General features: G+C 48.2%; 2 protein-coding genes across 2 annotated transcripts in view; both read left to right on the forward strand.

Annotated features, from left to right (window-relative positions):
* Positions 1-7,151: 7,151 nt before the first annotated feature.
* Positions 7,152-38,435, forward strand: BPI (bactericidal permeability increasing protein). The gene is made up of 16 exons (XM_067705182.1): positions 7,152-7,560; positions 8,877-9,076; positions 11,548-11,662; positions 12,921-13,049; positions 14,533-14,694; positions 16,201-16,264; positions 21,791-21,854; positions 23,225-23,316; positions 26,539-26,715; positions 27,729-27,788; positions 29,218-29,385; positions 30,473-30,540; positions 32,658-32,700; positions 35,484-35,547; positions 36,588-36,664; positions 38,146-38,435. Exons 2-16 carry the CDS (start codon positions 8,947-8,949, stop codon positions 38,182-38,184), a joined length of 1,452 nt encoding a protein of 483 aa, XP_067561283.1. The 5' UTR covers positions 7,152-7,560; positions 8,877-8,946; the 3' UTR covers positions 38,185-38,435.
* Positions 38,436-47,197: 8,762 nt separating this feature from the next.
* The window catches only part of LBP (lipopolysaccharide binding protein), a 28,887-nt gene continuing 5,295 nt past the window's right edge, over positions 47,198-70,789 (forward strand). Inside the window, exons 1-12 of the mRNA XM_067708112.1 lie at positions 47,198-47,419; positions 51,401-51,515; positions 52,673-52,801; positions 55,557-55,712; positions 56,309-56,372; positions 60,037-60,100; positions 62,400-62,491; positions 63,880-64,056; positions 65,647-65,706; positions 67,909-68,076; positions 69,462-69,529; positions 70,065-70,107. Of these exons, the coding sequence (XP_067564213.1) occupies positions 47,296-47,419; positions 51,401-51,515; positions 52,673-52,801; positions 55,557-55,712; positions 56,309-56,372; positions 60,037-60,100; positions 62,400-62,491; positions 63,880-64,056; positions 65,647-65,706; positions 67,909-68,076; positions 69,462-69,529; positions 70,065-70,107 (1,260 nt within the window). The 5' untranslated portion in view covers positions 47,198-47,295. The remainder of the gene's footprint in view (positions 47,420-51,400; positions 51,516-52,672; positions 52,802-55,556; positions 55,713-56,308; positions 56,373-60,036; positions 60,101-62,399; positions 62,492-63,879; positions 64,057-65,646; positions 65,707-67,908; positions 68,077-69,461; positions 69,530-70,064; positions 70,108-70,789) is intronic.

A 70,789-nucleotide genomic window follows, 5' to 3' on the forward strand; every position in this document is an offset into this window, starting at 1 on the left:
GGGGTGGGACTCACCAGCCCAGCCAGGGTTTTCTGTGCACTTACAGAAATCACAGTGCCCCACGCTGGCAGAGCACTCTGCCCCTTTTGAAGACCCCACCTGGCCAGTCTGCCACACGTTTAGTCCTCAAGATACACCCATGAGCTCCAGGGGACAGACAGTGGGTACGGTGGGAGGAGGCCAGGGTTTGGACTTGTCCTCAGCTGCACGCTTAGTAGTGCTGAAGCCTTGACAACCTTCCTGACCCTCAGTGTCATCTTCTATAAAAAATGCAAATGTTAACCCCTTCCTGGGTGGAGAGGATTCAATGAAAGGTGGTACACAGAAGCATTTTGTTAATGTTTGTCTGCCCTTTTCTCTCAGAAAAATCCTCCACCTTCAGACTATCAGACACCCGGGAACAGAACCCAGTACACGGCTTCTCATGGTTCTTATCACCGCGGTCACTGCAGATTCATACATGCGAGCTTGTGTACACCACACACACACACACACACACACGGCAATTATGGATATTCTAACCAGGGATCTTAACTGCAAGCAACAGAAGGCAACTGTGGCTGATTTGAGCAGGAAAAGAAATGTATGGAAAGGATAAAAAATTGCTTCACAGAATCACAGGAATCTCCAGGCCTTTAGTCTGAAGGCAGAGTGAACTTCATTAAAATGAATTGAGAGGCACACATAACATTGTGCCTTTCGCAGAGTTAGTGCTCCATAAATGTTATCTAAGCTAAGAATTACCTTATGCTACACCTCTGCTCAAAATCCTTTAATGGCTCCTACTGTCACCAAGGTAGTCCTGGCCTCGGGCTGTGGTGCAGGTGGGGATGGAGGATCTGAATTCTTTCAAAGGATCTGTGAACACAGATAGTCAGGAAGCGTTGTCTGGAAGCCAGCTCCCATCCCCAAGGAGGGTAAGAAATGCTCTCAACCCCACCTGCTTCCCTGCTCTCGCCACCTTTCCCCCTCCCCTAGGAATTTGGAATTGCTACTCGAATTGGCTGGATTCCAGGACGCTGATGGGTTCTGGTTTGCTGGTGGGCAGGAGTCTCTGGGGCTAAAGGGCCACACACCCAGGTGCCCTTTCTCTGTTCTTTTGCTCTGTGCCTTGTGACCAGTAAGCCAAACCCAAGCTCACTCTGGCTTTCTCCCCCCCCCCCGCCCCCCCTCCACTCTCTCTCCACGCAAGCCAGCCATTGTTGGGATTTCTCCACCAGGCAGTCAGTCAAAGTCTGGGAGGGGACGGGATGAGCCATGGGAAGAGACCCGTCCCCCTGGCGTCTGTGCTCCTGGCAAGGCTAAGCCACTGGCCACTGGTCCAGCTGACAATGAATCAGTACTTGGTTTCTGAGCTTGACAGTCTCTGAGTTCAGCTCCCCAGGTGTAGTGGGGGCCAGGCGGCGGGGAACCGGCAGCACAAGTTTTAGGCGTTTAGAGGTCCCTTTGCCAAACTATCAACTATCACCTGAACATGCCCCTGGCTCCTCATCTCAAATGTCTAAACCCTGAGCTCGAAAAATGAAAATTCATTTAAAAGAGTGGCTAGTGGCCCCCACTTGCCACAACTAGAGAAAGCCATCGCACAGAAATGAAGATCCAACACAGCCCCAAATAAATAAATAAAAATCAGAGAGAACATTTCCCGGCTGTGGTCAGAGGAAGTCCTGACTACTGAATAAAGGCAAGAGATGCAACATTGGTGCCTTTAAACAATAAAAAAATATAAAAAAATAGAGTGGCTAAATCTTTAGTGGTTTTCCTCAACCTCCTGGTTGCAAACATTAACTATCATCATGGAGGACCTTCATACTTGAAAAACTTGGGAGTCAGTGGGCTTTCAGAACAAGACCACAATGTGCCTTGGCTTACCTGTTCCCTCCACCTGGCCTCCCCCCACGGTCCATGGAAAATGCTCAGGGGGCTAAGGGGATGTGTTTCTCAGGGAGTCCTGACATTGCAGAGTCAACTTCATCATGCAACCCAACAGGAAGTGCACCCTCCCCTCTTTTTGAGGCCCTCAACACCCATGTGCCATTCCTCAGTTGTGTGGCCTCAGGCAAGCTACTTAACTTCTCTGAGCCTCAATTTTCTCACCTGTGAAATGGAGCCAGTGATACCTACTTTCAGGGATGGGTGAGGATTATTAAAAGGGAATGTTAGGGTTTCCCTGGTGGCACAGTGCTTGAGAGTCTGCCTGCCGGTGCAGGGGACACGGGTTCGTGCCCCGGTCCGGGAAGATCCCACATGCCGCGGAGCGGCTGGGCCCGTGAGCCATGGCCGCTGAGCCTGTGCGTCCGGAGCCTGTGCTCCACAGCGGGAGAGGCCACAACAGTGAGAGGCCCGCGTACCATAAAATAAAATTAAAAAAAAAAAAAAAGGGGGAATGTTAGCCAAGGGTTTGACATGGTTGCCAGTGTGGTTTAAACCCTCCAAAGAGGGGGCTGCTCTTACGGATGAGGACCCTGGGCCCAGAGAGGAGCAAAGACTCGTCCAAGTTCACATAGCCGCGTAGAGGCAAGCCAGGGCTCAAAGCCAGGCCGTTCCTCACTGGCCCTCCGTGGTCCCAGCCCGCCTGTGTCTCCATCTCCGTGCTCTTACCACTGTTGGGCAGGGCCAGGCCGGCAGCGGTTTGCTCTTTACCGGCCACAGTCCCCCGGGGCTGGCTGAGCACACACCTATTTCCCAATGTGGCTGAGGCGAAATGGTTCTGGGTGCTCCTTGGACATTTGGCAACTGTGTGTCGCTTTACTTCCTGTGATCCGCCGTGGGGCTGGAGGAGGCCCAGCCTGCTAGAGCCAACACTCTCAGCTTCCAGAGCGAGTGGAGAAGCAAGAGCGACACTCTCTCTCCCCTCTGCCCCCTGGGAGAACAGCATGGCTTTCTATTTCCCTTTCCCTCGGCCTTCAGCTCTCCCCAGAAACTGTCCTTCCTGCAAAGCTAATGCCTTCAGACTCAGAAGTGGCCCTCCACCTCTCAACCCCAAGGCTGCCACCCCAGGGCCCAGGTCAATTCTCACCTCCTCCTGGAAGCCTCTGGGGATTGTCAGGCTGAGCTTGTCCTTCTCAGTCTCCATACATTTATTGTCTGGAATTTATGCTCTGGGTTCTGACCCTTCTTTCATTTATTCATTGGTTTTATGAAATGTTTAATTTTTATAAAATTTTAAAGGTTACTTTCCGTTTACAATTATTATAAAATATTGGCTATATTCCCTGTGCTGCACAGTACATCCTTGAGCCTACATTACACCCAATAGTTTGTACCTCCCACTCACCCACCCCTATATTGTCTCCCCACCCCGCACTGGTAACCACTAGTTTGTTCTCATGAGTCTGCTTCTTTTATATTATATTCACTAGTTTGTTGTATTCATTGTGATCTACTCCAGGACTGCACTAGTAATTATAAAAATAATAATAACAATAACAGCACCATGAGAAAGACCTGCCCTCACGTCCAAGACCAGGGTACCCAAAGGGGTCTTTTTCTGAGATTTAAGGCTCAGAAAGAGATTTTTTTTTTTAAACATAACAAGGTAGGGGAGACACCCTCTCAAGAGGTTTTCTCCACGGTACAAAACGTCTGATTGCCTTTTAGATACTACATACCTTGAGGCCTGATGTCCATGAGGTCCTATTCTTCTCCTCCCCTCCACCCCTCGGACCCACCACGAGACCCTTCCTGTTCCTGCATCCCCAATCCACGATCAGAAAATAACTGACAACATACACCAGAAGCCAGACACACAGAGAAGTTGGAACCAGGAGGGAAAGAACAGGAGGACCAGGGGCTGAGGGGGAGGGAGAAGTTTATGGGGCCTCCACTGACAGCAAGGATGACCTCATGGTCACAGCTGAGCATCGAGGCCTGATGAAGAGCTGCCCCTGAAGATGGAGTGTGGGGACAAATGAGGAAACAGGTTCAGCAAGGTTAAGTGACAAGGTCAAACTCACAGAGTGAGTAAGTGGCAAGCTGGAATCTGCCCCCAGATCAGTGAGGTTTCAGCTTCCACTCCTAACTGCCTTGCTGTGCTGGGAGCGGGTGTTCCTCTGCAGAGCGCCTGGCCGAGGAGTGGCGGCTCACAGAGGCCGTGGGAGCCCTGGATTCCTCTCCCTCTGCGCATGTCCAGCCCAAACACAAAGACCCGAGGACCGAGCGCTCAGTATGTTGTGCCCCTAGTGTGTTTTCCTGGGGGCTCCAGGACTCTCCAGCCAGCTAGCCATGAAGGTTAAGTTATGACTATTTGTTGAGCACCTTCTCTATGCAAATTGATCCACACCTGTTATCTCATTTAATCCTCAGAACAACCCCCATGATGGGCATTGTTTCCCCATATTTAAATGAGGAACCCCAATTTCAGAAGGGTCAAATAACTTGACCAGAGCAGGTAGCCTGGCTGGAACTATGAACCCAGGGCTCCAAGCCCAATGAAATTTCCTCTGGAAAAACTCGACATCCTAAGGAGCACGGATTAGAAAGATGGACAGAGCCAGCCCCCGAATTAACCACTCTTGACCCATCCCACCTCTAAACTCCTGCTGAGGTAATATATTTTCCTATGATTTAAGCCATGTTGAGTTGGGATAACAGGAGAGAATTTGAGTGGATGACAGAATTTTTCTATATCCTTATTGTGATCCTGGTTACGTACACATAGCTATATAGGCATTACAATTCATAGAACTAAAAGAAACTATAAGAAGTAAATATGGCATAATATTAAGATTTTGTAAACCTGGGTAGTCTATTCTTATCTATATGTTTGAAGTATTTTACAGTAATGATAAAAAGACCAAAAAAGAGGAGGAAGAAGAAGAAGAGGAGGAAAAGGAGGAGGAGACATTGGAATAAGCCTGTTTAGACGCAATGGCTGGAGCTGCTGCAACCATCTTGCAACTGTCAATGAAAGATTCATCAGTAGATCTAAGAAAAATGAAAAATTTCATTCACGCCAAGTTGAGGATTATAGCCCAGGAACTGGAGAAGTTAATCTGTGAACTTAGTTCCTGCTTCTCCATTCTCTGGCCACTGAATAAAGCTTGTATTGTTTCAATCTAAAACAAAACAAAACAAAATGAAAAAACGAAAAAAAAAAAAACAAAACCCAGGAACAGCATCTCAGAAAGCTCTGAGAACTGTTCCACCCATTAGAAGTCAAAACACAGTTACAGAAGTTTTTTGAGACAGAGGGCTGTACGTTAGATGACGTATTATTGACATTTTACACAATTCAGATATGCAAGTACAAGGTGATGGGCCATGTGATCCCCTTACAAGATCAGGAAGGAATGTTATCTTTAAGGAGTTCTCTTGGTGACGCTAGGAGAATGTGGCTCTTTAGGGTTGAGCAGGTATTTCTGCCAACAGGGAAGTTTCGGTCAATGCCTAACGCAATGCACGGCAGAGGGGAGAGAGGAGGCCAAAGGGCAGAGAAATTTTTTTTTTTTTTTTGCGGTACGCGGGCCTCTCACTGCTGTGGCCTCTCCCGTTGCGGAGCGCAGGCTCCGACGCGCAGGCTCAGCGGCCATGGCTCACGGGCCCAGCCGCTCCACGGCATGTGGGATCCTCCCGGACCGGGGCACGAACCCGTGTCCCCTGCATCGGCAGGCGGACTCTCAACCACTGCGCCACCAGGGAAGCCCCCAGAGAAATTTTTTTACATTTAAATTTTCTTGTCTTGCCATTAAATGTGAATTTGATTTCACACAACCATGAAAGAAGCCAGTGTGAGGGTAAATCTGAGACACTAGGAGGGCAGTCAGGTGTGGAGAGATGGTAAATGTCTGTTAGCTGTTGAGTTTCTTTTTTAATTCCCATTTTTATTGCAAATTTGTTTGTTTTTGTTTTTCTTGGCTGCACGGCATGTGGGATCTTAGTTCCCCAACCAGGGATCAAACCCACACCCACTTCAGTGGAAGCACAGAGTCTTAACCACTGGACCTCTGGGAAGTCCTGTTAGCTGTTGAATTAATCAGAACCTCAAACCTGCCCTCTCTCTGGACTTTGTCTCTGAGATATTATATGTGTTTATTGTTGAAGCCAACGTGAGCTGGGGATTTCTATTCCTTGGGTTGAAGACATTGTCACTCAAACCGAGTAGAGAGTCAGGCCTGAAGCAGTAGGACAGCTCCATGGCCAGTGGCAGAGCTGAAAAGGAGGCCAGAGGGTCGCTGATGGACTCATCTGGATCTGACTGATCAGAGGGAAGCCAGTGGGGCTGGCTGCTTCAAAAACTTGCCCGTTGGTTTTAAGATTCTGATGTAGTGGTGGTGTAAGTCATCATCATGTGAGTTTCCTCTTAATACTTCTTTCCTGTCTGACACCCTCACAGATGCAACATCTGCCTGGACTCAGGGCACTCAGGAATTTGGGGCAGTTAGAGCTGCAGGTGTTCAAAACTGTGTAAGATAACTCTTCAAAAATCTAATTGTCTGACAAGTCATGGATCTATGTGTTTTGGCATCTATCTTCCTTGTACAGATACAGACATGTGAGTCTGGGGGCCCAGGAAGGTAGAGCTAGGGTGAGGACCCAGGGTGACAAGTCCTCTTGGAAAGCTAGAGGGGAGAATTCTCTCCATGAAAGGCAGTGTGACCTTGATAGGGACATAATCGCTCTGTGACTCAGTTTCCTCAACTCCAAAATGAAGAATAATCATCCCACCCTCACAGGTTGTTTTTAGGCTTGGAGACAATATATGTAAAGTGCCTGCCACATACTAGATGCTCGGCGCATGGTCACTGTTTTCATTCTTAAGTAAGCCAGAAGGATTCTTGTTGTGGCAGGTTGGGGCAGGAAGGGAGACCCTTTTAGATACAGAGGAAGAGAAGAAAGAAAAAAAAAAAAAAAGAAAACTCAGGAGGTCTCATGTCCTCCTGGCTCAATGGGCTTCATTAGGCTTTCATCAAATCAGAGTCAGGGAGACAGGGCGCCAGGGGGCTGATGAGGACTCAGCGGAAGAGAAGCCATCCTCCCCCTCTGCAGCCCCGCCCCTCCTCTAATCACCATGGAGATGGTGCGGCTGCCCAGCGGGATTCCCGCCCACACCGGGCCTGAGGCTGCTGCAGAGGGAGGGGCAGGGGCAGAGCAGACAGAGATCCTTCGGGGAAGCTGGTGTGGAGATGGGGAGTATGTGCTGGTCACCGCCCCCCTCAACCCCCAAAACACTGAAGGACTCAGGATGGTGTGGGATGCGTCTGAGTTTGAATCCCAGCTCTGCTAGCAGCTAGCTGTCTGACAGTGGGAAGAACACTTCCCCTCTCGAACCCTCAGGTTCCGCATCTGTCAAAAGAAGCGGTAAAAAGAATAAAAACAAAAGCTTGGTGAAGAAAACTGTGGGATGAGGAAGCAATGAAATACCGTGCAGTGCAGGTAGAAGGAGACGGAACCCTACATACTGTTCATTGAAGAAAGGGAACTTTACAGAACTGATCAGTGTGATCCCGTATTTCTTCGTTGAAAAACACACTCTATCTACACTTACCAAAAGGGGGGAGAGGGGAGAGAAATGCTCTAAAATACACTTCTGCTTGTCCTCTCTGGAATTAGGGATTGCAGGTAATTTTTATTTTTTTTGGTTCTTTCTCAAATTTTGGTCAATGAATATGGATTACTTTTAAAGCCAGAGTGACATTAGTAGCTACCATTTGTAGGCTTATTATGCAGGGGTGTTGTGCTAGGTGCTTTACGTGGTTTAAAGCCCTTTATGTCTTCACAAAAACCCAGAGAGGGAGGGTATTCTGTTTATCCCCACTTTACAGAGAGGAAATTGAGGTTCAGAGAGGTTAAGGGGCTTGACCAAGGTCAAACCACCACAGAGTGGCAGAGTTGAGATTTAAAACCACAGTTAAGATACCAGACTCCAAAATTCAAGCATTTAATTATTACCATTTTTGCCTCTCAGGATAAGAAAATAATAAATGTTCTGTTTCCTTAAATGTTTTACTGTGGAAAACATCGAGGGAATCAAAAATAGAAAGACAAATATAATTTTCAGTTATAAAATGAATGAGTTCTGGGGATCTAATGCACAGCAAGGTGACTATAGCTAAGAGTACTCTATTGTACACTTGAGATTTGCTAAGAGAGTAAATCTTCAACCTTCTCACTACATACACAGAATCATAACTATGTGAGGTGATGGATGAGTTAACTAGCGTGGCTGGGAAAGTCACTTGACAATGTACACATTTATCGAATTATCACCTTGTACACTTTAAATATACACTAGACCCTTGAACAATGCAGAGGTTGGGGCACTGACCCCCCCGACAGCAGCCGAAAATCCACGTATAACTTAAGAGTCGGCCCCCCATATATGCGGTTCCACCATATCCGAGGTTCCACACCTGTGGATTCAACCAACCACAGATGGTGTAGTACCGTAGCATGTATTTATTGAAGAAAATCCCCATATAAGTGCACCTGCACAGTTCAAGCTTGTGTTGTTCGAGGGCCAACTGTATCCAATTTTATTTCTCGACTGTACCTCAGTAAAGCATTAAAAAAAAGAAAAGAAAAATATAATGAGCACTGATGTACCTACCACCCAGCTTCCAGGAAGTCCTTAGATAAAGGGATTGGGGTGGGGGTTCAGGGAGGGAGAAGGGGTGCTTAGGGAGGAGAATGATGCCCAGAGCCAGAAGTCTCAACCTACACACACCACACACCACACATACAAACACACACAGCATAGCACACCACACACACACCACACACACAGACACAGGGCTCCCAGGCTCCACTGCTGGCTGCTCTGGGGCTGTGGCCCCGACCATGGTGGGGGACCGCAGGCAGGCAGCCGTCCATCCCTTCTCCCGCCCCTGCTGTGTTCCTTCCTCTTTTCTACATTCCACTGACTTGCGGTTCCCCAGCTGCCTCATTTATAGGTCCCTGGGTCCCCTCCAAGGCCTCGAGGTTTTGGCAGCTCTGCAGGACGAAGACATGGCCAGGGGCCCTGATGACACGTGGAGGTGGGCGACCCTGGTGGTGCTGGCCGCCCTGGGCACAGCTGTGACAGCGACCACCAGCCCCGGCGTCGTGGCCAGGATCACCCAGAAGGGCCTGGACTACGGTAACTGGATGCCTTCCTTTTCTCCCCTCCAACCCCTGAGGAGCACTGATTGAGCACCTGCTGTGTGCAGCCCTTTACATCCAGTGTACGGCCTGCTCACAGCTCCTCCAAGGAGGCCCTCTTACCCCTGTGTTACATATGAAGAAGCTGAGATAAGGTGAGCTACCCAAGGTCACAGGGCTGGAAGCGGCAGCACCGGGATTGGAGCCCTGGCCTGGAGGACTCTTGAGTCCAGTGCTCAGGTGCCTCATGGTCCCCTCCCTCTACGCAATACCCAACTCGGGCTTCTAGGCCTTTCACTTCCTTCCAAGCTGGTTCTCAGCCCTGATTTTTGTCTCAAGGTCCCTGGCTCAGTCTTCAGGGCGGGGAGGCCCTCCCCCAGGGCAGGGGCTGGCAGCCATATTGTGCACACTAGCCATCTGGGTGACCCAGAGAGGGTCCCCCAGGCCATGCATCCAGGCCCAGACAGAGGAGAGACTGGCATGAAGCAGCCCCCTGACCTGCTCAGATCGGTGCCAGGCACTGTGCTAAAAGGACATACTGTTACTAGCGACCTTTACAGATGAGCAGACAAACTTGGAGGAGGGACTGGGAAGTGGGCGGCCTGGAGCTGAGCTCTGGTCTTGTCAGATGTACCAGGGTGGGGCTGCTCAATGCTGCCTCTCGGTGGCAGAGAGATGAACTGCAGAACAGTGGGGGACAGCCAGTGCCGGAGAAATCAGATCCGGAAGGCAGAACCACAGCCGCGGTGGACCCCTGGGGAATCAGGACAGGACCAAAGGGACCTGGTATCCCACCCCTGAATTCCTACCCCAGCCCAGGCAGGACACCTCTGAATCCCAGGGGTGCAGACGGAAGGTTCCCCATGAGCTAGGAGAAAGGATTATGTCCCTGCTCTATACCCAGACCTGGGGTGGTTCTGAAGTCTTCCAGAGAGCAGAGGCTTGGGCTCGGCCTTTAAGCCCAGAAGTCTTCATGTCCTGTCACAGCAGCCTCGGTTCCCCCTTCTACTCACACCCCATGCGGCAACCAGTGACAGTTGTGAAATACAGCAAAGCTGCCCATTCCCCCTCTTTACTTACACTGTTCAGTGGTTCCCTAGTGCCCTCAGTGGATGTCGTGGGCTTGGCATTAGAGACCCTTCAAGACCTGGCCGCTGCAGACCCACAGATCGTGGCCATCCCACATTTTCTTTTCCCTCCGGGCAGTGACAATCTAGGCATTGTTTACTTTTGAACCCCCAGAAGGCCTATCCCAGGGCACAGGCTCTGGGACCAGAAGGCCTGGATTCCAGTCCTGCCTCCATCACCTGCCAGCTGTGCGGTCACCTTTCTGAGTCTCAGCTTCCTCATCTGTGAACTGGGAATCGTAACAGGACCTACTACCCAGGATTGTTCAGATTCAGTAACTTAATACGTGTATAGAGCCCAGAACTGTGCCTGGAACAGAGTAAGAGCTTGATAACTGTTATTATTATTATTACTATTATTATTCTTACTACTTCCTAACTGGCTCCTGGGATCCCTCATCCTACTACTTACTCTTCTCATTTAACGTGTTTGCCTTTTAACTGGTTTTTCGATGCTGTTAACCACCTAATAACTGATGGCAGAATTCCTGACCCTGGAACATTCATTCATTCATTCCTCCAACAGGTATTAAGTTCCAGTCACTGTGGTAAAGATAGGGGATGTCCGTGACGTCTACCACTGACCTTGGGGGGCTTACATCTAGTAGGGAAGAGAGATAGTAGTAAAAAAAATCACATGAATAAATGCATAATTACAAACGGTAATGGGAGCTCCAAAAGAGATGCCCACAGCATCATGAGAATGATAACAAGGGGGATCGCTCTCATCTGATGAGTCAGAGAAAGTTCCTAGAGGAAGTGATGACTAGAACGACCAGGTGAAGATGAGAGGAAGGGGCTTCCTAGGCAACAGGAATGGTACATGCAAAGGTCCTGTGGCGAGAGAGTCCGAAAGCCAGAGAGGTAGAGTATCTGTGAGGGCAGAGCACAGAGCAGATGTTCAATAACACCCGCAGGATGCATGACTGGGTATTTGGAGGGGGTGATATTTTAAACTAGGGGTTGGCAAATGACAGCCCATAGGCCAAATCTGGACCAACACGTGTTTTTGCATGGCCCAGGAACTAAGCATGGCTTTTACAGTTGGAAAAAATCAAAAGAAGAATCCTATCTCACACCATGTGAAAATGATATGAAATTCAAATTCCAGTGTCCATCAATAAAGTTTTATTGGAACACAACCGTACCTACTCATTGACGTATTGTCTACGGCTGAGTGGTTGTGACAGAGACAGTAAGACCCACAGAGCAGAAAATATTTGCTCTGGGGCCCTTGACAAAAACCTTAACTTGAGCCCTGCTTTAGATCTTTCCAATCCCAACGTCCCTGCCATGAACAGGCTGCACACCTCTGACCACTGACCCCGCTCTTTCCCCTCAGCCTGCCAGCAGGGAGTGGCTACTCTGCAGAAGGAGTTGGAGAAGGTCACAATTCCCACTTTCTCAGGAAGCTTTAAGATGAAGTACCTTGGGAAAGGGAAGTATAGCTTCTACAGGTAAGGTCCATCAAGCTCAGTCCTCCGTGTGCAGGACTGTAGTGTGTTGGGGCCACCAAGACCTAGACTCACAGAGCCACCGACTCCTAAACTCAGAGACATTAGGATCCCCAAGCTAATGTTTACACCATCCCAAGGGGATCCAATCCCCCAAGCTGCATGTGGAGAAAACCACACAAACGGTCTTTCAGGCACTCGCCGTGACTCCTACGGGGATGTCATGGACCCCCAAACTCTGTGCCAAGCCCACATGTTAATTAGGATTAGGGGTGGGGGTGAGGTTTCAAGGACAGAAAACCTAGTCCAAAATGGCCTAAACCAGAAGGTATTGGCTCACAGGTCCCTGGAATTGTCTGTCTTCGGGTTCAGCTTGAGGAAGGCTCAAATGTCACTGGACCCTGTTTCTCTCCTGCCACCTCTCAGCACCGCTTCCCTCGGGAGGGCTAATTCTTGGGTAGGGCCTCCCCGCGAAGCACTCGCCGGCACCTTCTCAGCACTCCCAGCCCTGTGGGAGGAGGGCACCTTCTCCTTACAGCTCAAGCAAAACTCCTAAGATTCACTCTGATTGGTCCGTCTTAGGTTATGTACACACTCCTGGACCAATCACTGTGGCCAGGGGGATAGCAGACACGAAGGAGCTTGTGCTGAAGTCTCAAGCTCCACCCCCTGAAGATGGCGGTGAAGTCAACTTTCTTTGGAGCGTCACGGACTAGATGTGGGGAAGGGTTCCTCCAAAGTAAATGGCACTTCTGTCATCACGAGAGAGGGGAATGGGTGCTGGGGAGAGAAATCCATAAATGTCCTCTAAAGAATTTTAGGCACTCACTCATTCAACAGATATTTTTGAGCACCTACTGTGTGTCTGACTCACCAGGCTATGCTACAGTAGTGAAAAAAAGGCAGACACATTCCACCCTTTACAGAAATTGTAGTCACTGGGATAATCTTCACTGATCATCACACACCCTGCAAGACAGAGGTTACTGTGCTCATTTTACAACATGAGGAAACAGGCTCAGCATGATTAAGTGATGTGCCCGGGGTCACACAGCAGTAAACTGAAGAGCAGGGTTCAAATGCAGATTTGTCTGACTTCAAAGCCTAACCACAGAGCTCCCCAGGCTGCTCTCATAGCTTCTGGGTTCTTTTGGAATAACTGGGGTAAAGGGCCGGGATGGAGGGGAATGCGTCTGCACCGACCACTGACTGAGTCCTTGTGGGGACACTTAGAGACTAACTGATCATTTCTTCTTTGCAGCTTGGTTATTCGTGAATTCAAGCTTCCCAATTCCCAGATAAGACCGTTGCCTGATCAAGACCTTGATCTCTCCATCAAAGATGCCAGTATCAAGATGAGTGGAAAATGGAAGGCACGAAAGAATTTCATGTGCGTGTCCAAGCTCAGTGTTTGTTGAGTGTGTGAGTGAGCTCTTGGTGATATTTGGAGGAGATGAGAGCCAAGGTCTCGAGAATGCCCAATTTTTGCCTGGCGCATTACCATTTGGCCCCTCAGAGTTCCTGGGGGAACTTTTCACAGAAGAATTTTCAACATAACCCTTGGTTAATAGCTGAGAATTTTCCCACATCTCAGTGCAGGGCACGGGCAAGGCTGAGCTGGTGCATGTGGCTTAGGATGGAAGGCTAAGTGGGACCTTTAGTTTACCCCTTTATCAGTTAGCTATCGCTCTGTAACAAACCATCAGTGACCGAAACTCAGTGACCTCAAACAAGTCACATATCATCACTTACCTATCCATGTGTTGACTGGGGTTCCCTGATGTAGGTTGCCCTCAGCTGAGGTAGCCGTGCTACACAGGTATCTCCTCCTCCCTGGACCAGTGGGCTACCCAGAGCAGATTTAGTGATGGCGGAGGTGCAAAAAGGGCAACCAGAAACATGCAGGTCCCCTTAAGGCCTGGGGGGGATTGAACTGGCCCATGGTCACTTCTATTCGTATGCCATTGGCCAAAGCAAGTCATGTGATCAAGTCCAAGGTCAGGAGCATGGAAATACACACATATCCCCCCAAGGTAGGCAATGGTGAGGGTATGGGTGCAGGGAGGGGTGAAAATTGGGGCAGATCACCCAAACAACAGCTCTGAATCTAAATATTGGGCCCTCCCTGCAGTGACTCTGTGCAGCAGTGACAGTGGTTCAGACTGACCTGTCAGTTTATCAGCTTCTCCTTTGTGGTGAATCCAGGGAGAAAACAGACACTTTGGTGAGGAGAGGGGCGTGAGTCTGCCTTCTGTTACAAGGACTGCTGGGTGTGTCCATTCCCCACAACAAGAATTGCTTACTTCTTCACTTGGGCTGTTTCACATCTATCATTTCACTACTGATCACACACACACACACACAAAATGATAACAATACTTCCTCACATTATAGAAGAGTTGACAAACTACATTCACACTCACTGTCTTATCCCAAACTCATTTCATCCCTGAGGGAGGAGTTATTAACCCCATTTAATGAATGAGGTCATTAATTAAAGTCATTGGTCCCCCAAACTGAGCTTTCTAGTGGCAAAGCTGGTGTCCCACTGCTGGTCCAGGGTCTGGGTAAGGAAACTGAAGCTCAGAGAGGTTGAGAAACACTCTCAGTGCCACACAGCACACAGGCAGAGGCTGAGGCAGTAAGAGCAGGGTTCTGCCAGGTAGACATGGGTTCAGACTTCGAGTTGGAATCCTGGCTCTTTCACTCAGCTGCTGTGTGATCTTGGGCAAGCTGCCTTCCCTCTCTGAACTCCATCTCCTCACCCAGAGTGGAGATAATAGCAAAACCTGCCTTCCAGCATTGGTGTGAAGTCTGAATGGCAGCGAGAAGAAAATGCTTGCTCCAAGTCTTTTCTTTCTGTTTCCCTTCAGCAAAGTCAGCGGCAACTTTGACCTGAGTGTGGATGGCATCTCCATTTTGGCTGGTCTCAAGCTGGGTTATGACCCCACCTCGGGCCACCCCACAGTCACCTGCTCCCGCTGCAGCAGCCACATCAACAGTGTCCGCGTACGCATCTCGCGCAGCAGCCTGGGGTATGATCTCCTGGGGCTGTGGATGGGAGGAGGGACAGGATTGTCCTAGTTATTCTTTCTTTTTTTATAAATTTATTTATTTATTTTTGGCTGTGTTGGGTCTTCGTTGCTGTGCATGGGCTTTCTCTAGTTGTGGCGAGCGGGTCTACTCAGCTGCGGTGCACAGGCTTCTCATTGCGGTGGCTTCTCGTTGCAGAGCACGGGCTCTAGGCGCGCGGACTTCACTAGCTGTGGCGCACGGGCTCACTTGCTCCGCGGCATGTGGGATCTTCCTGGACCAGGGCTCAAACCCGTGTCCCCTGCATTGGCAGGTGGATTCTTAACCACTGCGCCACCAGGGCAGTCCCTGTCCTGATTATTCTTGTATTCAGAAAACACATCCCAAATGCCACTTCTATGCCAGGCCTCAGGTGTAAGGGGACAGGGGTCTACAGATGGAACACACAACATCCCTGCCTTGAAGAGTCACTCACTCATTCAATATTCATTCAGCAAACTTTACTGAGCACTTATGCTCCGGGCTGTGCACTAAACACTTTAAGTGCACCAAGTTATACAATCCTTACCACAAGCCTGCAAGCATTCATCTCTCCATCCATCCAACGAACATCGACTAAGAATCTGCTATGCACCAGGCTTATGCATCGTGCTCAGGAAGTAGCAGTGGTCACTAAAAATTTGGCCTTGCTAACAGCGATTGGAGACTTACTGCATGCCTGGCACTGTTTCAAGCATGTTCCTTATCTCATTCAATCCACACAATGGCTCTGTGCAGTTCGTCAATTATTACCCCATATTCAGAGGAGACAAGACACAGAAAGAATAGGAAATAACCTGAGTTTTCATCCCTATTGAGTATTGAGAAGGGATTGGGATTCAGCCCAGGACTTGCTGGCCCCAGAGTCTTAGCTACACAGTCCCTGCTCTTTTGAAGCTTCCAGCCTGTGGGGAAGACAAACATTAATCAAATCATTGCATTAATGAATGGCTCACAATAAGAACTGAGAAAAAGAGGTACAAAGTGCGATGAACACATAGAACTGGAGGATCTGACCTAGTCTGGGGGCTGGTCATTTCATTTTCTTTGATGAAATGACATTTCAATTGAGATGAAAAGAATAAGTAGGAGTTAATTAACTTGGGGACAAGGGGTGTTTTAAGCAGAGCGAACAGCATGTGCAAAGGCCCTATGGTGAGGGGAAGCACAGGACACAGGAGGATACAGCAAAGCAGTGTGGCTGGAGTACAGAGAGAGGGAGTGGTGAGGACTGAGGCTGAGATGGGATGGGGGTCCAGCCGTGCACCTGTTGAAGAAATAACCTCAGAAACAGGTCGCACACAGGGGAAGAAGTGTCTGATGGGGGTGCACAGAGTTGGAGCCCAGGGATGAGGGAGTTTAGGTTTATTTGGAAAAGGGAGGAAGGCTTCCCAGATGAGGAAGCCTTCGGAATGCATCCCAGGGCCACCTGGGAAGCCTCATGCATGTCCCCACGTGTCAATCTCCAGGTGGCTGATCCAACTCTTCCGTAAAAAAATCGAGTCTTCGCTCCGAAACGGCATGAACCGCAAGGTACGAGGGGCTCAGAATCTCACCTCCTGTCAGAGCGGGTGGGGCCTTCTGTGTCCACATACCTCACGCATCGCTGGACACTTCTGCTCTCACCCAGACCTCTTTTATATATATATATATATCTTTATTGGTGTGTAATTGCTTTACAGTGTTGTGTTAGTTTCTGTTGTACAACAAAGTGAATCAGCTATATGTATACATGTGTCCCCATATCCCCTCCCTCTTAAGCCTCCCTCCCAGCCTCCCTATCCCACCCCTCTAGGTCGTCACAAAGCATGGAGCTGGTCTCCCTGTGCTATGAAGCAGCTTCCCACTAGCTATCTATTTTACATTTGGTAGTGTATATATGTCACTGCTACTCTCGCACTTCGTCAGAGCTTCCCCTTCGCCCCCTTCCTCAAGTCCGTTCTCTATGTCTGTGTCTTTATTCCTGCCCTGCAGCTGGGTTCATCAGCACCATTTTTTTAGATTCCACATATGTGTGTTCTTTGTTTTTCTCTTTCTGACTTACTTCACTCTGTATGACAGACTCTAGGTCCATCCACCTCACTACAAATAACTCAATTTCGTTCCTTTTTATGGCTGAGTTCCCTTGTATATACGTGCCACATCTTTATCCATTCATCTGTCGATGGACATTTAGGTTGCTTCCATGTCCTGGCTATTGTAAATAGTGCTGCAGTGAATATTGTGGTACATTTATCTTTTTGAATTATGGTTTTCTCAGGGTATATGCCCAGCAGTGGGATTGCTGGGTCATATGGTAGTTCTATTTTTAGTTTTTTAAGGAACCTCCATACTGTTCTCCATAATGGCTGTATCAATTTACATTTCTACCAGCAGTGCAGGAGGGTTCCTTTTCTCCACACCCTCTCCAGCATTTGTTGTTTCTAGATTTTTTTGTTGATGGCCATTCTGACTGGTGTGAGGTGATACCTCATCGTGGTTTTGATTTGCATTTCTCTAATGATTAGTGATGTTGAGAATCTTTTCATGTGTTTGTTGGCCATCTGTATGTATACTTTGGAGAAATGTCTGTTTAGGTCTTCTGCCCATTTTTGGATTGGGTTGTTTGGCTTTTTGATATTGAGCTGCATGAGCTGCTTGTATATTTTGGAGATTAATCCTTTGTCAGTTGCTTCATTTGCAAATATTTTCTCCCATTCTGAGGGCTGTCTTTTTGTCTTGTTTATGGTTTCCTTTGCTGTGCAAAAGCATTTAAGTTTCATTAGGTCCCATTTGTTTTTTTTGTTTTTATTTCCATTCCTCTAGGAGGTGGGTCAAAAAGGATCTTGCTGTGATTTATGTCACAGAGTGTTCTGCCTATGTTTTCCTCTGAGAGTTTGATAGTGTCTGGCCTTACATTTAGTCTTTAAACCATTTTGAGTTTATTTTTGTGTATGGTGTTAGGGAGTGATCTAATTTCATTCTTTTACATGTAGCTGTCCAGTTTTCCCAGCACCACTTATTGAAGAGGCTGTCTTTTCTCTATTGTATATTCTTGCCTCCTTTGTCAAAGATAAGGTGACCATATGTGTGTGGGTTTATCTCTGCTCTCACCCAGACCTCTTCAGCAGTCCCCAACAGCCCTTGGAAAGCACATGTCCAGCTCTAAAAATCAGTCATGTCAATTTTCCTGGGGATCCAGTGAGAAACTAAGAAAGGGTCATGTGACACACACACGGCAAATTCCCCCATGCTTGGACCACCTCTGCTCTTCTCCCATCATTCTTCCCTGCAGAGAAACTACCATTCTCTTGCACTGAGCCCCTCTCCTCATAGCCCTCCAGCCTCCTTCCCCATCCCCCAACCCCGAACCCCCTTGGTAGCGATACCCACCCAGAAAACATGCAGCTGATGAAGCTGCTAGACTAGAGTGTGGTCAAACTATGTCCTGAGGCTGGAACTGGTACGAAAGACAGACACGGACCAGAGCTTCCCAAGCCTACCTTCACCCTAACCCCCGCCCCACGCAAGCCAACCTCTTCAGCTGAGAAAAGGGGCCATTCCTTGGGCTAGTTTTCCATTAATAAATTGTCAATCTCCAGGAAATCCCTGAGCCTGTCTCCCAAGACAAGTGAGCTTGAGTTTTCTCAAAGGGCAATGGGGAGCCATTGAAGGTTTTAGGCAAAGGGGTGACCTGGCCAGATCTGTGCTTTAGAACAACTTCTTTGGCTGCCGTGAGAACGGCTGGAGAGACCAGGAGTCTCGGGGACACTGAGGAGGCTTGTGCAGTCTTCCAGGTGGGAGACCTTGGTCTCCCAGTGAAAGGCACTGACAACATGGGTAGGGAGACATCCATCAAATGAGATCATCTATCTGAAGGCACTCTGTCAAAAGTTAAAAAAAAAAAAAAAAATCCATGCCTGGTGGTCAAAATGCATAACAGAGGAGATTATAAAACAGGTTTTAGAGTCAGAGTCTCTGGGTTTTGATTCTGGCTCCAGGGCTTAGCTGTGTGATGTTGAGCAAATCACTTGACTTTTCCAAACCTCAGTTTCACCATCTGTAAAATGGGGACATTGATACCTTCTTCACCAAGCCGTTGTAAGGATTACTAAAATAGTGAAGGCTCCCCAGCATCCTGGCTCAACCGTAACTCAACCATCTTTGTAATTAAGTAATAGTATGAGGGGAGTGTTAGCATGTATTTAACGTAAAGAACTATTGAAACAGATTATTTCTTGTTAACGCCTTAAGAGTGACCCCTTGAGAGCAGCCAAGCTGAACAATAATAACACTGAGACACAGATAGAGGAAGTGTTAGGGCTGGGCTTCAAACCCATGCCGCCCCACCTCAGAGGTGAAGCTCTTAATTAGTCTAAGATATTGTTTAGAAGAGAGTATGGGCCTGAATGAATGAATGGATGGATGGATGAATAAATGAAGTGTCAGGGTGTCCATGATGTTACGAAGGCCTGGAAATGGCAAGGAATGAGTTTGGGAGTCCACTCCCCAGGAATTCAGAGAGAAGAGTGGGCGTCTGAGGGAAGGAAGGGTCTATATAGGGTGTGGATGGGGGTGGGGGCGGAGGAGGGTGGCAGCAGACAGGCAGGCGCCAGGCTGCCGTGTGATTTGCTGTGATTTGGAGCCCCCTGGTGGCCCTCATTAGTAACTGGCATTGGAGGGCAGTAGCTGAGGGCAGGCAGCCCAGGTGTCCAGCTGGCCCTTCGCTGCCAGATGTGCCGCCTGCTCTCACCTTTGGGCCACTTGGAGCAGAGGCACGGGTTTCTCCGACAGTGACATTCTTAGTCTCCTTGGGACATCCAGAGTTTTATGTGATAGAAACACACTCCACGAAAACCAAAATTTCTCCCTCCTTCCTTCCTTTCCTTCCTCCCTCCCACCCCCCCAGATAAAATAACTTGATTGACAGTGGGGAAGGCGGGAGGGAAGTGTGGAGGTGCCCTATCTGCCCTGTGGGCAGATAGGGGGACCAGTACTGTGGAGGAGTGGGAACCTGATGGGTTTGGTTGAGATGTGCTGGCCTTGGGGGCCTGTGGGACATCCAGGGACTTGGTCCAGGAAGGCAGCTGGACTCTCAGGCTGGAGCTCAGGGGAGATGTCTGGCTGCAAACCAAGGTCTGGGTGCTGGCCGCAGGTTGGGAACGTGGAGCGGGGGACCCAATCAGGGTCCCCCCAGGCATGGCTGAGACAAAGATTCAGGTGCGAGTGTTTTATTGGGCGGGGATCCCAGGCAAGGGGTGGGGAAGAGAGCTGGGAACAGGAACATTATTGAGTGGGCTACCACTCTGGACAGCTGGGGCTCAGTGCTGCGGGACTTCGGGGCACACACCTCAGAACTGTCCCAAAGGGGTGGGGAAGATGGGTATTTATCCATCAACTCTCACCCCTCTTTCTGGCTGCTGTAACTCCTTGGCACTTGGGAGCAAGGTCCAGGGATTAAAGTCCTCAGGCAGGGAGAGTTGCTGGGTGTGTAGGGAGCTGTCATGCCAAGCGCAGGGGACCCCCGGGGTGGACCAACAATGTCCCACAGGGGCCATGGGCATGTATGGCAAGCTCCAGAGGGGCTCCTGGGTGGAAGGAGCGGGCAGTCCAAGGAGATCAACATCTTCACGAGGGAAAAGGAGCTCACAGGGTGTCCGAGGAAGAGGAAGTAGCGGGCCAGGCGGAGAGCGGGGAGGGTCCTCAGTCAGAGACAGTGGCCCACCATGCCCGGGGCTGCCCAACAGTCAAGAAATGCAAGGACTGGAGAGACTCCGTTGGATGAATGAGGTCATTCAAGACGTGGGGGGAGCAACGTCGTGAAGGCGGGGCTTATCTGACCACCGCCACCTACTGCACCACCTACCCCATCAGCCCCAATGGGTCAAATTAAGGAAGCCTGTGATTTTAATCCTCTATTCCAGCTGTTGCTTCGAAACAAATAGCCCCACATACAGCGTCATCCAGCAACGACCATTCGATAATGTTCACGGATTCTGTGGATCAGGAAATCAGCAGGCACAGCGGGACCAGCGTAGCTTGTCTCTGCTCCATGATGTCTGTACCTCATCTGGGAAGACTCCAAAGCCTGGGGCTAGAGTCATCCGGTGGGATCTCCTCTCATGTCCGTGGTGCCTGAGCTGGGAAGACTGGATGCTCGGCTCAGCCGGGGCTGTTGAGTGGAGCATCTACCCGTGTCCCCTCCATGGGGCTGGGGCTTTGCACAGATCATCAGTGGGTTCCAGAGGGAGCATCTCAAGAGACCGAAGTGGAAGCTGCACAGCCTTTTATGACCTCACCTGGGAAGTTACACAGTGTGACTTGCGCTGTTTTCTATTGGTTAGAAGCAAGTAGCCACCCCGCCCACCCAGATTGTAGGGGAGAGTTCACAGACTCCACCTCTAAATGGGTGTGACAGGGCCACATTCCAGAAGAGCAAATGGAATGGAAACTATAACCCGCAGGGCTCCATTTTACAGATGAGAAAATAAGGGTCTCTTTTCTCATAGAAATGGAGTAACTTCCTCAGTGGCAAAATCAGCATGTGACCCAGGGCTTCTCAGACCAGTGCTTGTTCCCCTATGAGTTATGGGAGGGGGACGGCTGGGAAGTCTTCTCTGGCCACACAAAGCAAAGATGAGGGTGCCCACCCAGGCTTGAGCAGAGGACCTGCCCCCTGCTCCTAGAAGCACACACAGGGGAAGGCCGACATCTGACCACCTCCTGTTCGTTTTTTCACCACCTCATTCCACAAAGGGTCTGAGTGCAAACAAAAACAAACAAACAAACAAAATCTCACATTAAAAAACAGAAAACATAAATACCCATCAGGAAAGCTCCATGCCAGAGTAGGAAGTAAAATGCAGATGTGCAGGTCATACAGTCATATAAAGTTACTATTTCCAAGTTACATGTTGAACTCTGAGCTTCCTGGTGGCCAAAGAGAAAAGGGAAACTTGAGTAGTTATATGATTTTCAAGGAAACATTCAAGAAGAGCAAAACATGTCTGGATAATTATTCTCAGAGGACATTTTCCACTATAGGAAAACTTTGCTGATCAGTTCTTTTGTTCTCCCCAGATCTGCGAGGTAGTGACCAGTACCGTATCCTCCAAGCTGCAACCTTATTTCCAGACACTGCCAGGTAAGGAGGCTGGGGTAGAAGGGGGAGGGGGTGAGGGACACAGGGAGAGTGTGATGGAGCCAGCAATTTTCCTAGGCAGGCCTGGGCTTGGGTGGGAATGGGTAGCACAGATTATTTCCAAATGGCAATTGGCATCAGATCCCCTATAGGGCCAGGTCCTTGTGGCAGGTCCAGAAGTTTAATGGAAAAGCAGCTCTGCAGGGGCCAAACAACAAATACCTGCAGCTCTCTGGAGCCAGAGATACATAGCTGGCCTGAGATCTGAGGCTGATCGCTTCCCCTCTCAGAGCCTCAGTTTCCGTATCTTTAAAATGGGGACAATCTTCTCTTTCCCCAAATGCTTGGTAAATGGTGAAGGGCTGCAGTAGGTGGGGGAGGACCCGTATGGCCAAGTGCTCACCATGTGTCATGTACCCAGCAGAATGGTTTCCTCTCGGCCTCCTAACACCCCGCTGAGATCACTGTTTTGTCCCAATTTTACCACCAGGAAACGGAGGCTCAGAAAGGAGCCGAGACTTACCTGAGGTCAAGAGGCAGTAAGAAGCAGAAACAGGATCCCAAGCCTATGCCCCAAACTGCTGCCTGGGCTGCCTCCCTGTGGAGCCTGGTTTGGCTGGCACATGGCACATGTCCATTTCAGATACGTTCCCTTCCCCCAGGCATCGCCCCAGCCCCTCCAGGCACAGGGCCCCTCCTGGGCGTTTTCAGTGCAGTTGCAGTGTCCAGGGTTTGGCCTCACCAGGCAGGAAAAAGATTTTGGCTTGAGTCCCAGCCTTGTCACTCACCAGCTTTGCCATCTTAGACTAGTTACCTTTTCTGAGACTCGGTTTATTCCCCACTAACATGGGAAGGAAGGGCTAAAGGAGAAACCAATATTTATTTAATCCTCATTGATTACTGCTGGGAAACAGAGAAACCACTCAGACCTAAAGCCAGTCTGGGCTCAGCCTGGGATATTATCACTGCTAATAATGATTCCTTCTGGCTTTTGAGTTCCTACCATGTACAGGGCATTGTCAAGGTCACTAGTAATACCCCATTTTACAAATGAAAAAATGTGGCTCAGAGAAATGAAAGGACTTGTCCAAGGTCACATAGATTTCAATTCAAGCTCAGGTCTTTCTGCTCCTTGACTCTGTGTTTTAGCCATGTCTCCGGGCTGTTGGAAGAAGGGAGAGAGATGATATCTGTGAATGTGGGGTGTGGGCTCATTTTCCTTTAAGGAGACCTCAGGGAGGGCTCCCTGGAGGAGGTAGGAATGGAATTAGCACTGCAGGTCTTGATTCAACTTTAGGGGATGCTGCCCCTGCATCCCAGGCCCCAAAGATGCCATGGGGAGCCAGTTCATGGTCCATCTTCTTTCCCCCTAGTGACAAGCAAAATAGACAACGTGGCTGGGATCGATTACTCTCTAGTTGCACCTCCCAAAGCCACAGCTGATAACCTGGATGTGCTGTTGAAGGTAAGACTTACACCAAGAATCATACACCCTCACACCTTTGCCTCACACCACCTCCCCCCGCCCCCGACTCCCCATCATCCTTGGAGACAGATCTCATGACTCCACCCCTTTCCTATCCATCCTCACTGCTCTCCCCAGTCCACTCTCCTCATCTTCTCCCGGTTCCAGTCCCACTGGCCCGCCGGCTATTCCTGAAATGCGCTGCGACTGCTCCCTCCCCAGGGCCTTTGCACTTGCTGCCCCTTCTAAACAGGAGGCTCTGGCCCAGATATCCACAGAAACTCTCCCTTTCCTCCTTCAAGTCTTTGCTCAAATATCTTCTCCCTAAAGAGGCCCTCCCAGACCACTGTTGCTAAAATAGCGCCCTCCTCTTCCCCTATATCCTGCTTTATTTTTCTCAGCAGCACTTAGTACACACGGTCGCAAGCTTGTCTCCCTCAATGTGATGAAAGAAAAGGGGCTGTGATTGCGTTGTTCTTTTTTTTTATTTAGTTTTGGCTGTGTTGGGTCTTTGTCGCTGCACACGGGCTTTCTCTAGCTGCGGCGAGCGGGGGCTATTCTTCATTGCAGTGCGCAGGCTTCTCATTGCGGTGGCTTCTCTCGTTGCAGAGCACGGGCTCTAGGCACGTGGGCTTCAGTAGTTGTGGCATGCAGGCTCAGTAGTTGTGGCTCGTGGGCTCTAGAGCGCAGGCTCAGTAGTTGTGGCACATGGGCTTAATTGCTCCGCGGCATGTGGGATCTTCCCGGGCCAAGGCTCGAACCTGTGTCTCCTGCATTGGCAGGCGGATTCTTAACCACTGTGCCACCAGAGAAGCCCGCTTTATTCTTTACTGTATGTGTAGCACCTAAAACTATGCTTGGCATATAATAGGTGCTCAGTAAATATGTATTGGATGGATGGATGGATGGATGGATGGATGGATGGATAGATGGAGTTAGTTTCATTTCATGCCACTTTCCCCCTCATTCCCCAGCCTCCAACCAAACTCACTGGCCTTGCACTTCCTCAACATATCCAGCTAGTTCCCACCTCAGGGCCTTCGTCCTGTCCATTCCCTCTGCCTGGACTCCCCTCTTTCCCATGCCCTCCTCTACCCCACTGGCTTCTTCTTATCCTCCAGTGGATGTGGGCTGGGTTGTCACTCCCCGAGCAGCCTTCTCGGACCTCCTCAGCTGGAATAAGTCCCACTCCCTGAATCCCCTCCGGATGTACCTCAGTCCCTCCACAATCGGTGACTGGCTTGTTTGTTTACTATTTACTTGTTTGTTCTAAAACACATTTGATGTCAAAAAGAAAATGTAGAAAACACAAAAGAGCAGAGAAATAAATAGGAGGGAAGGAAGGGAGGAAGGAAGGGAAGAAGGAAAGAGAGATTGCCCTAATATTACAACTCAGAGATATGCACTGTTGACACACAAGTTACAGTCTCCCAACCCTCCAGTCCTTGTCTCTGCTGAGACACAAGAAATTACACACACACACACACACACACACACACACACACACACAGAGACATGCGTAACAGAGGCAGAAACAAATACACATAAAAACCACATATATAGACGTAGAAGTACATACACGCACATGCATGTATACGTCATATTTTACATTCTGTTTTACAACTTTTAAAACCAGAACAGTATAATGTGAACATCTATCAATGAAATGTCCTCCCGTAGCCCTTTTACTGGCTCTTGGGTCTCTCAGTGGACAGCTTGTGGTAAGATACGTGGACAGTGCCCCCTCCTGGGGTGTCTGTGCTCTCTCCATTTCTCCCACAAGTTTAACCAGAGCTGCCTCGAATATCCTTATAGCTGGATCTCTGCCCATCTTTGACTATTTCCTAGAAGTGAAATTGCTGGACCAAGTAGTATAGTTTTTAAAAAAATCTAAGTGATACGATGGAATAAAAGATTAAAACAATTCCTGTTTATCCCTGGCAAATGAGAATGTCCTGTTTATTGCCCCCTATCCCCACTCGGGGCTCCTGCCCAGAGGTAATGGCTGTCAGCCGCGGAGGGTATTAGCCCTCCGGTCCCCTGGTCCTGAGCATGTATGTGATAGCCCATCTAGTTTTGCTGAGAATCTGTTTGCACGTAGGAATACACACTGTTCTTCACTTGCTTTTCTCACCTAATGATATACAGTAGAGCCGGTTCCTCTTTGGTACATAGGTCCACCTGTTTTTTTTAAATTTTTGTCTTTTATGTTTTCTTTTTTTGTCTTTTTTTTACACCTGATATTTTTAAGAGTTGCATATGGTATTTATTCTATAATATGAGTGTCACAGTCATTAATTGTAAATAATGAAATGATCCAAAAGTACAGAGGATATTGCACCTTCTCACGTACCCACAACCCAGATTTCAGACATGTTACATATTTTGTCATAGTCACCTCTGATTTTTTTGAAATGAAACATTGTAGAAATAAATAGCTGAGGCCCCCTTGGGGACCCTCTACCCTCCAGGGAATCACACGGATGACGTCCCTGTGTGTCCTTCTTGCCTGTGTGTGTCAATAATGCGTATATAGTATGTTTTATAGGCCTTTAAATTTTACATAAATGGCATTCTAACATATGTATCCATCTACAATTTGCTTTTTTATAACTCAACATTCTTGTTTCTTTAGCTCAATAAGTGGTCTGTTTTTGCAACGTGTTGCCACATTGCTCTTCAGAAACATAAACGTATAATCCCCAGCAGCATGTGAGCGCTTTCACCAAAAACTGGGTAGTATGAGCTTAAAATACACACACACTTAAATCAGTTTACCGCTCTCTGGAAAATTTTGCTAATTTGATAGATGAAAACAAACAAACAGAACCTCCTTGTTCTCTTAGGAGAATTTCTGCGTTTCTTTGCGAGGTTGAGGCAGAGGCAACGGCGTGGTTGGGCGTGTGCTTGCCGGACTCTGGCTGCCCAGGTTCAGTTCCTGGCTCTGCCACTTACCCTTCTGAGTGACCCTGGGCAAGTCACTTCACCTCCCTGAGTGTCCTCTCCTGTAAAATGAGTATAATCTCACCTACCTCACCGTGTTGGTGGGAAAAGCACTTAGAACGTAGCCCCAGGAGGAGATGCTATTGTTAGTTTCTGGCCATGGCTTTCTCCTCTGTGAATACGTGATTGGTATCCTTAGCTCAGTTTTTCTTGGACTGGAGACATCAAATTGTAATTCCTGAAGGATGCCCAGGCTCACTCTGCCGCCTCCTCCCCCAGGGGGAGTTTTTCAGGCTGGCCCACCGCAGGCCCCCTCCCTTTGCCCCGCCGGCGCTGACCCTTCCCAACGACCACAACCGCATGGTGTACCTGGGCATCTCCGAATATCTTTTCAACACGGCCGGGCTCGTGTATCAAGAGGCTGGAGTCCTGAATTTCACCCTCAGCGAGGACACGGTAAGGCCAGGTGGGCTCAGAGTGCAGTAGACGGTCTGGATCTGAGTCTTGGTTCACAGTTGGGGAGATCAAGGTCTGGACTCTAGAGTCAACCAGACCTGAGTTCAAATCCCGGCTCCCCTTCTTTTCCAGCTGGGTGACCTTAGGTGGTTATTCAGCCTCTCAGAAGCTCGGTTTCCTCTATTTCCTCCAAAGGGTGTAATGAGGGTTAAATGAGATATGAATGCTTGTGCAGCCCCAGCACGGGTTTATCAGCACGGAGGAAGTCCTCTGAATACTAACAGTAACAGCCAACGTTGACTGAGTACTTGCCATGTGTTGGTCTGTAATCCAGCCTTATCATCATTTCACCGTTATCGTCATCATCCTCATTGTATATTTGTGGCTGAGTCCTGCTCTGGGCCTCAGTTTACCCATCTGTAAAATGAGGAAACGACCATCTTCTCCAGAGTCTAGGGGCAACCTGATCCCACCCTGGTCACCACCCGCACAGGGTTCCTCCTACGCTGCTCCCTGAAGAGATGCCACATCCTCCCTCTCTGTAGAGGCACCAAAGGGATGCTGACCCCCACATGTCCCCCTGTGGAAATAAAGAACGGCCACCCGAATGAGAACTCTTCAGGGCAAGGGAGTCAACCTCTATCATTTGCGTTTGGCAGAGAATCGAAGGCAGACAGGGGGCAGGAAAGCTTTGTAGTGAAAAAAAGGGAGGGCTTCAGGTAGGCTCTTATGGAGGTCGTCGGTGCGGGGAAGCTGGAGGTGGGCTAACGTGCGCATGGGCCGGGCAGCCTATGGGATTGGTTTGAGCAGCATATTTGACTTTTTCAATGCAAAAAATAGGGAAGCTGGCAGTCACTGATCATGCCCTGACCCTTCTGGGTCGGCATTCTGTTGTCATATGTGGTCTGGCCATGGTCTGTTTGTATGTTCAGCCTCTCACCCCTCATATGGAATTTGCCACCCAATCTATAACATAATCTTCCAAGATCCTTTTCTCTCTTCTCTCACTACAGTTACCAAAGGAATCCAAGTTCCTCCTGACAACAAAATCCTTTGGAACCCTCCTACCCCAGGTGAGAAAGGATCTGCTCCCCTTTAGGCAGCTCGGTGAGGAGGCCTGGGGGAGCTAAGTAGGACAGGGCTCTGCTGAGCGGCCTGCCGAGAGCGCCCCTCTCCAGATCCAGAGGCAGCCCAGCCCGAGAGTATGGAAAGAGCTTTGTGCAGCCCATCCCTGGTACAGAGAAAGGCTCCAGGCACCCACGTGATCAGGTGTGAGGGTAGATGCTGAGGGCTCATCCGTTCAACAAATATCCATTGAGTGCCCACCACCTTTCTGGGGCCCTGTGCTGGGCATCTAGCAAAACAGACCGTATCCCTGCCCTCCTGGAGCTCCAGTCCAGTGGAGAGAGAAAATTATTGTTAGAAACCCAAAACAATCAAAAAGGAAATGCAGACTGTGATAAGTGAAGCCAACACTAATTGGCTGAAGTTGATGAGGTCACTTCAGACAAGGCAGCGGGGGAAGGCCTCTCAGTCTGCTTGGGCGGCCATAAGGAAATGCCACAGACCAGCTGGCTTAAACAACAGAAATTTATTTCTCACAGTTTTGGAGGCCAAGAAGTCCAAGATCAAGGTGCCAGCAGATTCAGTGTCTGGTGAGGGCTCTCTTCCTGGCTTGTAGATGGCTGCCTTCTTGCTGTGTCCTCAGATGGCCTTTCCTCTGAGCTCATGGAGAAAGAGCAAGAAAGCTCTGGTGTCTCTTCTTATTAGGACAGTAATCCTGTTGGACCAGGCCCCAGTCTGATGACCTCATTTAATCTTAATTACTTCCTTAGGGCCCCACCTCCAAATACAGCCACACTGTGGGTTAGGGCTTCAGTATATGAATTTGCGGGGGATGGTGGGGGGCAGGGAGACACAAACTTTCAGTCCATAATGGCCTCTTCAGGGGTGGTACTTCCAGAAATTTTTATACAGGAGGTACTGGTGTAGAGGAGGTGTGACTGGTAGGGGGCCAGGGGAATTGTCTTGAGGCTTCATTTGCATAACGATAGCATTCTTTTTACTCAGACTGTGAATTTACCTGGGGGAGGATTGGAGGCTAGCTGAGATGGGGGTATTGCCAAAGCTCTCCTCTGTTCCCCCTTGAAGCCACCACTGCTCTCTAGACTTGAAGGAAGGAAAAGAGCGAAGCTAGGGAAGAATACAGGACAAGGATTCAGGGAGAGGGAACAGAGAGTGCAAAGGGTTTTAGATGGGAAGAGAGCAGGTCATATTTGAGGAAGAGAAGTGCCTTGTGGCTGGAGTTAAAGGGCGAGGGGTAGAAGCATGGGGCGTGAGGCTGGCAGGGTGCCAAGTGCTGAATTATGCAGTCTTTGTGATTTATTCCAAAAGCAATGGGAAGACATTGGTGGTGTTTATGCGGGACCAGGACAAGACTGGATTTAGAAACGTTTTAATAAAATTGCCCCTTTTGTTGGTTGTCCCTGCTGGGGGCTGCAGGTGGCTAAGATGTTCCCTGACATGAAGATGCAACTCCTCATCTGGGCCTCCTCCCCACCGAACATTGCCGTGTGCCCCACCGGCCTTGACCTCACCTTTGCCCTGGATACCCAGGCTGTTGCTGTCCTCCCAGACTCCTCTTTGGCCCCCCTCTTCCTGCTTGAGATGGTAAGCTGCTCCCGGGTGAGAACAGATGGGGAGCCCTGGACAGGGCCAAGAGCATGGCCCTCAGAGTCAGAGGGACCAGTGTGAATCCTGCCCAGACTCAAACCTGGACTGTGTGTTTCCAGGGCCTGAGACTGGAGCCACTGTCCTACTGCTTCTGACTCCTACCGGCATTCATTCATTCCGTTGTTCGTTCCGTCGTTGGCTTGAAATATGCGTACTATTTCCAATTCATTCACTTGTATCTTTGGTCATTCAATTATGTATTTGTGGATTTGTTCATTCATTTATTCATTCATTTATTCACTTGACTGCTATCTTGAAATATACTATATCTTTGCTGGTTCATACGTACATTCATCTATTCCATTATTCATTTACTTATACCTTTGTTCAATTGATCATTCATTTGTATATTTGTTCATTCATTCCTTTATCATTTATTCACCCATGCATATCTTTATTCTGTCCTTTGTCAGTTTAATCCTCCACTTATTCAAGTATTTATTCCATGATTGACTTGTGCATTCATTCATTTGTTCGCTCTGTCACACCGCAAACATTTGGTGGTACCCACTCTGGCAGTTGAAGGCGAGGGCCAGATTCTCCCCACCAGGAGGTACTCAGGTCTGCCCAGTCTCAGGCTAGGCCCATTTTCCCCACTTTGCAGATCCAGTGGGTTCTGAGGGGGTTGCCCAAGGCTGCACAGACAGTGGGCAGGAAAGCTGAGGTTGGGAATCTTGGTTTCCTGACTCAGTAAACATTCGTTGTGTGAACGAATGAATGAATGTGTGTGGGAATAGGGCTGGCCTGGACTCCAGCCCCACAGCCTGTCTCCCACAGTCCACGGGAGTGGCCTGGGAATGCTGAAATGGTCTCAGAAGCAGGGGGAGAAAATGGTAATTGGTTGACAAGCCAGGACTCATCAACAAGCACAAGGTTTGCAAAAGGAAGAGTCCTCTCCTCCGTGGGTCCCGCAGGCGGGCTCCTCTGCCGAGCCTTTGTGAAGCTTACCTTCCGGTCTTGGAGGTTCGCAGAGTCCCCAGCCCCTGGGTCAGGGGCCTTCACTTCCTGGATTGTCTCTTTGCAGTACGTGAACGTTTCTGCGGATATTGGTGCCAGGTCAGACAGGCTTGTTGGAGAGCTCAAGTTGAACAAGTAAGTGGGCCTGTGGGCACGCGAGGAGGGGACTGCCCATCTGTTCTTGGTGCCCGTGGGCTAGCAATGACCTTACAACGTGCCAAGCTTTCCTGTTCGTCCGTCACATTTAAGCCTCAAACAGCGCATGGTGGGCACCGTATCCGCATTTTGCAGACAGTGAAACTGATGCTCAGAGATGAAGTGACCTGAGACCACACAGTGTAGGGTGACCAACCATCTCGGTTTGTCTGCAGTGTCCCAGTTTTAGCACCGAAAGCCCCGCAGCCCAGGTCACCCCCCACCCCATCCTAGGCCCACTCATGGCTGGGCAGTGCCAGCTGATGGATCTGCTCCAGCCCCCAGCCACTCCACATCCCTGGCCTTCCTTGGCACTTGGAAAACACTTCAACTTCTTCACACCCTTCCTTGGGACTTCGTCAGCCAACTCCTGCTGGGAGACTCTGGAATCCGTGCCTGGGTTGGAATCCCAGCAGAGGAGGTTGTGGTTAGGGATGTGGGCTCTGAGGTTGAGCCTGTTGCCTTGGAAGCGCAGCTCACCTTCGGCAAGCACTGAACTCTCCAAACTTCAGTCAGTTTCCCCGGCTGGTAAAATAAGCCCAATAATTGTTCTTTGCCAACAGCATCATTTTGAGGGTGAAATGAGGTATTAATATGTGTTGCAGTGCTTAGAACACTTCGAGGGATACAATAAGCAAGAGGAAAAGAGAAAGACAGAGGGGCACACAGAAAAAGAAAAAAAAAATCAGAAATGAGGGAGAGTCAGAAAGAGACAGACAGAGAGAGACAAGGGAAGGGAGGGAGAGACGCAGAGAAAGAGAGTGAGAGCAAGACAGATGGAGAGACACATTAACAGGAGAGATAGAGAGACACAAAAGGTGGAAAGAAGAGAGAGAGACAAGCAGATACACAGAGATCAAGAGTGAGGGAGACGCACAGAGTCCATGCGGTGACCCCCGCATTCCAACCTGGCATCTACATCTTCATCACTTTCACACTGTTTAAACTGAGTCGACCCACATTCCTCCCCAGTTCTGCCTTCTCTCTGGCTCAGAGCTGTCCTTCTTAACCTTGAGTTTGGCTCCTGAGGATTACGTGCTGCTTATTTCTCCTGGCATCATTTTGACAAGTGTTACTGCTTTAGAAACATGTGGATTTAATTTTCCTGGAAACACCCATGGGCCGCTCAAGTAGAGGAGCCGGGGAAAATAGAGCTGGGTGACGGCTGAACACAGACTTTCTAAAATATGCAGGGATGGGGGTGGTGAGAGTCCATAGGCAAGAGTTTTCAAACTTTGTAGGGTACTGGAGACAACAAAAGCTTTGACATCAGGGAGACCTGTTTGAAATTCTACTTGGCTGAATGTTAGCTGTGTGACCTTGGGCAGATTGCTTGACTTCTCTGAGCGTCAAGGACCTCACCTGTAAAATGGGAGTGTGATGGCCCTTGGCTCTTGGGTATTACGGGAATTCAATCGGATAAAGCAACCAACATAGCGAATGATAGGGGTTCAATAAATAGCCATTTATTTACCTATTTCCTAGATCATTGTTAAGATGCCATAAAGTCTGCAAATATGGGATTGTTTATTGGCTCAAATAATTGAAAAGTCCAAGGGTTTCAGGCAAGGGTGTATCCAAGTGCTCAAATGATATCCTTACAACTCTGACTCTCTTGATCTCTTGGCTTTACTATCCCTTATGCTGGCTTCATTTCCCAGCAGGCTGTCACCAAGTGATGGCAAAAATTGTTACCAGCATCTCCGTAATTTGCTGGAGAAAAGAGAATACCTCACTTCCAATATTTCCAGCAGAAGTCCTGGGACCAACTCTCATTGGACCAGCACGGGCTAGAAGTCAATCCTTAAAGCAATCACCTTGGCAGGGTAGATAGACTGCCCTTTGGCCAGCCCACCCCAGAACCCAGCATTAATAATGTAGGGAATGGGTGACCGTCCAAAAGGAAAGCAGGGGGCTGTCACCATAGAAAGGGGGAATGGATACAGGATGGGAAAACCAGACAGCATCTACCAGAGTGGGCCCCTTCTCCCCAGCAACTGAACTCTAATATGAGTCAGGCTAATGGTGGTCTCCACTTCCCCCTCCCCTTCTCACAGGCTGCTCCTGGAACTGAAGCACTCGGACATCGGCCCCTTCCCGGTGAGTCTGAGGCCATTGGTGGCTCCTTCCTTCCTCTGATCTTGAGATAACTGTCCTGAGGGCACCTGGGCTCATAGCATCATTTCAACAGACCACTGGTTCATTTGCATATAATTTGCCTGTGAAGTAATGATGCAGGGAGCTTTGTGGGCACAGAGACCCGAGCTGGAATTGCTGCTCCAAGCTTACTAACTGTGGGCCTTGGGCAAGTCCCTTCCCCTCTGTGAACTTCATATCTTCCCCACAAATCAGGGATAATCCTTTCCACCTGAGTTAGTGTGGTGAGTTTTAAATGGGATTAAATGTGCACAGTCAGGTACAGAAAATCTGCTCAACAGATGTTTGTTGAATAAACGAGTTAATTACTTTATTGAGTACCTACTATGTGGCAGGCACTGTTCCCCAGGTGTGGGAATGTGCTGATGAATTAGATAAGAAGTGACTTCTTCTAGAACCTACATTGTAGTAGAGAAACAGACAATAAGAAATGAAGAAGATCATTTCAGTCAAGATCAATGCTAGGAAAAACTAAGTGGAGGTGGGGTAGAAAGTGATGGGGGAGGTTAAGGGTTAGACCGTGTGATCAGGGAAAGCTTCTCTGGGGAGGTGATATTTGGGCTGAAGGAGCCTGCAAGGTGAAGATCTGTTGCAGGCAGAGGGAATAGCAGCAGAAAAGGCCCTGTGGTCAAACAAGCTTGGCATGGGGAATGCAGAGAAGCAGTGTGGCTGGAAAAAGCAAGTAGGGGCTGTAGAGAGGCAGGCAGGGGCTGGCTCACCTGAGCTTTCTGGACTAGAACAGGTTGTGTTCAAAGGGCAGCGAGAAGCTGGTGAACGTTTCATGCATGGAGTGACATGATCTGACGTATACCTTATAAAAGATGCCTCTGGCTGGGATGGGGGGAATCGATTACGGGGGACGAGAATCAGACCATGTGGATCGTTGGGGAGGCAGGTGCATTTGCCCATGTGAGAGATGATGGACGCTGGGTCTAGGCCAGGAAGAAGGAGAAAGATGGTGGATTGGAGACACACTTTGGAAGTAGAATTAGAACTTGGTGAGAGATTTGATGTGTGTGGTGGGGGGAAAGGCAATGAAGAATGACTCCTAGATGTTTGGCTTGAGCAGCTGGGCGAATGAATGGCAGAGTCACTTAGAGACTGAGTAGGGCAGGTGGGAGGGAGATGACAGGTGTCTTGCCAGCCCAAGTAGATGATTCCACTACCCGGAATCACAGACTGTCATCAAATAGACTCACCCCTGCTGCTCCCCCATCACCACCCTCTGGCACTGGTGGAGAGTTGCCCGTGTAGATAGCAGGTCAAGTGTACTTCCACAGCCGACCTGAAGGAGCATCACTCTTGTGGCTTCCATTAGAAGCCACAGTGTGCTGATTCTGTCCACAGCACTTTACTGCACATGGCCCGAATCTTCCAGAGAGCCTCTTGCTGAACCTCTGGAGAACATTTCCTTAGATCTCTGAGATGCCCCCCAAGATTTCTGCTGAGTGGGTACCTTATAAACCACCCAGCCCTGAAGTCAGTCCCAACATCCCCTCCAAATCCAATGGAAATCCAGCCAGCCATTTCCATCTCATAAGATTACAACAAACAGAAGGACCCAAAGCGACCTCATTGCATTTTCATGGATTTACTGGTGCCAAGGCTCTCATGGTGGCAGCTGGACTCAGTCGGTCACTAACTTCTGCTTCCGCAGAAAATAAAAATTTAAAGTTCCCAGATTCCTGAGAAGAAGGGCACCACATTTGATGAACCCAGGGAACTACAGTCTGGGGAAGGAAACTCAATTGTTCTAGAAACAAAAATGTACATATTTACAAGGTGTGAATGTCACCACTGCAGGCGATCATCGTGAGGGTGTTACATTATTTTTGAATTTTTTTAATTATAGCAAAAGCAAAGCATATACATTATAGAAGAGTCAGAACCCACAGGTTTGCAAAACACACAAACAAAAACTAAAAACCATTCCTGGTTTCACCACTTAATTAATAATTTGGAGTACATCCTTCCTGACTTTTTTCTACGCATATTTAATAACAGAATGGAATTACATGGTTTCTGTAGCCTACTTTTTCTTTATTTTTACATGTTTATTGGAGTATAGTTGGTTAACAATGCTGTATTAGTTTCTGCTGTACAGCAAAGTGAATCAGTTATACATTAGCCTGCTTTTTCCTACTCAAAAATATAGCACGAAAAATTTGTGCTGATAATTACATTTCTACAATATCATTTTTAATAGGTGCATAGTATCTCTTAGTATCAAAGTACCACCATGTTCCCCAGATGATTCCCCAATTGTTGGACATGTAGGTTGCTGTTAATTCATTGTTTTGGTTCTATCTATCACAATGCCTTAGAGGCATGTTTGCTGGCCCACCACGCACACACATTTTTAAAGCTTTGGATGAACATTGCCGAATAGCCCTCCAAAAGTTTGAACTAGTTTGCTCTCTAGCCCAGTGTCAGAGCAGGTGCATTTTCTTATGCAAAGTTTTTCACATTTAAATACTCTGTGACGACCTTCCTTACCTCAGCCTTGCCCCCTACAGTCTAGAATGTGATTTGTATCTGGAAACTTTAAAGCAAACGGGGTCACTTTGGTGACCTTGATCGAGCTGCAGAGTTTTCGCGTCACCCCTGGGTCCATCTCTCAGCGGTTTTCCCAGCTGTGAGGTTGCCCTGGGTGGGAGGGAGGGTGACGGAGGACAGCTGATGCTACAGTGCCCTGATGTGTGTCCCATCGTCCTCGTGACCCCCAGGTTGAATTGCTGCAGACTATCATGAACTACGTTGTGCCCACTGTCATGATTCCCAAGATTAACGGTAAGGAGTTTTGGAGAAAGGATTGATTTTCAGTCCTGGGGAAGAGGCGGGGTGGGGGTGGGGTTCGGTCCTGAAACCACCCAATACCCAGCCCCAGCTGTGGTAGCTGGAGGTGGTGCCCTCAGATGAGCCTCAAATGGCATCTGACCCAGAAAAGGGATGGGAAAAACGGTTGAGTTCCTCCCATGTGCCCATCCAGCCTTTGAGACAGCCCCTAAGACAGGGGATGGCAACGGCGTCAGTTTTCATAGGAGGAAATGGGAGATCAGAGAAGTTAAGTGATTGTTCCAGGTCACAGAGAAGGTGAGAGATGGAACTGGGATTTGATCCCAGCCCTGAAGCCAGAGCCCTAGGTCTTTTTCCACCTCTGAGAGAGAAGGACCAAGGAAGAAGGGCGAACCTGGGCTAACGCTTCCACTCAGCTCACTCACTGGTGAAACCCCTGGCCTTTGCAGAGCCAGGGGCAAGGGCACAAATAGAGGCCCCCGTGCTGTGTAACTAGAACACTTGGAAATTGTAAATGAAGACAACCAATTATTACATATAGTCTCTGGCTTCTCCTCCTACCTTGACAATGCAGCTTCGTAATGACCTGAGGGACCAGGTTGGAGTTTAGAATTCTCCAGAGTTTCACAGCAGAATGCGGCGGGATGGGGGAGCTGGACCACAGCCCGTTTCCAGTTTCATCCTAAACATGGACGGGCTTCGTGTGCCTATCCATCACATGTCCCCGGGGGGCCTGCACAGCCCAGCAAGCAGCCGCTCCGGCTGTCACTCGGGCTGGGTGTGCACCAGCAGCGCCGGCACCCTCAGGAGGGTGGTCTTCGGGCTGAGGGGGCGGGCATTCACCAGTCCTGGGTGCTCAGAGCACGGTGGAGGAGAGAGTGGGAGATTCCAGGCAGCCTCTTCACAGGTTTCTTCCCAGAGCCGGGCCAGGGCGGCCGGGCTGTCTGTCTCAGATCCTTGCCGCTCCCTCTACCTCCCTCTTCCCTACAGAGGAAGTACCTTAACCTTAACCTCTACCTTAACCTCCAATGCAGAGAAGCTGCAGAAAGGCTTCCCTCTCCCGCTGCCCGCCTCCATCCAGCTCTTCAACCTGGTGTTTCAGCCTCACCAGGTGAGTCCCCAAGCTCTCCTTCGCCAAATCTCCCATCACAATAGCCACCTTCCTCCATGTCAGCTCTGGATCAAGCGCTTCCTACCCTTTCAACAATCCCAGAGGGTGGGCGCTGTTACTAAACAGAGAACAGAGGCTAAGACTCAGAAAAGCCACATGGCCATCACATGAAGTCCAAAGTCAAAGCCAGGTCCCTGCTTTTAACCATAGGCTGCACCACTCCCACCCTCCCCTTGGTAAAAATGGAACTCACGTGGTGGCCCCAAAGCCTCTTTTATAAGGTGGATGCACTTAAATACTTGACAGGTAGGTGTCACGTGCCTTCCTTTGCATCCAGCATCCTTCTAGGCCCTGGGGTATAAAGCGCAGGGCCTGGCAGATTAGATACGGTAATGGACGGCCTCCTCTTTCCTTTCCCTCACCCTGACCCCCTGACAGCCTGTGACACTATTTTCCCCCCATCCATGGAATCTTTCTTCTCCTAGCTTTGAAGATTCCCTCTCCCGGTTTTCCAGCCACCTCTCACTGGGCTGTTTGGTCTCCTTTGCTGGTTCCTCCTTCCCCTACCAGTGGGAGTTCTCCAGGGTTCCTGCCCCGGCCTCCGCCCTTCCCCCGCTATTGCTTTCCCTGGTCACTTTCATCAGCTCAGGCTCAACAGCTACCTTTGTGCCGCCCAGTGACCCGGCCGTGCTTCCAGTCTCTTCTACGTTCCCGAAGTGTACATATGCTGGTTTCCTCGTGCCTCCATCCTTAAACCCACCGTGTCCCAACAAAGCTGTTAACTCTGCAAGGAAACCATCACCCACTCTTACATTCCTTACTGCTGTCCATGGCTTCCTGATGACCTGGTGGCCCTCCTGGGAAACCTCCGCCCAGCTTCCTCCCTCTCCCTCACCCCCAACATCCATCCCATCAATCCCTGATTCTTTCAACTTAATGGGAGAACTACCAGGGCTAAGAGACAGTAGAGAAATAGCTGAGCGAGCAGAGGAAACACATTCCCCATGTTCCCTACATGTTACCAAGTTCATCCTTAAAATAAAAAAATGACCCCATAGGCACAATTTAATTCCTTCATTTCTGAAAATTCTGAGTGAAGGGCAGGAAGGAGCAAAAGAGAAGTGGTTTTGCAACTGTGATTGCAAGGAGGGCTCCCTGGAGCTGCCAAGAGGCAGGGATGACAAGTGAAGGCCTTCCCAGCAGCCCAGGGGTCTCCACGTCTGAGAAGAAAACAGCTGGCAGAGAAGCTGCTGACAGATTCACGGGCCGTGGCAGCCACGGATGTGCAGACCCCAGGGGTGGGATGCCAGGTGCCCCCCGCCCCACTCACTCCTGCCTTTCTGTCAGCAGACAGGCCTGCACCACTCTCTCCTTCCCGACAGACAGGCTCCCAGAGTTTCCTTCTAAAAACCCAGCATCCCCATATTCACAGATGAGGGGTACACTTCCGGCTGATGACAGCCTTCTCGTCTCTCCCCCAGGATTTCCTCCTGTTCGGTGCAGATGTCCAGTACAGCTGAAGTCCCCATGGGTGCTGGGGGCTGTCAATCACATCGGGAGGTGAGGGGCTGTCAGCACCCTAACCCTGACAGGCCCCATGGAGCACGGGCTGCCTCCCTCCAGGCTTCCCTCTCTAGCTCTTGACTCGGAGACTCTTGCAAACGTCTCTGAACTCAGATTCAGAAATGATCTAAACATGGGAACCTTGTTCCTTGGAAAAGTGTGTGGTGTGTATTTTAGGGATTATGAATTTCTTTCAAGGGCTAAGGCTGCATGGACATTTCCTCCAGGAATTGCATTTCAATTGTAATCACAATATTTCTCTTTGTGCTTCCCACAACATTAAAAAAGAAAAATAACAAAAACCCTGTTTTTTCTGTGGAATTCTGTGTGATGGTATGGTTTCTTCTTGTTTTATGTCCATTCATTCGTTCATTGGCTGTACGCAGTGTGGCCAAGATACAATCACCTCTTTTTAGTTCTCTAATTCATTTCTTGAGCCCCCCACATGCTTTCCTTAGCAGAAACTCCCACTGTCCCTTTTTGAGGGCATCCCTCATTCAACAATCCCCAAGAATAATTGGGGTTTACTTAGTCCAAAGGGAGTGGGTCTTGCTTCCTAATGTCAGGCAGAGGTCTGTAGAGTGGCTCTGTCCATTGGGATGTTGTTCCTGCTACTGCCACATGGTGTCGCTGTTGAACAGTGATTCCGCACCGCCCATTGTCTTCCTGTGCAGTCATCTACCGCGGCTGTTGCTCCTGTCACTACCACGCGGGGTCGCTGTCGGGCGCTTATCCTGCACAGCCCGTTTTCTCTGCCCCACACTTGGGCTCCACCTTGATGGCTCTCTTAGTCCATGCTTTCCTGCCCAGCCATTGGGCCCAAAGCAGAACACTGAGTCAGGGGACAGAGCCCTTTGGAGTTTTTAGTCAGTCACATTCTCAGCTGCAGTTAACACTTCCCCATGACTCTGCAGGCTGGTATGGAAGCCCGATCACCAGCCCAGACTGTTGTTGAACTCTTGGTGAGTTTCCCTGGGGACTTTGGGCCATTTCCTATCATGGAACATCAGGTGTGGCTATCTCAGGCCATTAGATAGAGCCTAACAGCACTGTACTTGAAACTGGTGGAACATTCCTGGAAAGCCTCCTTAGATGTTGACATTTGGTCTGAGACCAGAAAAATGAAGAAGAGTTTGAAGCAGGCAGTGGTGTATGGATGACATGACCAGATTTCGTTTTAAAAATGTTTTTTTGTGTGTGACTTCTGAAAGCATTAGAGGGGCAAGAGTGGAAGAGGGTGGGCACAAATTAGGAGTCTGTTGTCCTTCAGAATTCATCCAGGCTGGTGCTAGTAAAAATGGAGAGAAACACTGCAGTGAGGAAAAGCAGATAAAAGACATTTTTTAATTTTAAAAGAAAAATGTACATGCTTCTGCTAACATCATTGATTCTCTGTTAAATGGAGGTAGCGACTCTGGGGCCACGAAGGGAGGGACATTGATCAAGCACAGCACACTAATGATTTCATTTAATCCTCACAGCACTTTCCATCCCCCAGGGTGAGATTTGTTCAGTCCTTGTAGATTGAGTCACTCCCTGGATTACACATCTGGTAAGTGGCTGAGCTGGGATTCCTGCCTTTTATGTCATCAGAGCCCATGCTCTTTCCGCTCCTCCCAGATGTCCAAATCTTGCCTGTTTGGGGCTTGGCATATTGAAGGCAGGACTACTGGTTTCAGTTGCCTAGGCGGTGCACTGTAAAAAGGTACCAGGCTGGGGCTTCCCTGGTGGCGCAGTGGTTGAGAGTCCGCCTGCCGTTGCAGGGGACACAGGTTCGTGCCCTGGTCCGGGAAGATCCCACATGCCACGGAGCGCCTGCGCCCGTGAGCCATGGCCGCTGAGCCTGCACGTCCTGGGCCTGTGCTCTGCAACGGGAGAGGCCACAACAGTGAGAGCCCCGCGTACCGCAAAAAAAAAAAAAAAAAAAAAAAAGGCACCAGGCTGAGGGAACAAAACCCTTTCTCTAATTTGTCCTCCAAGAGGGTGCACTTTTTCTGTTGGCCAAAGACTAATGGAGGCACTGAATAGGAACAGAGAAAAGCAGCTTGTTAGGCTGGAAGAGGGTGAATTGAGCACAGCATGGGATGAGGCTGGAAGGCCTTGAAGACTGTTAAGGACTCTGGATTTTGTTCCAAAAAATAAGGGAAGCCATTGGAGAGTTTTGAGCAGGAGAAGGACACAATCTAATTCTCATTTTTTAAAGACCCCTCTGACTGGGGTGGGAGCATAACAGATAAGTAAGGGGACATAACCCTGCCTTTTCCCACCCTCACTTCATCTCCCATCATTCTCTTTGGAGATGGTCGGCCCCTTCCCACGCCTACCCTCTACTTTCCAAAACATTCAGGTAGCCCGTGCCCCACTTTCTATAGAAAAAAGTACAATTATTTCTTGGATCTAAAGACCTGTGAGTGGGACTTCCCTGGTGGCTCAGTGGTTAAGAATCCACCTGCCAATATAGGGGACACGGGTTCAAGCCCAGGTCCGGGAAGATCCCACATGCCGCGGAGCGGCTGGGCCTGTGTGCCACAACTACTGCATCCCACGTGCCTCGAGCCTGTGTTCCACAACAAAGAGAAGCCACCGCAATGAAAAGCCTGCGCACCACAACAAAGAGTAGCCCCCACTCGCTGCAACTAGAGAAAACCCATGCACAGCAACGGAAAAAAAAAAAAAAGACTAGTGAGTGGAACACAGTGTGCCCTGGAGACCTCTTACTAGTGGCTGAGAAATAGGCAGTTGTTTGGAGGTCTGATGTGAGGGGCATCCCCCCAACACACTCCAAATTATCTGCCACGCTGCCTACAAAACCACTGTTAGAGCGGCTTCTCCCTTCAGGCTAAGCACTGCTCACTCCAAATGATGGCTAATGGGTACAGGGTTTCTTTGGGGGGGAGGTGCAGAAAATCTTCTAAAATTAGATTACGGTGAGAGTTGCACAACCCTGTGAATATATAGGGCTGGCCAAGAAGTTCGTTCGGCTCTTTCCGTTAAAAACCCTAGCGAATTTTTTGGCCAACCCTATACTAAAACCCATTGAACTGTACACTTGAAGTGGGTGGATGTTATGGTATGTGAAATATGTTGATAAAGGTGTTTAAAAAAAAAAGAATTGAGCTGTCCACTGTGGACTGCCTAAAAGCTCATCATCAGAGCAGTTTCACTTCTGGTTAAGCATTGCCCACTTGGGGCTCCTTTTGGCAGTGCTGACTTAAATATGAAGGAGGGGCACCCTACAGGGGGAGAGAAGAAGAGGTGTCAACCCAATCCCTCTTGGGCTGCACAACTTTGCGAATGGCACTTAACCTCTCTAATCCTCTATTTCCTCCTCTGAAAAGTAGAGGTAGAACCTTGCCCTCCCCTGTGGCGTGAGGGTGTTGTGAGGAATGAGTGGTACCATTGATGAGCTCATGCCATGGTGGTTAAAAGCAGAAGCTGTGGTCCCAGACACCGTGGATTCAAATCCCTGCTCTGCTGTTTACCAGCTGTGTGACCTTGAGCAATTAAGCCTCTGGCCTTCAATCTTCTCATCTGTAAAATTAGGATCATAATAATACCCATCTCAAAGCGTGGTTATGAGAATCAAATCAAAAACTCACTAATCCTCACTCTACTGTAAGGACTATATCTGGCTTGCCACAGTTCTCTTCACAATGCCTGCCGTACAGGTGACACTCAATAAATATTTAGTTTTTAAATGATCTGGGATTTGAATCCAAAACTACTTTGTCATGATTTTCAAAGTATGATCCAGGGCTGCCTGCCAGGATGGGCCTGACCCCAAGAAACAGAACCACTGCCTGGCTAGAAATCTGGGTTCAGTGATGGATTCACCGTGTGGCTGGTCTTCCCCACCTCGGTCTCAGCCTCCCCTTCTGTAAAAGCAAGGGCCCTCTGGACTTCCAGGAAAGGAATCCAATAAAGTGAACTCTGGCAACTATTAAAGAATCTTTTCTTGCTGAGACATTTTCATTTTAACAGAAGCTCCTTAGGGTCCCGAAAGCTATTAAGACCTGTTGAAATGAGGCTATGGCTCCAATTTTAGATGCTGCCAATTGCAGAGGCGGAGAAGGGGTGGAGGGAGACATGGGAGGGTTTTCAAGTTCCTTAGAGTTTCCCCGGGGTGAGAGGCTGTGTGTCCTCATGGCCAGCCCTGCTTCAGCAGGTGACATCTCCTGGCATCCCAAGTAGGTGACACAATCTCAAACCACATTGGATCGGCACTGACAGTACTATTTTTTTTTTCTGTAAATCCACATGCCTCAGGGCTCATGCATGCGTGTGTGTGTGTGTGTGTGTGTGTGTGTTCATGCACACACATCACAGATCTGCAGGTGACTGGGTTGAGAGAGGGGGCAGCCATAGACATCAAACTCCAGAGTACCTACAGAGCTCCAAAAAGGCAGGTCTTCACGACATCCTTCTCTTCAACTAGAGCCAATGTGCTCAGGAGTGCAGGCACCATCATAGAAAACTGTGCCGAAAATAAGAGTGAACAGAGGTAGAAAATCACTGAGCTTGGAGGGAACTTGAGGCCCACTTAGTCCATTGTTCTCAAAGTACAGTCCAGGATTGCCACCACCTGGAGCTTGTGAGACAAGCAGAGTCTCAGCTACCAAAGGAACGTGATGAATCAGAATTTGTATTTAACAAGATCCCTGGTGTATATATACATACCACAACTTCCTTATCCATTCATCCGTTGACGGACTCTTGGGTTGTTTCCATGTCTTGGCTACTGTGAATAATGCTGCAATAAACACTGGGGTGCGGATATCTCTTCAACATCCTGTTTTCATTTCCTTTGCATATATATCCAGAAGTGGAATTGCTGGATCATACAGCAGTTCTATTTTTAATCTTTTGAGGGACTTCCATACTCTTTCCCTAGTGGCTGTACCAATTTACATTCCCAGCAACAGTCTACAAGCATTCCCTTATCTCCACATCTGGAATTTGTATATCTATACGCAATGGACTATTATTCAGCCATGAAAAAGGAGGGAATCCTGTCATTTGCAACGACATGGCCCTTGAGGGCATTATGCTAAGCAAAAAAAAAGATAAATATTGTATGATATCATTTATAGGTGGAGTCTAAAAGAGCTGAGCTCGTAAAAATGAGAGTAGAATGGTGATTACTGGGAGCCTGGGGCAGGGGGGAACTGGGGAGATGATATTTAAGGGTCCAAACTTGGAACTAGTAGATAAATAAGTCCTGTAGGTCTAATGCACAGCATCGTGATTACAGACAACAATACTGTATCATAAACTTCAAAGTTGCTAAGAAACTAGATCTTACTTATTCCCACCACAAAAAAGAAATGATAATTGTGTGCTGTGATAGAGGTGTCAGCTAACGCTACAGTGGTGATCATACTACAATATATAAATACATCAAGTCAACACGTTGTACAGCTTAAACTTACCTGTCAATTATATGTCAATGAAAATAAATTTTAAAATAAAATAAATAAATGAGATCCCTGGGATCCGAGGAACACTGTCCTAGTCCAACACCTTCATCTGCATTTGGAGGCAAAGTGAGGATCAGAGAGGGGCATGGTTTACCCTGTGTCACACAGCACATCAGGAGCAGAGCCTAGACAGGGACCCAGGCTTCCTTGCTGCCAGTGCGTCACGTGTTCTGGCTCTGTGTTTCGACACACCCTGCTTCCTTCTCTTGGACGCTCTCGGCTCTCTCCTCTGCAAAACCACGTGTGACCTACAAGACCCAAGAGGATCTCACCTCCCCATGGAAGCTGGCCCCCAGAGACATCCTTGGTGGCAGAGTGAGGGTTGCTCTGTACTTTTAGTTCTGTCTCACAGGCTACTGTTCCCGCACAAGACCTGTTCAGACTTTGGAAAAGAACTCAGAGCTCTCCACGAGAGGAAGGCATTTGCTACAAAAGGTCAATAACAGAAGAAATACTCAGTGTACCAACTGTGTCCATCAGGGTCTAGGCAGGAAATCAGAATCCAGTTCAGATGGTTCTCGGGATTCGAATGAAGGGGCTATTTACAGAGCTGGGGGACAGGCTTAAGGAAACCTGTGAAGGATGGGAGGCCCCCAGGAACTAGCCTCCCTAGGCTTGAAGCAGCAAAGAAAGCAGTAGGGGAGTCCCAGCCTTGGGGGGAGATGGGGAGGCTGGAGCCAAGGGTGAGAGGAGTGTCAAGAGTGATGCAACCGTGGCCAGACTTAAAATCCAAAGCAAGGAGGAAGCAGGGAGAAGGGCCTGACCCTGCTGTCTTCCTAACCTCCGACCTCCTGCCGTGCTGGCCTTTGTCTGAGCCCAGCTACAGATGAGAAAAGTGAGTCAGCGTGCCCAAGGTCACCCGGTGGGTGAGCCAGGATTCAAAGCCAGGCCACCTGGTCCCAGCATCCATGCCCTTAAGCTTTCACTTTTCCCGTTTACGTTCATTCACTCAATTATCTACCATGTGCTGCTCAGTATTCCAGGCACTGTGGTTTCCAAATTCTGGGTTTTCCAAATTCTTTTCGAGACTTTTGTAATCAGAACACACTAAACACCGTTCCTGTTAAAAGGGAGAGCGTTTTCTCTGCTGTAGGACTTGATGGTGGGGGAGTGACAGCGGCTTTGGCTTTCGTGGAGGTGGATGGACAGACTGGTAGGAGAAAAGTCCAGGGGTTCTGACCAGTGTTGGATTCATGCTGCTCCCAGGGGCCTCTGCTGGGTCCTGGGTCACCAGCAGGGACCTTGACCTGGGGGTGGGCACCTGTGGCGGTGGAGGCCGGGCCTGGGCCCGTGGGGCACGCTGGCCAGCCGGGGAGTTCTAAGGTCCAAAGCTCACTGCTATGGGAACTCCCGGCCCTGCAAACAGCCCCCAGCCTGGACGTTCTCAGACCTCTGCCAGAGGAAGAGTGCCATCTGTGTCCCCATGAGGTCCTCATTCTCTAGAATGTCCTCCCTCGTCTCCAAGCTGGAAGGGCCCATGGGAGTCACCTGCTCTGTCCTCCTCATTTTACGGAGGGAAACTTGGGCACAGAAGGAGACAAGGCTTGCCGAGGGCCCCATGGCCAGGCAGAAGCCAGATCCGAACCTTGGTTTCCCGGCTCCCAGCCCAGCGCCCCTCCCTACCTCCACAGTCAGAGTCCAGGGAGCAGATGCCCCCAGGCACATTGCTGCCAGGCTTTTGTCCTTGTTCTTTGCTGGCCTGGAATGGCTCTTCCAAAGGTCACATCGTCCTCATCCTTAGGGTCCCAGCTCAGCATGTCACCTCAGAGAAGCCTTCTCTGACCATCGCTTTGCAATGGCATTCCACTGATCCGGGTTCAAACCCCTGCTGGGTGACTATGGCTTAATCACTTCACCCCTCTGAGCCTCAGTTTTTTCAGCTCAAAACGAAACTTCAACATTCACCGTAATGGGCTGCTGCAGGGCCGAGAGGGGCTGTGTGGCATAACCAGCATGGTGGCCCGCACATCGTAGGCGCTCAATAAATGCTGCTTTCCTGCCAGTTCCCACCCGGAGCTGGAAGGATCACAGGATTCACAAGGCTCAGCCCTGCCCTCAGGAGCACTCAGGCCTCTTGCAGGGGGATTGGGGGGTGGGACACAGGAGCCCAGAACCTCAGCCTGATGGACAGAAACAAACGGACACAGAGGAGCAGAGAGGCCCCAGTGTGGGCTTCCCTGTGCTCAGCGTGGGAAGTTCTGATCCCAACCCCAAATCCAGTGCCTTTTATGACCCACTGGGAAGAAACCCTGTCCCTCCTGCCACAGTCAGTGTATTGAGGCAGTCCAAAGACCCACCCAATTTCAAGATGAAGACACAGAGACCCCACCTTTTGATGGAAAGAGTATCAAAGAATTTGTGGGCATATTTTTAAAGTACCACAATTACAGAAAAGCAGAGAGTGGTTTAATGCTACGATGGAGAAAGTACAAAGGTTTCTGGGATCTCAGAGGAGGACCTTCCTCTAATCCAGGGAAATATTGAGGTGATCGGGGAAGGCTTCCTGGAGGTGGGGGCAAAACAAAACTCACGAATATAGGGAGTTCTTGGGAGGCTAGAGATCCCTACAAATTAAGCACAATCCCTACTATAAATTTTGTTTCCCAAAATAAAATTTTATTTTCTCTACTTACTGAAAATACAATATATCCCAAGAAAATAAAAATTGAAATACCAGCAAACAAAAAGTTTTTCAAAACACTCATAATCCTGCCCATCCAACCAGAAACAATCCCTCGTAACTCCTTGCTAAGAATTTTCCAGATTGGCAAACGTGAGAATAGAACAAAGAAATAGAACCTCACCCTATGATGCCATTGGCAATGGGCCCCTCATAAGCATCTTTCTGAAGTATCAAGAAATACATTTATTTCTACAGTCTCACTTTAAATGTATGAGAGTTAGTATACCCAGTGCGCTTTTGTTGAACGCCTTAGGGTCCCACTCTGACCTTGCCGATGTCACACGGAGCAGCAAAGGGCATCCTACTGCTGTGACATATTTCCACACTGACTTAATTATGTACTTAGAGTCAAGTTCCAGCAGTAGAATTACTGGGTCACTGGGCATGCAGGTGTTTAAGGATTTGCCAAGTTGCCTTCCAGAAGATTTACCACTAGCAAGGCTTGAGAAGCCTGTTTTCCCATAGGGGATGGGAAGCAGGGGTGTGGGGCGGAGATTTCTTTTTCACATAAACAGGTGAGTATATAACTCAGCTGGCTTGGACTCCCAGCTCTGCCACCTGCCGGGTGTGTGAGCTTGAGCCGGTGACCTGGCCCCTCTGAGCCTCTATAAAACCGGGCCTTCCTGGAAATGAACGTGGGGTCTTTTTGTGGGAAGAGGGGACAAACAGTGTCACCTGGGCCCAGGCCAACCCATCCTCTCACCCGGGGCGGCGACAACAGGCTTTTAAGTATGACCCATGACCCCAACAGTGTTGCAAGCAGGTTCCAGTCACTAGGCCTCCCCTTCCTGATTCCAGGAACCCGCCCCACTCAGGAGCTGCCCCAGGGCTCAGGCCTCAGTTACTTAAGGGAGCTGGGCCCAGCCTGAGGCTGCGACAGACCTGGCCCAGCCCTCTGGGAGCCCAGGATGGGGACCTCGGCTGGGGCCCTGTCCTCCCTCCTGCTGGGAATACTGCTCACATCCACCCCGGGGGCCCTGGGTGCCAACCCTGGCCTGGTCGCCAGGATCACCGACAAGGGCTTGGAGTATGGTAAGGAGCTCTGGTTGTTGGCTGGACTTGGCTGACCTGCTTGGCCCCAGGCGGCGCTGGGTACGGCAGGGGACACAGAGGGGACTCTCTCCCTTGGGGTGGTGCAGCCTTCCCGGCCAGGCAAACCTGGCTCGGGTTCTGGCCTCGTCACCCAACCCCTGGGCCACTTGGGCACGTTACTTGTCTTAGCTGGGTTCCCCACTAGCCAACAGAGATAAAGATTTGGGTGCGAGTAGTTGATTTGGGAGATTGATTCCGGGAAACACTGTAAGAGAGTAGTGATGTGAGATGAGAAAGGCAAGGTGGCCAGGAGAGGCGTATCGTTAAACCAGCTACCGCCTCAGTGATGGGAACAGTTCCGCTGGAAAATTTTTGCTCGAGTTTGAAAACATATGCCTTAAAACTAGACGTCAGGGACTTCCCTGGCAGTCCAGTGGTTAAGACTCTGCACTTCCAGTGCAGGGGGCACAGGTTTGATCCCTGGTCAGGGAACTAAGATCCCACATGCTGTGCAGCACAGCCAAAAAATAAACAAAAAACAAAAAAATATATATTAAAAAAAAAAACAAAACTAGGGACTTCCCTGGGGGAGCAGTGGTTAAGAATCCGCCTGCCAATGCAGGGACATGGGTTCGAGCCCTGGTCCAGGAAGATCCCACATGCTGCAGAGCAACTAAGCCTGTGTGCCACAACTACTGAGCCTGTGCTCCAGAGCCGGCGAGCCACAACTACTGAGCCCGTGTGCCACAACTACTGAAGCCCGCACGCCTAGAGCCCGTGCTCCGCAGCAAGAGAAGCCACCGCAATGAGAAGCCCGCCTACTGAAACGAAGAGTAGCCCCCGCTCGCGGCAACTAGAGAAAGCCCAAGTGCAGCAACGAAGACCCAACGCAGCCAATAAATAAATAAATTTTAAAAATTGATGTCAGAATGGTGGTTACCACCCGGAAGGGGCACAGGGAGCCTGCAGGGGTGCTGGGAATGAATGCCCTGCATCTTACTCTGGGTGGTGGCTACATGGGTGCATAAACATGTAAAAATTACCTGGCAATACCTTTAAGATTAGTGCCCTTTAGGTTACACCTCTACGGATGTTATACCTCAGTTTTAAAGAATTGGAATATAGTTGATTTACAATATTGTGTTAGTTTCAGGGATACAGCAAACTGATTCAGGCTTTTTTTTTTTTTGGCAGATTATATTCCATTATAGGTTATTACAAGATACTGAATATAGTTCCCTGTGCTATACAGTAGATCCTTGTGTATCTATTTTATGTGCAGCAGTTTGTACCTGTTAATCCCATACTCCTAATTTGTCCCTCCCCCACACCTTTCATCACCATGCTGTTTTCTATGTCTGTTTGTTTCTGTTTTGTATATAGATTCATTTGTAGTATTTTTTTAAAAGATGCTAAAACAAAGCCTCAGAAATAAACTGTCCAAGGGGCAAGGGATCTAGGGTGTTTATGTACCGCTCCCCTCAGCACTGGATGGAGGGCTGCTCCTCAAATTTATGGAGGCTCAATTGCCTTATCTGTTCACTGGGGTCATAACATTCCCTCAGGTAGAGCTGTTGGGAGCCCAGATTGGCTGGGGACAGAGAGAGGGAAATCAAGGAAGGGTTCTTGGAGGAGGTGAGGTAGAAAAGATACATTAACCAGGGACAAGAGATAGCATTTTGGCAGAGAGACCGGCTCATGCATTTGCTGGAGGGAGGACTGCAAAGTGGTATGAGGCGGAGTCGGGGAGACCCCTGGTCATCTGTGTATACACACCCTCCCTGAGGGCAGAATCCTGGGTCTCACATACCTCAGATAAACAGAAGGTCCTGCTGAATGCTGTTTATATTGAAACGCTAGATCAGGCAAAATTTGCCTTTTGCTCCTTTCCACTGTGTAAATGTAACCAGTCCTCCAGAGTTGGACATTTTGGTCCTTTCTATATATATATATATATATATATTTTTTTTTTTTTTTTTTTTTTTTTTTTTTCCAGTACGCAGGCCTCTCACTGTTGTGGCCTCTCCCGTTGTGGAGCACAGGCTCTGGACGCGCAGGCTCAGCGGCCATGGCTCACGGGCCCAGCCGCTCCGCGGCATGTGGGATCTTCCCGGACCGGGGCACGAACCGCTGCCCCACCAGGGAAGCCCCTTTCCATACTTTTAATGACACAAACCCTGCATTTACAGAGTACCTGATGTGTCAGGCACCAAGCAAGGGTGCTTTTTTAAATAAATTAAATTTAATTAATTAATTTATTTTTTAACATCTTTACTGGAGTATAGTTGCTTTACATTGCTGTGTTAATTTCTGCTGTATAACAAAGTGAATCAGCTATACATATACATATATCCCCACATCCCCTCTCTCTTGTGTCTCCCTCCCTCCCACCCTCCCTATCCCACCCCTCCAGGTGGACACAAAGCACGAGCTGATCTCCCTGCGCTATGCGGCTGCTTCCCACTAGCTAGCTATTTTACATTTGGTAGTGTATATATGTCACTGCTACTCTCGCACTTCGTCAGAGCTTCCCCTTCGCCCCCTGTGTCCTCAAGTCCGTTCTCTATGTCTGTGTCTTTATTCCTGCCCTGCAACTAGGTTCATCAGCACCATTTTTTTAGATTCCACATATGTGTGTTATTTGTTTTTCTCTTTCTGACTTACTTCACTCTGTATGAGAGACTGTAGGTCCATCCACCTCACTGCAAATAACTCAATTTCGTTTCTTTTTATGGCTGAGTAATATTTCAAAGTGTATACGTGCCACATCTTTATCCATTCATCTGTCAGTGGACACTTAGGTTGCTTCCATGTCCTGGGTATTGTAAATAGAGCTGCAATGAACATTGTGGTACATGACTCTTTTCAAATTATGGTTTTCTCAGGGTATATGCCCAGTAGTGGGATTGCTGGGTCATATGGTAGTTCTATTTTTAGTTTTTTAAGGAACCTCCATACTGTTCTCTATAGTGGCTGTATCAATTCACATTCCCACCAACAGTGCAGGAGTGTTCCCTTTTCTCCACACCCTCTCCAGCATTTATTGTGTGTAGATTTTTTTTTGATGATGGCCATTCTGACCAGTGTGAGGTGATACCTCATTGTAGTTTTGATTTGCATTTCTCTAATGATTAGTGATGTTGAGCATCTTTTCATGTGTTTGTTGGCAATCCCTATATCTGCTTTGGAGAACTGTCTGTTTAGGTCTTCTGCCCATTTTTGGACTGGTTGTTTGTTTTTTTGATATTGAGCTGCATGAGATGCTTGTATATTCCAGAGATTAATCCTTTGTCCATTGCTTCATTTGCAAATATTTTCTCCCATTCTGAGGGTTGTCTTTTCATCTTGTTTATGGTTTCCTTTGCTGTGCAGAAGCTTTTAAGTTTCATTAGGTCCCATTTGTTTATTTTTGTTTTTATTTCCATTTCTCTAGGAGGTGGGTCAAAAAGGATAAACAAGGGTGCTTTTTATCCTGTCAGCCCCTTTTTGCTTTGCAATGATCTCTTTTAACCCTCATGCCATCCCAATGAGGAAAGTATTATTATCATTGCTATTTGACCGACAGAGAACACCGAGGTTGAAAACTTGCTCAAGGTCACCCACCTAGAAAGGTGCCAACACCAGAATCCTAGCCCTAAAATCCTTACAGTCTATTCTACACAGGCTAGATGCCATGAAGGACAGGAAAGAGGGCCACCCTCCAAGCACACAGCACTCCTCCCTCTCAGAGCTGCTGACAAAGACATTGTGTCCTCATCCATAACATGGGCATGAACATAACTACCCCACCAGAAATGCAGTGATGCCCCTGTGTGTTTCTCTTGCTACTTGGTGCTCTAGAGGGGCTCAATAACCTGCAACTGCAATTAATGCTAATCAGGAAGTAGACCTCTTTCCCCAGGGCAGGTGGGAGCCACTGAAGTGTTTAGAGGGAGGGAGGCAGGCTGACTACGCTGACTCCCAGCTTTTTCCCATCCACAGTGGCCCAAGAAGAGCTGGTGGCTCTGCAGAGTAAACTGCATGATGTCACACTGCCCGACTTCAGCGGGGACGCCAAGATCAAATACCTCGGCAATGCGCACTATGAATTCCACAGGTGGGGCTCTGAGGTGACTGGGCAGGGGCCGGGGGGTCCAGAGAGGAAGGGAGGGAGAGCCCCAGGACTGGCTCGGGACGTCTCTGGGGCAGACGGTGGGATGGTTCCTCGCAGAATTCAGAGGGAAGTTTTGGGAGGAACTTGGGCCCCTTCATTCATTCATACAACAAATATTAATGAAGACCCGCTAGCTGTGTGACCTGAGCCTCAGCTTCCTTATCTGTAAAATGGGGATAATTTGCTGCCTCTTTGGAGTGATAATCCAGGCTCTGGCCTGGCCACTGGATGTAGCCTGGAAGGGAAGCTAGACCTTAAACATTGTTTTAAATAAACCTTAAATTTTAGATGTAGTAGCCCTCTTAGCCCTGAGGTTGGCACATCTGGAGGAGTCAGCTAAAGTTTCCTGGATGCAGTGGCATTTGAGCTGAGTCTTCAAAGGATATTTAGACCTGAGCAGCTGATGCTTTTTTAAAAAAGGGCATCAAACACTTTTTGAAGGATTGACAATGGAACGGGGGCAACTGAGCCCACAGCTCATCACGCACCTCTCTGCTCGCCACTGATGGCTCCATTCAGTCCTTTTTTTATTCAGTCCATCAGTAAACATCTATTGGGCACCTACTGTGTACCGGGCAAAGAAGATGGAACTTGACCATTCTCTTCCCACTGTTGGCTCCACAATCCACGTCATCTTGGTTTGCTTCTCTCAGCCCTTTTTTGTCTCTTCTTGAGGCTGCCTTCGGCCTCTTCTGAATCCGATTCCCCCACCTGGAGGTGTGGAGGAAAGTGATGATGGGGTGCATCTATGCACCCTGCTCAGGATCCCAGCCAGGGGCACATGAGCTCTGATCCTGACTGTGCAGCTTTGGGCAAATGCATCCCTTCTGAGAGGTTCTATGTCCCCCTCTGTAAAAAGGGAACCTGAACAGTGCTGAACCCACCTGTGAGACAAACTGACATAATGCATGTAAAGTACTTGGCATGGCTGCCTGGTCAGCGCAGGGCACACAGCAGGTACGTGTGGGGAGCCAGAAGCCTGTCTGATGCAGGCTCAGCTGGTCTAGTCCCCGTAGGATGGGGGCGAGAGCAAGACCCCTGCTGAGGCTGGACCTGCCTCTGCCTCCGGGCTGATGCCGCTTCTGTGGGTCTCTCTCCAGCCTGAACATCCACAGCTGTGAGCTGCTCGGCTCTGCTCTGAAGCCCCTCCCCAGCCACGGCCTGCATTTCTCCATCTCCGACTCCTTCATCAGAGTCAAGGGCAAGTGGAAGGTGCGCAAGCGGATACTGTAAGTTGACTCTGCTTCCAGGCCCTCGGAACCTTGGCTTTGGCTTTCATTCCACCCTTCCTGGGTCCAAGGTGTTCCTAGCTTCCCCCATAGCAGACCCCAAGGCAAGAATTCAAGTGCAAGTACTTTATCTGGGGAGCGACCTAAGGAAACATAGAGGGGGTGTGCAGAAGTGAGGTGGGGAAGAAGGAGGTCAGCTTGGCAGCTACCGGAGCTCAACCCTCCCAGGGACCCCTGGGGACAGTGTAGGCAGAGCACACCTCTGAGGTTCCCCAACCTCCTGTTTGCCATTGGTCAAGGGTAGCGCTCAGGGGCACGACCTCTCCAGCACTTTGAACTGTTCTCTGACCTCTGAGGTCCTTGGATGGAAGGTGGGTGAGTCTCCTTGGGCTGCCATAATGAAATGTCACAGACTAGGGGGTTCAACCAACAGAAATTTATTTTCTCACACTTCTGGAGGCTGCAAGTCCAAGATCAAGATGTGGGCAGGTTTAGTTTCTTCTGAGACTTCTTTCCTGGGCTTGCAGATGCCTGCTCTGTTGCCATGTCCGCACGTGGTCATCCCTCCATGAGCCAGCACCCCTGGTGCGTCTCTGTGTGCCCAAATCTCCTCTTCTTAGAATGGCGCCTCTGGGGCAGACGGATTGGACTCTAGCCCACCCTAATGGTCTCATTTTAACTGAATCACTGTCTCAAATACAGCCCCATTCTGGTTACTGAGGTACCTTCAACATTTGAATCTGGGGGGACACAGTTCAGCCCATAACAGGAGGGCAACTGTGGGTGACCTGGCCATATAGACACTGGACACCTGCCCTGTCCTACACAGTAGCCTCTGGCCACATGTCCTTACTGAATACATGAAAAGTGGCTGGAACAAATGGGGATCTGTCGTAAGTGTGAAACACCGTATTTGAAGATTCAGCACAAAAAAGAACATAAGAAATCTCATTAATAAGTTTTACATTGATCACATGTTGAAATGATAATCATATACTATTAAAATGATTCTCACCTTTTTCCTTTTTTTAATGTGGCTGCTAGAAAGTTTTAAATTACCCACGTAGTTCACATTATATGTCTGTTGCACAGCACTGCTTTAGAAAGATGCTCAGTATATCGGTCATCTACATTTGCATATTTATTCAATTTCCATGACAGGAATGAGGCCATACTCTTCAAGTTCTCTTATATGAGCATACGAATATCTACCTCATTCTTTTTTTTTAACTTTTTTTTAAGTTTTTTTTTTTTTTGATGTGGGCCATTTTTAAAGTCTTTATTGAATTTGTTACAATACTGCTTCTCTTTTATGTTTTGGTTTTTTGGCCACGAGGCATGTGGGATCTTAGCTCCCTGACCAGGGATCAAACTAGCACCCCCTGCATTGGAACGGGAAGTCTTAACCACTGGACCACCAGGGAAGTCCCTGTAGTATTTTTATTCACGTGAAATTCACATAACATGAAATTAACCATTTTAAAGTATACAATTCAGTGGCATCTAGGACATTCACATGTTGTGCAACCACCACCTCTACCTAGTCCCACAATATTTCCATCACCCCAAAAGATGCTCCACACCTATTAAGCACTAACTCCCCATTTCCCCCTCCCCCAGTCCTGGGCCACCACCAACCCGCCTCTGTCTCTATGGATTTGCCAATCCGGGACATATAAATGAAATCGTATAGTATGTGACATTTTGTTTCTGACTTTTGTCGTGTAGCATAATATTTTTGAGGTTTATCCACACTACCGCATGCATCAGGGCTTTATTCTTTTGTATGGATGGGTAATATTTCACTGTATAACTAGACCACATTTGGCTTCATTCTTTTTAAAGGCTGCATAGCATAGATGCCCACAACTTATTGAACCTATCCCAACTAGTTGACATTTAAGGTTGTTTCCTCATTTCTTGCTATTACCCATGATGCTTCAGTGAGCTGCCCCACACATACATCTTGACTGGACGAGCCACAGAGTAAAGACTTAGAAGTAAAATAACTGGGCCAAAGGTTTGTGGTTAAAATCAGGATAGATCCCACCAGCTTGTGTTCTAGATGTGCTTTCCCAACCGGTGTTTTGTTTTCCCATATCTTCACAAGCACTGGGTATGAAAACTTCTAAACTTTTTATCAACCTGTTAGGTGAAAACTGGCATCATTGTTATTTTCACTTTTAATAACTTCTCATGTGCTTATTTGCAATTGAACTTCCTGTTCATATCTTTGATCCCTTGTTTTTCCTTTTGTCCTTTCCTTATTTCTTTGTATAGGCTTGTTCTTTGTGTATTAAGGAAATTAACTCATATATTAGCTCACATGTCATGGAAATTAGCTCTTTGCCTGGATCAAGAAGGAATTTTTTTTTTTACTTTGCGTATGGAATTTTTTTGTTGCTGTTCACTAAAGTTTTTTTTTTTTTTTTTTTTTCCACTAAAGTTTTAATTTTCAGTGCTGGCAAGTTTATCCACCATTTCCTTTAGGGCTGCTGAGACTTAGATCTAACCTAGAAAGGCTTTTGCCCATCCCTGACCATAAGTAAATGAACCCAAGCTTTCTTCTTGATCTTTTATGGTCTTATTTGTAATAAATCTTTGCTTTGTAATAAATATTTGTAATAATTTTTGTAATTAAATTTTTACTGCAGCTTCACTTATTTGGGGGTAAGAATTGAGATTTATATTTTCCCCCCAAATGGTGGCCGACCCTAGTCTAGGAATCAATTACTACTTCTCTTATCTCCTCTAGGAAACTAGATGGCTCCTTTGATGTGACAGTCAAGGGCATCACCATTTCAGTCAATCTTCTCTTGGGCAGCGACCCCTCTGGGAGAGCCAAGGTCGCTGTTTCTAGCTGCAGCAGCGACATCCGTGATGTGGACGTGCACGTGTCGGGAGATTTGGGGTAGGTCACCATCGGGACACTCACCAGCTTGACCCCTGGCTGCAGCCACAGGCCCATTTAGCCCAAGGCCTGGTCACCCATAAGCATGAGGGTCCAGGCGTAATGCATGGGTATATCACGTGCACTTGGAGGTAATTCTTTGGGGGACCTGCTGAAATTAACAGAAGCAGATTTAAGCTCGGAGTACTGGTGTGCCATTGCCACCAAAAGACAAACTTCACCACCAACAGGCAAGTGCAATTTGGCTACTGAAGAAACACGAAGGCTTTTGGCCAAAGGAGAGTTTGTGGAAAATATATAAACCCTTGAGCAAGTCTCTTCAAGTCTCAGTTTTGTTGATTAGAAAAGCATGGGTTCTCCAGCCCCTCCCCCAAATCTACTGACTTTGGGGCACAGCAGGGGGCTGGGATGCCAGATGCACTGAATCAGTGAGTGTGCTGGGAACTGGGACTCTGCATATTCATCCCATCCAGGGTTCTGGGACACAGCAGGGGACCAGAATGGGGTGGGGAGGGCTCCCTCGGGGACTGGCCTGGCTCTCCCTCCTGCCCCACTGTCCCTGCGTTCAGTGGCACACACTGTGCTTCTCTCCCCAGGTGGCTGCTGAATCTCTTCCACCATCAGATCGAGTCCAAGTTCCGAAGAGTATTGGAGAGCAAGGTAAGAACGTCCAAGCGGCTGGCGCTGCCGGGCCACTCAAGGGGCTGGGCCCAAGTCCTTCGTGGGCTCTGGCCTTGAACAGCCCTAGGGGCTGGCCCAGGCACACTTGGGCTCAAGGCCCAGAGAGGACAAATCAAGGTCATGAAGCTGGTGTGCGGCAAAGCTGGGGGCAAAATGTAGGCCTCTGGACTCCGAGTCTATCCAGTTAGACAGAAAAGGGTTAGATGCTTGGCCAAGGGGCCAAATGGGGCTGCTTGGCTTTGCTCACTGCCCGCCCCGGCCCTGCAGGCCACAAACGCAAAAAAGAAAATCAACACTTAGGTGGCTTCAGAGACCAAGCGGGAACCTTTGGGAGTGTGTGGACCAGGTGGGAGTTCTGGTTCCTACCTGGGCGATGAGCACCTGCTTTGTACGCGGAAGCAGCAACAGAGTGTCAGTTCTTCCCGTTAAAAAAATTATGTGAAATCTCCAAATTTTGGAATCTCTGGCTCAAAGAAAGAGGTTTCATGTTAACTTTCAGTTCTCACACTCACTCACTTCACCCCAAAATCCCATTTCTGGGGTATCATATACCTGAAGCTGTGTCTGTAGCAATGACTGTGCTTGGGAAGGAGAAAGTAACAGAGGAAAAAACAGGCGCACACACCGCTCTTGGTACAACATCTGGTTTGGCTTTGAGTGCCTCCTGGTGGTTGAAGAGAGAATAGCATGCAGACCCCACAGATTGGATGTAGCAAGATGCCTTCTGTTCCCTGTCTTATCCTGGTGTCCTGGGGTCTAGGTGAGCTTGGGAAATATGCCAGCCTCCTTCTCAAGCACCCCATTGCCATGTTGCCATGCCTTTCTGAGTGGGACATAATATTCTTCAGTGGTTTGGATTTATACTCCCCTGTTGATGATGGAGATAATAATGATTAATAATAATATATAAAAATAATATCATATTACAATTAATAATAATATAATAATTATCAGGGTAATAAGTTACCCTGATAATTATTATTTTGATAAATTAATATAATTAATGTTATACAGAATGTGTCACTCTATATAACTATTCTTATTTATAATAATAATGGTGGTTATTTGTTGAGCCTGTGGTTTGGCTAAGAGTAATGTACTAATCACTTCACATAGGCAATGCCGCTGGATCTTAACCACAGCCTCTGAAGGAGATACCGTTTCCCACGTTTGAGGGAGAAGGCTCTGAGTGTGGAGTAATTTGTTTGGTGGTCACCTTGTTGACAGGAGGCTAGGTCAGGATTTGAATTTTCTGGAGCTGGGAGCAGCTTGTACCAAAGGCCTTGTCGGGGCTGGTGTCTCAGGAAAGATGGAGATCTCTCTCCCCTGACCCCTGATCTTTTTTTTCTTAAATTTATTTATTTATTTATTTTGGCTGCGTTGGGTCTTTTTTGCTGTGCGTGGGTTTTCTCTAGTTGCGGTGAGCGGGAGCTACTCTTCGTTGTGGTGTGCGGGCTTCTCGTTGCAGTGGTTTCACTTGTTGCAGAGCACGGGCTCTAGGCGCACAGGCTTCAGTAGTTGTGGCACGTGAGCTCACTAGTTGTGGCTAGCGGGCTCTAGAGCGCAGGTTCGGTAGTTGTGGCACACGAGCTTAGTTGCTCAGCCGCATGTGGGATCTTCCCGGACCAGGGCTCAAACCCGTGTCCCCTGCATTGGCAGGCAGATTCTTAACCACTGTGCCACCAGGGAAGTCCTGACCCCTGATCTTTACAGGGCTTCAGAAATCTCCTTCTCCCGGGGCAACTAAGAGCCTGGTGCAGGACCGTTCAGCTTCCTCATTCAGGGAGGGATGTGGTATCTGACTAGCAGGGCTAAGAATAATGAGTCCTTGTTGAGTGTTTACTCTCTGGGCCATACACACTCATCTTCTTATAATCACCCCACCCCCGCCAAACACCCTGGAAAGCACTGGGCCTTGTCACTGTATCCTGAGGTGAGGACCCCAAAGCAGAGAGAGATTCTGCAAAGGTCACACAGCCAGTGGAGACTTAGCAGGATTTGAACCCAGGTTTTCAGACTTCCCTACTACACCCTTAACCACTGCCCCAACCTGCGTCTCTGGGAGACCTTACTGCGTGTCTGGAGCCGAAGCGCCTGAAGGCCTCCCTTCCCCCATTGGGTGAGGTCGACAGAGTTTCTTGGCTCCTTTGAAACCAACCATGAAGGTTCCTCACCACCTCTTTCCTTTATTTCTGGCAGCTCCCCACTACCAAACTCTTCTCCCAGAAACTAGGTCAGCTGCAAAGGGAGGTAAAGATTTCACCCCTTGTCTGCCCAACCCCCAGCCTAGTCCTTCCCCACAACCCTGTGCCTGGTTTATGTCTGCTCACCCTTTAGCTTGCCCTTAAAATGCCACCTCTTCAAGGGAGCCGTCGGTGACTCCCTCACTAGGCCAGGGCCCCATCCATGCTCTTGGACCCCCCTGCCCACGTGCCCCTCCCTCCACTGTATCTGTGCATCCGTTTGCACCACAGGTGATAGCTGGTTAATCAAAAAAGCTGTTTAAAGTGAGGACTCACTCATACACACCTGAACAAAGAAAATATTTACATATGAATCCAATGTTTTAAGATACAGTAAATGTAAATGCCGTTGACCCAGGCCCAGAACTGTTCTTTGCAAACAGTCTCTTGATTGGCATTGCACTGTCCTTCTTTCATTCAACAGGCATCTGCTACAAATTCCAGCTCAGATTTCTTTAACCACAATGAGAATCTAAAGACATTTGCAAAGCAATCCCAATGCAGAATCCTTCTAGATTTTTATGATTGTCTTCCTTGTAAGCTTTTCTGGTCCACACCAATTTACCAGCATTTTCTTTAAGCAACTCACCTTTCCAAAACACTTACCATAGGTTTTTGGGAATTCCCTGGTGGTCCAGTGGTTAGAACTCCGCGCTTTCACTGCCGAGGGTGTAGATTTAGGAAGAAGAAGAAGGAAAGAAAACGTAGGTTTTCATAGACACGACTCTTGTCTCAGTCGTATTTCATGGGTTTACATAAGAAATAATTTGAGAGATTGCAATAACAAGGAAAGCAAACAGGTTAGAGGACACACATTTCCTTTTCTTGAGACGCACGCCGTTCAACTCGGGCAAAAAATTCTGAGTGCTTAGTGTGTGCGGTAGTCCGCTGGATGGGAGGGTTCAGTCTTCCATGGGCAGCAGGGGAAGTGGGGACTATTGATCAATCCAGCTAACCTGTTAAGTGATGACATTTAAGAAGTATCTGCATTAAGTATACACTTATTTGTGTGGCCATTGCTACTTATCGTCTAGTTCTGCTATTTCAACTCTAGACCCTGGGAGACCAGGGCATCCCAAAGGCAAAGGTCCTTCATGATGGAGTTTCAGGCAGTGCCTCTAGCCATGTCCCCTCATCCGCTGCGTAGGTGACTACCTAGCTCCGATTTCCAGTCCTGGGATGGACTTTGACAGGACCAGCTGGACCCTATTGGGGTCGACATGGGGGCCGACATGTTTTTGATCATTTCTACTTTCTCAGTACATCATAAGCACTTATACATTTTTGTAGAATCAATGACCAGTTAGCAAATAAGTGAAATAATGGAACTAAGGCAATTAGCACAGGGCCAGACCAAAGCCAGGGAACTCACTCAGGCTTTCTCTTCCCATATTTTTCAGATTTGCAAAATAATCCAGAACTCGGTGACCTCTGACCTACAGCCTTACCTCCAAACTCTGCCAGGTAGGACACCCCACCCATCCCTGGGATACTTGATTTTTACTAATTTTTATAAGTGCATACATGTACCTTATAAAACCTTACATGGAAGAGAAGTGTTGAAAGTTAAAATTAAAATCCCCTTTTCTCCCCAAATTTTCTTCCAAGAGGTAACCTATTTCCTTTGAATGTTCAAATATAAATATACACATACATAAGCATATGACTATACATTCACATATGTATTCCTTTTGTTCATGAATATATGTGAATATGCATAATTATGAATATATATGTTAGTCTATAATAATAGAGACATTGTTCTTTTGTAACTTGTATACTTTGGAGATCTTTCTACATCAGCACATATAAATTGATCTCATTTTTTAAAACTTTTGTGTAGAAGTTAATACGGAGAGAAAAGTGCTCAAATCATAAGTGAAGAGTTTTTAGAAACTTTTCACGAACTGATCACATGCACGTACCAGCTTCCAGATCAATATACAGAACACGACTGGCCTTTCAGAGTCCTCCCGTGTCTCCTTCTGACACTGCCCACCCCTCAGGGTGACCACTAACCCAGCTTCTGCTAGCAAAGATTAGCTTTGCACTTTGTACATCAATGGAACCATACAGTAGAGTCTGGAGGCTTTCTCTATTCAACTTTTTTTTTAAAGGATACACATTTTATTTATTTATTTATTTTAATTTATTTTATTTATTTATTTTTGGCTGCGTTGGATCTTTGCTGCTGCGCGCAGGCTTTCTCTAGTTGCAGCGAGCAGGGGCTACTCTTCGTTGCGGTGCACGGGTTTCTCATTTCGGTGGCTCCTCTTGTTGCGGAGCACGGGCTCTAGTCGTGTGGGTTTCAGTAGTTGTGGCACGCGGGCTCAGCAGTTGTGCCGCACGGGCTTAGTTGCTCTGCGATATGTGGGATCTTCTCAGACCAGGGATCGAACCCATGTCCTCTGCACTGGCAGGCAGATTCTTAACCACTGTGCCACCAGGGAAGCCCTATTCGACTTTAAAATATGAGGTCAATCCATATTGTTGCATATCGTGAGTTCATTCTCCTGCTGTGTAATCCACCGTGTCCATGTCTCTCCATTTATTTATCTATTGTACTATTGAAGCCCATTTGGGTAGTTTCAGTTTTAGACCATTGTGGGTAGGTGCTGTGAACATTCTACCTCCTGTGGATGCACGTCTTTGGGTATATACCCAGGAGAGAAATTACAGGTTCTTGTGGTGCACATAGGTTCAGCCTTAGCAGATCCTGCCAAACAGTTTTCCAAAGTGGTTTTAATAGACCTCTTCTTTTTTTTTTTCCTTTGGCCACGCCACATGGCTTGCAGGATCTTAGTTCCCTGACCAGGGATTGAACCTGTGCCCACTGCAGTGTAAGCACGGAGTCCTAACTACTGGACCATGGGGAATTCATTTTAATAGCTGTACAGTGTTCTATCTTAACGGATGTCTCCATTTATTTAATAAGTCCCCAGCTGCTGGATAGGTAGGTTTGTTGCCATCCTTTGCTATTGCCAACAGTGGGGCAGGGAGCGCCTCACACCACCTCTTCCCCTTCAAATGAAGCAAGTGGAGGCCCCGGATCTCGGCTACACACATAAAGTTGGCAGAAACAGGCCCTGGCAAATTGTTGAGGTGTTCTCTCATGCCTTGGCCCCCAGGTCCTCCACACTCACCTGTTGACATTCCCCTTCAGCAGAGACCCAGGCAGGCACAGACACCCAAGTGCTTGGGACAGAAAACTCCCGTCCCTCCAGGGCCTTGGAGGGGAGTCTCTGGGCCCTTTGGACATGGCCCAGCCTTCCTGGTTATTTGGTTCGTACTGGTAGGAGGCTGGTTTCCTGGAAGATCAAGGTCTCGGTTGTAAACTTGGGGAGCAATAGCTTTGGCTGGAGAGTTTTTCCTATTGTGTGGCTTCCTAGGTGTGGAAGGGCTGCCAGACCTGAGTTCCTCCTGCCCTCAGGGTATGTGTGTGTGTGTGTGTGTGTGTATGTGTGTGTGTGTGTCTGTGTGTGTGTGTGTGACTGTGTGTCTGAGTATGTGAGACTCTGGAAACTGCTCAGGCTCTGGGCTAAGCATACCAACCCCCTTGTGGCTAAATCACCAGTGGAACCGAGGAACCCATGTCAACTCTTTCTCGGCAAAGGAGTTCTTTGCCCCCAGCACTGGGCTGGGTGGAGGGTCTTAAGGTGGAGGGGCAGGGGGCTCTGAAGAAAGTCACAGAGAGTGTGGGTCAGCCAGAGCCCTCACCCCTTCTCCCTCGTCTGCCTCCTAATTCTGCCCTTCCCCCGTTCAGTCACCATGGAGATGGACATTTTCGCTGGGATTGATTACAGCTTAATGGAGGCCCCTCAGGCAACAGCGGAAATACTGGACGTGATGCTTAAGGTAAAAGGGTCTGGGGCGGGGGGCTTGGGCGGGTCCAGGCCCAGTGCGGGGTCGCCTCAGGGTCAGCCCTTCCTGGGGCCTCTTGTTCTCCTGGCTTCAGATCTGTCCTCATCTACCCGTGGTTCCCACTGTGTCAAGGGCAGGGCGATATGGATTGCTGCGGGGTGTTCCCAGAGCCAGGATCCTCCCACGGTGTCTTTTTTTGTTTTTTTAAGCTTTTTTTTTTTTGGCTGTGCCTGTAGCTGTGGCGCACGGGCTTAGTTGCTCCGCGACGTGTGGGATGTTCCCGGACCAGGGCTCGAACCTGTGTCCCCTCCATTGGCAGGCGGATTCTTAACCACTGCGCTACAAAGGAAGCCCCTCCCACGCTGTCTTACATCACTTAGGCCTTGAAACTTCCCTTCCCCCTTCCTCCCCTCTTTCACCTTTCCCACCAAGCAGGTGAGGTCAATCAGAGCTGGCCCTCAGTGGTGTAGAGGAGCTGGCCAGGAGGTCCTATAGGTTAATAGACCAAAGCTTCTGCGGATCGTTTCATTAAGAGATTCTGGATACACACTTTGATCCAAAGGAAAACATCCTTTTTATTTTTTAATTTTTATTGGATTATAGTTGATTTACAATGTTGTGTTAGTTTCAGGTATACAGCAAAGTGTATCAGTTATACATATACATATATCCTCTTTTTTTTTTATGTTGGGGGGTAGGAGTTTTATTAATTAATTTATTTACTTTTGCTGTGTTGGGTCTTCGTTTCTGTGTGAGGGCTTTCTCTAGTTGTGTTAAGTGGGGGCCACTCTTCATTGCGGTGCGCGGGCCTCTCACTATCACGGCCTCTTGTTGCGGAGCACAGCCTCCAGACGCGCAGGCTCAGTAGTTGTGGCTCACGGGCCCAGTTGCTCTGCGGCATGTGTGATCTTCCCAGACCAGGGCTCGAACCCGTGTCCCCTGCATTAGCAGGCAGATTCTCAACCACTGCGCCACCAGGGAAGCCCCCTTTTTTTTCTTTTTTTAAGATTCTTTTCCCATATAGGCCATTACAGAGCATTGAGTAGAGTTCCCTGTGCTATACAGCAGGTTCTTATTAGTTATCTCCTTTATATATAGTAGTGTGTACATGTCAGTCCCAATCTCTCAATTTATACCTCCTTCCCTTATCCCCTGGTAACCATAAGTTTGTTTCCTACATCTGTGACTCTACTTCTGTTTTGTAAATAAGTTCATTTGTACCCTGTTTTTTTAGATTCCAAGGAAAACTTATTTAATGGAGTTTCAGGCAGTGCCTCCAGTCCATGTTCCCTCATCAGACTCTATAGGCAACTACTTAGCTCAGACGTCCAGCCCTGGGATAGACTTAGAAAAGTTCAAATGGATTCTATCTCTCTCTCCAGGGTGAAATTTTTAGCCGTGATCACCGCTCCCCGGTTGCCTTCCTTGCTCCTGTCATGAGCCTTCCAGAAGAACACAGCCGAATGATCTACTTTGCCATCTCTAATTATGTCTTCAACACCGCCAGCCTAGTTTATCACAAAGTGGGATACCTGAACTTTTCCATCACAGATGACATGGTGAGAATCATAGCACAATATCTCCCACAAATGACACTGTCTCCTTCCTTCTTTCCTTTCCACACATTTACATCAGTGAAATAGTAAATCATGACTAAGAAGAAAGATCAAGAGCAGGAAAATATGTTAGTATGATTTCCCTTTTCACTTCGGCTGCCAGAAAGCTCAAAGTTCTTTCTCCCTTAGAACAATTGTGGAAGACTTTGTGGCTTGCTTGTCTGTCTTTTACTTTTCCCTCCAGACTCGATCTGTTATTCTAATTCATACTTTCTTTCATCCTGATGGTCTGTGGAGGTTTTAAAAAAGATTTTAGTGAATGGGGCAGGACAATAGATACACTGATAAATGCAAAAGTTACATAGAATAGAAAATAAAGACCAAGTTAAAAGTAAAGCACAATTTTATAAAGACACTGGGCCCCAAAATTGATTTTTTTTAATATCACGAATCTCTGCAGGAGCTTCCTGTAGCCAAAATGGAAAGGGTACATGATTTAGTGATTCACAGCAAAAAGGAGAGACAAAGTCTTCCGAGCACTTAGCTCTGAAATAACTGTCTCTATGTATAAAGAGATGTGGCTTTGTATGAAGGTTACTGAATTTTAGAGTGGATCACGTGGTTAATATTTCTTTCCGTTTCTTTAATATCTCTGGGGTTTAGATGGATGTTTCTTGTAGCTCTTTGTAAAAGCCGAGGCCTCGTGAACGATGTAGGGAGGGTGGGGGAAACACAGTGCAGTCCAAACTGGATGGTCCAGCCTACCCTGGTAATAAATTGAGGACCAGCAGTGACGGATGGAGTGACATGTGTCCTTTGACTCACCCACACCCAGGCCTTTTACTTCTATGGCCATGTTCGAGTCACCCTTCCCACCTGTGGTACAGTCCTTTCTTTCAGTGGGTGGGATCACGGTAGCTGTGTTTTACTGAGCGCTCACTGTGTGCTAAGCCTTGGGCTAGATGCTTTGTACCCACCATTTCCCTTAGCCCTCACAGTGACCCAACAAGTGGGGACTATAATTATCTCCATCTTATAGGTGAGGAAGTTGGGGCTCAGAGAGGTAAAGGCACTCACCTGACATCACATAGTCACGAAGCCAAGAGTCAAACCTAAATCTGCGTGATTGAAAATCTCACCTTGTGGATCCTCTGATTGAGTCGTGAGTGTCACTTATGGCCCAAGGAGAGCAGGCAGGATCCCAAGGACTCGTGTGCTCATGGTGGATGCAGAACAGGCGTCTCGCCGTTGCCATGGTAACCCGGAGCAGTCAAGAAGCTACATTATTGGGCTTCCCTGGTGGCGCAGTGGTTGAGGGTCCGCCTGCCGATGCAGGGGACACGGGTTCGTGCCCCGGTCCGGGAAGATCCCACATGCCACGGAGCGGCTGGGCCCGTGAGCCATGGCCGCTGAGCCTGCGCGTCCGGAGCCTGTGCTCCGCAACGGGAGAGGCCACAACAGTGAGAGGCCCGCGTACCGCAAAAAAAAAAAAAAGAAGCTACATGATTGAATATCCCCCCACTTCCCCAACTCTCTTCAGACCTTCGGCTCCGGCCGGAGCACCTAAAACTTCTTTGTGTCCCTTTGCCGCAGGTTCCGCCTACTTCTCACATCCGACTGACCACCAAGTCCTTCCGCGCCTTCTGCCCCCGGGTAAGGCTTCCCTCAGCCCTCAGGGTGCAGGCTGAGCCCCCAACACTTCAGGGGTTTTCTTTAAAACCTCCACACTCCTCTCAGCTTGACCAAGAGTCAGAAGGCCAGCAGTGGGGCCCCCAGTGAAGGCCGTGGTGCTACAGGTTTGGGGACTCCCTTCCCTTCAAGGCCCAGGTAACAGAGGCCTGAGCCCTGTGTCTCGTGGGACCACAGGCTGCCCAGTCTTTTGTTGATGATCTCTGACAATACCAAGGAATGCCGACATGTCCCACAAAATGTATCCTAATTAATAACACCAAGCAGTTACAGAGGGCGTACTAGGGGTCAGGCACTGTTCTTGGCGCTTGAAAAAATTATTTTTTGAATGGATAATAAATTCTCACTGTTCAAGATTCAGAAGACATAGAAGGTTATAGAGTGGAAAGTCCCATCCACTCCTGTCCCCTAAACATCCAGTTCACACCCTGAGTCTATCAATATTGTCAGATCGTACACATCTTTCTGGGGCTGTTCTAGTATATGTGAACAAATGTCTTTCCTCCATTTTCTTACACAAATGGAGGTATATTTTACACTCCATTTTGTACCTTACTTTTTCCCTTAGTATACCAGGAGATGATTCCATGTAGGTAGATAAAGAGCTTCCTCACTCTTGTTTTCTTGGGAATCCAGTCTGCCATTGTATTATGGATGGACCATAATTTGGGTAATCAGTCCCCCATGGAAGGACATTTACGTTGTTTCCAGTCTTTTGCTACATCAGTGTTGCAGTGAATAACCCTGTAGCTTGGTCTTTGCTGGACTAAGCTCTTCATGTTCCATATCTCATTTAATCCCACAGAAATCCACCTGTCCTGTCGCCTCTCCCCTACCTTCTGAGTCCCCCCAAGACACAGCTCAGACAGGTTGTAGTGTATAAAGTTCCTTGCAGAAGGCTTGATGATGGCTGAGAGGAATTATAACGGTGGGAAAATGGCTGAACTTTAAATACTGCGGTACCTGGGTCACGTCCTTCCATAACATACCCTCACAGCAGGCCCTTTCCCTCCCTAGAGCCCCACAAAAGCCCAACCTGCCACCATGTTGTCGGCGCTAGCTTTAGAGGGACCTTGGCTTCATCCTGGTTCCAACATCCCTTTTGACCAGAAAGAGGAGGAAACTCTCCCTCTCCCTTCCTGCTCACATCATAATCAACCTGACACAGAAGCAGCTCGGGTCACCTTCTTGGTCAAGTGGTTTACCTCCTCAACCTTCTAAAGATCTCCCTTTTACAACTGAATGTAGATTTTATATTTGCATAACCAAAAGGCTCATGGGACTGTCGTTCCTCCACCAACTTCCCCCGTAAAAGGAACAGTCTTGACCCCAAAATAAATTCTAATTAAAAGGAAAATTGCCAGCTCTTTGAAATGGTGGGATCTAGGCGTGCTGTGCTTCAGAAACAGGGGTGTCTGGGCTTTGCATGTGCAGTTACCTGAGTGTGATGGGGGTATAGAGAAAAAAAGAGCTCTCACCCATTGCCCAGGGAGGGGTGTGGAGTGAAAAAGACATCAGCCTAATCTTTCTGGAGGACAGCTTGGCAATCAATAACTGGCAGAAGCTTTAAAAATATCCCTGCCTGGGGCTTCCCTGGTGGCGCAGTGGTTGAGAGTCCGCCTGCCGATGCAGGGGACGCGGGTTCGTGCCCCGGTCCGGGAAGATCCCACATGCCGCGGAGCAGCTGGGCCCGTGAGCCATGGCCACTGAGCCTGCGCGTCCGGAGCCTGTGCTCCGCAACGGGAGAGGCCACAACAATGAGAGGCCCGTGTACCGCCAAAAAAAAAAAAAAAAAAATCCCTGCCCTTGGACTCAGCAATTCCATGTCTAGGAATGTATCCCCCAAAATAATAGCCAAGGGTACACAGGAGAGTGGTCTTTAAAATGGCAAAACCTTGGAGACAACTTGATGTGCAATAATGTTAGATCAATTGCAGTACCCATGCACAGTGGAATACAATGCATCCATGAGATAAGTGACACAGACTCCGTATGTCTGACGTGGAAGGATGTCCAGTTATACCTTCAAGAGAAAAAGGCACAGAGCATTTTGTGGAAATTAAACCAACCAAAAAGTGTCCTCAGCTTGATCTGACTCCCTCAAGGTTCTCCCGGCAAACCTGCATGTTTCCTCCTCTTGACATAATTTCTTCATTCTGCCCTCAGTTAGCCAGACTGTACCCCAACATGAACTTAACGCTCCAAGGCACAATGGTCTCTGCCCCGTTCCTGAACTTCAGCCCTGGGAATCTGTCCTCAGCTGCCCAGATGGAGATTGAGGCCTCTGTGCTCCTGCCCAACTCCGTCAAGGAGCCCGTCTTCCGGCTTGGTGTGGTAAGGTTCAAAGGCTTGGCAAACATTGCTCCCTTTTCCTACATGCTTTTTCCCCCACTCCGCACCTGGCTAATTCCTTAAGATAGATCTCAACTTAAGTATCACTTCCTCAGATAGGCCTTTCTCGGTTGCCCTTATCCCTGATCTACCTTAGGCCCCTTGTCATTTTTTTTTCCTTGTGGCACCCTATTATTTTTCCTCATAGGACTTATTGTAAAGATACCAATGTAGCTGTTTGCAGGTTTATTTGCTTAATGTATGTTTGCCCAACTAAGTGAGTCTGGGCTATTGTGGCGAGGAAGGCAGAGGGGATCTTTGACCTGTTGCTCTGCTCTGTATCTATATCTGACCCCTGAAGACTACATTTCCCAGGCTTCCTTGCACTGACTTCCAGCTAGGTCAGCCAATGGAAGACACTGTCAGGAGAACAGAGGGTGGGAGGAAGAAAGAAGCCAGAGTATTTCTTCTTCTCTCTTTATCTTGGACAGAGACTCAGGCACTGACTGTGTCTCCTCCATGGTGCCTCCCCAATTCCTCCCTCTGTTCCTCCAGTCCTGGGGTGGAAGCAGCTTCCCACCTCTGCTAATCTCTGAGTTGCCTCTCCAACTCTTTTTTAACTTCTCAGCAATTCCATCATTTGTATAACCAATCCCCTGTATGAAATTCCCTCTTGGTTAAATATTGAGAGTTGTGTCTCCCTTCTCAATGGACCCTGTCAAACAGAGAAGGGATTCTGAGTTTTTTGGGGGTCCTGCTCACAGGATGGAGAACTTTGCTCTCTTGTTCCAGGTTTGAAACTCAGCAAGACAAATTTCTAGAGGAGTAATTGCTCCCAGATGTTATATCTGCAATTTGATATTGTTGTTATTGTTATCAAAATTGTTGTCAATATATTTTATTTTATTTTTTTAATTTTTATTATTTTGGTAAAGCAGAAAAGGATAGCTTCATTGCTTTGCCAGGCAAAGGGGAACACACCAGACTTCTGCCCTGAAAAACTACGTGTCCCCGATATACTTTAAATTAAAACATAAGCTATTATTATTACTATTATTATTTACTCGGGCTGAACCTTGGCCCTGAGATAGCTAGACATGGTCCCTTTAGAGATCTCCAGGCATAGGCCTCTATACCTTCTCTTGCTAGTATGTTCAAAGTTTAATTGCTATCATAGTCAGCAATTTCAAGTAAAAATATTCAAGTCCAAGTTCAAATGTTTATTGAGCACCCATGATGAGCTTCTTGGGAGTCTAATCTAGTGGGCAAGTTCCTGCTTTAACTCAGTGAGATGTTTGCTTAGAGGAGACAGCAGGTCCTCATAGTTATCCGTTCTGTACATGACAACCTCCTTATTTAGACCTGTTTCTTTCTACTGGAATTACCAGGCCACTAATGTGTCTGTCATGTTGACCTTCAACACCAGCAAGATCACTGGATTCCTGAAGCCAGAAAAGTAAGTCAGCCTCGTGACTTACATGGGGGGCGCTCAACTGGGCTCCATCTGACGCTTCAGCTGATTGCCTGTAGCTGGAGGTGGGATGTAACCAGATCCCCCTGTCAAACCGTGGGGCCCACGGTTTGGGAAGGAAAGTTAAATTTTACCCCAGTTGGCCCAATTCCTTTGGCCAACTGGATCTGCCTCCATAAACTTCCTTTTCACCTAACCCCCATTACTTCCAAATTTCTAAAGAATTTACTAATACTGTTTTTTCTTAATCTATGAATTTTAGACATCAGCAATATTGACTTCCTGAAATTATAGAGACTGAGTTCTTTTATGCTATACACTTCCCCTCTGCAAGTCTTCCCAATAAGGTTGTATCATTGTTTTTGGTTCCTCAATCGCCTTTTTCACTCTCACTGCTACCACACCCTTGGCCCTGTGCCTTCTCAAGCTGGTGTCTCCTCCTTTCTGGGGATCCCTACATTGCTTAGGTTTCCCTTGAACATAATGCCCACATCTCTGAATCTTCTCTGATTTGTTATAGGATACAAGTGGAACTGAAAGAATCTAAAGTTGGAGTATTCAATGTAAGTTATTATTGTTTTTATTTATGAAATGATTAGGGTAATAATTAATTTAGAGTATTTACTAAACAATGCTTTGGCACCTATAATAGAAAATAGAAAAGGAGAAGAGTTACTCTCTGCCCTAGAAAAGCATAGAAGTTCTTGAAGACAGGAACCATAGGGCAGAGGAACAGTTACCTCCCAATATAAGACAGTATAATTAAATCATCTATTGGACAGAATTCTTTTAACTGCAAAGAATAGAAAGCCAACTAAAAGTGTCTTAAGCAAACAGAAGGAATGTATAGGATCATAACCAAAAAACAAAAACAAAAAAGCTAAGGCTAGAGGTTTCAGGCATAGCTGGATCCAGGTGTTCAAATTAGTACATCAAGAATCTCCAAGGGAAGGGGAGAGGGGCGATATAGGGATGGGGGAAAACGGTTATTAAGGGATTATATAAAATCATGTGTGTGAAACTTTTAAATATTGTAGAGCACTACAGAATTTAAAGAATCTTTCATTCAATTTTTTAGAAAGAAAAAATATATATATTCCAAAAAAAAAAAAAGAATATCTCTCCATTCTGCTTTCATCTGTGTTGGCTTCATTCTCAGGCAGGTTCTTCCCACTGGTGGAAAACTCACAAATTTCCTGTAGTTTCTTTTTTTTTTAACCCACAAAAAAAAAAAAAAAAAAAAAA

This window comes from Pseudorca crassidens, chromosome 15, assembly GCF_039906515.1.
Source record: "Pseudorca crassidens isolate mPseCra1 chromosome 15, mPseCra1.hap1, whole genome shotgun sequence".
Taxonomy (NCBI): Eukaryota; Metazoa; Chordata; class Mammalia; order Artiodactyla; family Delphinidae; genus Pseudorca; species Pseudorca crassidens.

What these genes read in the sequence shown, in the direction of transcription:
- BPI (XM_067705182.1), top strand. Translation starts at nt 8,947, where the DNA reads ATGGCCAGGGGCCCTGATGACACGTGGAGGTGGGCGACCCTGGTGGTG. An exon ending in GGAGAGCTCAAGTTGAACAA is followed by an intron (nt 30,541 to 32,657) that starts GTAAGTGGGCCT and finishes CCCTTCTCACAG; the next exon opens with GCTGCTCCTGGAACTGAAGC. An exon ending in CGGACATCGGCCCCTTCCCG is followed by an intron (nt 32,701 to 35,483) that starts GTGAGTCTGAGG and finishes CGTGACCCCCAG; the next exon opens with GTTGAATTGCTGCAGACTAT.